This window comes from Lissotriton vulgaris, chromosome 3_2 (genome assembly GCF_964263255.1).
Source record: "Lissotriton vulgaris chromosome 3_2, aLisVul1.2, whole genome shotgun sequence".
Lineage (NCBI taxonomy): Eukaryota > Metazoa > Chordata > Amphibia > Caudata > Salamandridae > Lissotriton > Lissotriton vulgaris.
The window spans coordinates 221,900,040-221,972,128 of NC_141690.1; positions in this window are offsets into that span (position 1 = coordinate 221,900,040).

Here is a 72,089-nt window from a genome sequence, read left to right on the forward strand (position 1 = left end):
GCCATTGCTCATGCATACTCCTGCCTAGTCAGCAGTAACAAGTGCCAATAGGTTCTGACCCGACACACAATTCACCAGTCATCTGCCATCAAAGTGATCTTACACCAACACCCACCTAACTCAACCATCTTCCACCAAAGAGATCTTACACTGACCTTCTTATACCAAGATGACCCACCCACCTAAACCATTAGGACAGCTCTCCACACAGTGACTGCACCAAGAACCCTTACGGTCCTAGGTTGGATACAACCAGAATACTAAGCACCTACTAGGCCTGAGTAGGTTTGAGCCTACACTTGGCCTGAGTCATGCAATCCTACACTCACCACTCTCTTCCTGGCAAGGGTCCAGTGTCCCAGCACTGATGCCATCCCAACAGACAGATTTGAACCAGCTCCACGGGTCACTAAGTGTTCTCTGTCTCGATAATACACAGCCCAGTGCTTTCACTCATCCAGGTCACTTTACACTAAAGATGCAGGCACAGCCCCTCTCAGGATTTCTGACCCTCACTTACAGTACTTATGCTGAGGTCTATAGCTGCAAGCACACCCTTGCCAGATGACTGTGTCTCCTAAGTAATCAAAAGCGCACTCAACATGGAGTACTCCCCTGACAGACAGTCTTCCCCAGGCAGTCCCAACCACACTTCACTGATAGAATATCGATGACAAAAACATCAATGTTAAAAATATGGAACAAAAAATTTACAATACAACATTTTTGACTCCCATACCTACACAGGTAAGTACAAAAATATTGAATCAAACATAGTGATATAATAAATATAGATGTAATTTAAAAAAAAATATATATATAAAATAAAATAATAAATATTCAATATATTAAATATTCATTATTGATATCATTGTAAAAAAATATATAATATACATTTTAACAAAATGTAATAAATAAACTTACTTTAAAAAATAAACATACAAACATAATTTATACATATGTGTACATATTTACTTAAAAATAATTAATAAACTATTATCTTATATTTATTTTAAAACTTTAAAATTATATAAAAATAGAATATATATATATATATAAATAATTTAAAATATAAAAAAGTTTACAATGATTTAAAACATTAAACTATTAAAAAAATATTTAAACTTACATTTCCAAATACAATCAGTGCAAAAGTAGGGAAAGTGTTGGATAGCAAAATAATTAAATGTACTATTCCAACTACAGTGAGTGCAACAGTAGGGAAAGTGTTGGATAGTGGAGGGGTAAAAATTACTATTCCCACTCCAGTGAGAGCAATAATAGGGAAAGTGTTGGATAGCGGAGGGGAAAAAATTACTATTGCCACTCCAAAGAATGCTACAGTAGGGAAAGTATTGGATAGCGGAGGGGTAAAAATTACTATTCTCACTCCAAACAGTACAACAGTAGGGAAAGTGTTGGATAGCGGCGGGGTAAACATTACTATTCCCACTCCAGTGAGAGCAACAGTAGGGAAAGTGTTGGATAGTGGAGGGGGAAAATTTACTATTCCCACTCCAGTATATGCAACAGTAGAGAAATTGTTGGATAGCGAAGAGGTAAAAATTACTATTCCCACTCAAGTGCGACAGTAGGGAAAGTGTTGTATAGCAGAGGGGTAAAAATTACTATTCCCACTCCAGTGAGAGCAACAGTAGGGCAAGTGTTGGGTAGCTGAGGGGTAAAAATTACTATTCCCACTCCAGTGAGAGCAACAGAAGGGAAAGTGTTGGATAGCGTAGGGGAAAAAAATGCTGTTCCCACTCCAAAGGGTGCAACAGTAGGGAAAGTGTTGGATAGCGGAGGGGTGAAAATTACTATTCCCACTTCAATGAATGCAACAGTAGAATAGCTGTTGGATAGCAGAGGGGTAAACACATGTATTCCCACTCTAATGAATACAACAGTAGGGAAAGTGTTGGATAGTGAAGAGGTAAAAATTACTATTCCCACTCCAGTGATTGCAACAGTAGGGAAAGTGTTGGATAGCCGAGGAGTAAAAATTGCTATTCCCACTCAGTGAGTGCAACAGTAGGGAAAGTGTTGGCTAGCAAAGAGAATAAAATTACTACTCAAACTCAAACACTTAAAACAAAAATAAAAAACATAAAAAATTATAGAACATCTCATAAAAAAATAAACAATATTTAGAAATAAACAATGGAATATATTAAATATATAAAAATAAAAATATTATATTAATTACATATAAAAAACGAAATATAATATATATACTATACGATAAAAAATAGTTATAAAATAAAATTATTTTAAGCTAGAAAATATTTACAAACAAATAAATTAATTAATACATAAATGTATTTATTGTACTTCCTACCCCATAACACCACATCAATATCAAAACACTACATTTCTTTTTTTTTTTCTCTATAATTTCTTTATTAGATAGAGACCACAGGTACAAAAATAACCAAACATTCGATTCTAGTGGATTCTACAATGCAGGATCGGATCATAGAGATTACAGATATATACAGGATGTTTGGGACTAGAGGACAGCTTATACTACGGAAAAAATAAACCGTACCCTTATATCATTCATTGCTTGCATTGACAAGATCAAGTCAAAATACCAGCATCAAGTCACCTACATTGAATCCTACCAAGTCACAAGCACATATATAACTGATCAATTTATATTAAATTGTCCTTAGATGATAATAAAGGGAAAAGAAAAAACAGAAAAAAAAGAACAAAAGCCATGTAAATACACTAGATAGCTTAACCTCACAGTCTTATGTGCCCATATATGCCTTAACAGCGCCACATATGGCCTGCCCCAATGCCTTTTTCCGCCTCCCCTTCAAAATATACAGATAAAACACTACGGGCTCCATTAGGATGGCGGGCGGTGGCACGACCGCAGTGGTGGCGGGGCGGAAAAACAGCTTTTTCCGCCCGCGAGCTGCGGAACACACGTCCGCAACATTAGGATAGGCAAACACAGGTCATTTCCCGTCCGCCGCGGCACGCCGCGCACCGCCATCAAACAGCGCCCGCCAATGCGGCGGCGGGAGCCAATCGAAAGTCTCCGCCACGCCCGATGACGTCCGGCCCGTCCGACAAATTAGGATGAGCCAAACAAGCAGACGCACCGCAGCGGGGACACCGCACAGCTGAAGCAGGCGGAAAGTCGACAGCAGAGCACGAACGCCGAGCCCTGACATGAACCCCATGGACCCAGCCCTCCACATGCATCCGGTCATGTTCCTGCTGCGACACTATCGCCAGATGGTCCCCCGCGGACGCCGCCGCAGGTACGACACTACACATATGCACCGCACAACACACATGCCGACACAGTGCCCCAGCACCACACTGGCATCCTGCTAGGGGACACAACACATCCACATGGGCACCCACATATCACCTACCTCACTACAAGGCATTCCACAGCATCCGGAACACAGAACGTCCGCCAACCAGCAGGAACGCCCCGGTCACGGTCACGTCACCGCCGCGGTCGACACATGCGCACAATGTTGAAGGCAGGGCCACACCAAGGCATGGGCAGGTCACCTACATCACACAAACACGCCACCCCAGACCACACTGCACACCACCCGAGATAGCCACAGGCCAGGTACTAATCCTGTGCATCCCCATGCACACCAACAAGCACAGCAACAAGAACCACAATACACAAACATTGCAACACACAACACACAACCAGGGACACAGGCACTGCAGGAGTGGCTGAGAATGAACACACAACACCAGTGCACTCCCCATAGCCCACACAATTGCAAACAATCATCCATACAGGGCAAGACAAAACCAAAAACGGGCATACAACTCATGGCACACTCATGTGTGCCTCACACCATACAGGGGCACACATACATACACCACAAACCAAGACCCTTCACACTGCACGCCTCTGCCACACCCAACACCACACATGCCCTGTAAGCCATGCCACCTGGACTAAGGGCCAACACAAGATGACCATACACATACACGCCTCGGCACACAGAAAGGAAAACACACACATACCCCATGACATCACACACAGCTACAAAACCACTGAACAGCTGCACACCCTGTGCTGCCAGTGTCCACCCAAGGTGACCTGTGAACAGTGTATGCAGCAATAGCAAATCCCCAACAGGAAATTAGCATTGTCTGTGAAATAGCCATTACAAAGTACAACATCAGCTGGGCCTGAATGGACTGAAGAGCCCGTCACCCCTGTATAAAAAAAAGATGGCCACAAAGAGCCTAGCAATGTGGAACTGAAAAATAGAGCATGGTAAACTGTCAAGCAAATGCAAACAAGAAAAGGATTACAATCAGCAACGAGACTGAGAAAAGACACACCAGAAGTTTTCAGATTAAATTCATATAATGCACAGATGTAGCAATACAACATTACTAGACAACAGCAAGCCACACAACCATGTACAAATGGCAGCGACTATGCAGAGTTCATACATTAACAGGGACGGCAGAGTCCATGGCAGGGGAGACAGCAAGTAGATGAGAGGCTGCACAGGGGAGAGCACAGCACATCAGAGCAACAGGCCCAGAGTCCTTGGCAGGGGAGAGCACGGCACATCAGAGCAACAGGCCCAGAGTCCTTGGCAGGGGAGAGCACAGCACATCAGAGCAACAGGCCCAGAGTCACTGGCAGGGGAGACAGCAAGTACATGAGAGGCTGCACAGGGGAGAGCACAGCACATCAGAGCAACAGGCCCAGAGTCCTTGGCAGGGGAGAGCACAGCACATCAGAGCAACAGGCCCAGAGTCCATGGCAGGGGAGAGCACAGCACATCAGAGCAACAGGCCCAGAGTCCTTGGCAGGGGAGAGCACAGCACATCAGAGCAACAGGCCCAGAGTCCTTGGCAGGGGAGAGCACAGCACATCAGAGCAACAGGCCCAGAGTCCATGGCAGGGGAGAGCACAGCACATCAGAGCAACAGGCCCAGAGTCCTTGGCAGGGGAGAGCACAGCACATCAGAGCAACAGGCCCAGAGTCCATGGCAGGGGACACAGCAAGTACATGAGAGGCTGCACAGGGGAGAGCACAGCACATCAGAGCAACAGGCCCAGAGTCACTGGCAGGGGAGACAGCAAGTAGATGAGAGGCTGCACAGGGGAGAGCACAGCACATCAGAGCAACAGGCCCAGAGTCCTTGGCAGGGGAGAGCACAGCACATCAGAGCAACAGGCCCAGAGTCACTGGCAGGGGAGACAGCAAGTACATGAGAGGCTGCACAGGGGAGAGCACAGCACATCAGAGCAACAGGCCCAGAGTCCTTGGCAGGGGAGAGCACAGCACATCAGAGCAACAGGCCCAGAGTCCTTGGCAGGGGAGAGCACAGCACATCAGAGCAACAGGCCCAGAGTCACTGGCAGGGGAGACAGCAAGTACATGAGAGGCTGCACAGGGGAGAGCACAGCACATCAGAGCAACAGGCCCAGAGTCCTTGGCAGGGGAGAGCACAGCACATCAGAGCAACAGGCCCAGAGTCCATGGCAGGGGAGAGCACAGCACATCAGAGCAACAGGCCCAGAGTCCTTGGCAGGGGAGAGCACAGCACATCAGAGCAACAGGCCCAGAGTCCTTGGCAGGGGAGAGCAAAGCACATCAGAGCAACAGGCCCAGAGTCCATGGCAGGGGAGAGCACAGCACATCAGAGCAACAGGCCCAGAGTCCTTGGCAGGGGAGAGCACAGCACATCAGAGCAACAGGCCCAGAGTCCATGGCAGGGGAGACAGCAAGTACATGAGAGGCTGCACAGGGGAGAGCACAGCACATCAGAGCAACAGGCCCAGAGTCCTTGGCAGGGGAGAGCACAGCACATCAGAGCAACAGGCCCAGAGTCACTGGCAGGGGAGACAGCAAGTACATGAGAGGCTGCACAGGGGAGGGCACAGCACATCAGAGCAACAGGCCCAGAGTCCTTGGCAGGGGAGAGCACAGCACATCAGAGCAACAGGCCCAGAGTCCATGGCAGGGGAGAGCACAGCACATCAGAGCAACAGGCCCAGAGTCCTTGGCAGGGGAGAGCACAGCACATCAGAGCAACAGCCCCAGAGTCTATGGCAGGGGAGAGCACAGCACATCAGAGCAACAGGCCCAGAGTCCTTGGCAGGGGAGAGCACAGCACATCAGAGCAACAGGCCCAGAGTCCATGGCAGGGGAGAGCACAGCACATCAGAGCAACAGGCCCAGAGTCCTTGGCAGGGGAGAGCACAGCACATCAGAGCAACAGGCCCAGAGTCCATGGCAGGGGAGACAGCAAGTACATGAGAGGCTGCACAGGGGAGAGCACAGCACATCAGAGCAACAGGCCCAGAGTCACTGGCAGGGGAGACAGCAAGTAGAGGGGAGGCTGCACAGGGGGGAGCACAGCACATCAGAGCAACAGGCCCAGAGTCCTTGGCAGGGGAGACAGCAAGTACATGAGAGGCTGCACAGGGGAGAGCACAGCACATCAGAGCAACAGGCCCAGAGTCCTTGGCAGGGGAGAGCACAGCACATCAGAGCAACAGGCCCAGAATCACTGGCAGGGGAGACAGCAAGTACATGAGAGGCTGCACAGGGGAGAGCACAGCACATCAGAGAAACAGGCCCAGAGTCCTTGGCAGGGGAGAGCACAGCACATCAGAGCAACAGGCCCAGAGTCCATGGCAGGGGAGAGCACAGCACATCAGAGCAACAGGCCCAGAGTCCTTGGCAGGGGAGAGCACAGCACATCAGAGCAACAGGCCCAGAGTCCTTGGCAGGGGAGAGCACAGCACATCAGAGCAACAGGCCCAGAGTCCATGGCAGGGGAGAGCACAGCACATAAGAGCAACAGGCCCAGAGTCACTGGCAGGGGAGAGCACAGCACAACAGAACAACAGGGTTAGCAACACACCCAGGCTGCAAGCAATGGTCCTGAGTAGCACACCTGTGTGTGGCACAAGCGTATGAGGGTGTTGTCAACTCACTCCAAGCTGTCATGCGGACTGTGACCTGGCTGCGTGTCATGGACAGCAGGACTACCTGACTGGTGTGCCAGAGGGTCATGTGATGTGGAAATAACAGAGGGCCTGTAAGGTGGAGGGCTGTGTGGACCAGGTGGCACCGTGGCACATGGAGGTGGAGTCATGCACACCCTTGACACAGTGTGGGTGGGAGAGGTTGGAGGGGTGCCCTTCCACTTTTTTGGTACATGAAATGGCTTGCATGTCTTGGGGTTGATGAGAAGTGGAGATGGCAGAATAGGCACACACACCAACTGCGTCACATCAGGGGCACACACTGGCACTCCCTCAGGTGATGTGCTTGATCCTGCATCACGCTTTGGCTGGCTACGCCTCCGGACCACCCTACCCTCTCTGGAAGGTGTACCCCTCACAGTGACCACCTTACGACTACCCCCAGGGGTGGTGTCCACAGTGCCCTCCTGTCCCTCCTTGCCAGGGCTGGTCACAACACTGGGATTCCCTGCCTTTACCATTGGGCTGGTCACAACAGGGCTCTCCTCTGCCCCAATGATTGGGCTGGTCCCAACAGGGCCCTCCTCCTCCTGCCTCGATGTACTTTTTTTTGGTGTCGATGTGGTGGGTGGTTGTGTCCCTGTGCTCTCCCCAGGTGTAGCCATGACATGCCACACATTCTCTGTGGTCATCGCTGAGTCATAATCTGGTGATGCCTCTGCAGCATGTGAGCTTGATGTTTTGGACAATGATCTTGTGGCCGTAGTTTTCTGTGACTTAACCTTGTCCGTGCATATTGGGGGGCACTGCTCTTCTTCTGGGATGGAGTCTGTGGACGGGATTGTTTGCTCTGTGTCTGACCTGTGCTCCTAGTGTTGTACCGTTTAGTAGACGTAGGTCCAGAGTGGACAATGTCATCTGATGTGTCCCCTGAATGGGTGGACGTCACTGGCACCTGAGCTGCAATGGGACCATGTGCCTGTTGTAGGCCAGTTGTGACTGTGGCTGACAATGACTGGACTGTGCGGTGAAGCCCACCCACGTCAGAGTGTATGCCCTCCATGAAAGCTAGAACCTGGCCTAATTTGTTATCGTGGGCACTGAAGGCATTGAGCAGGGCGGACTGGCCCACACAAAGTTGGCGCAGGAGCTCTACGCACTCTGCACTGAGGGCAGCAGGGGGGACGGGTGCAGGGGCAGCGGTGCCATGTGTGAATGTCACACCTCCCCTCTTAGTAACATGGATACGGGCAGCACCAGAGGAAGTGGATGGGAGGCTGGGCACTGGCCGCTGGGTGTCAGATGCTGTGGCACACTCCACATCCCCTGTGCCTGCAAACAGGGATGCATCCCCGCCGCCATCAGATGAAGTGGTACTTTGTGTCTCAGCTACAGATTCCTCATGCATACTCCTGTATCCCTCAGGAGCGCTGGTGTTCTCAGTGTCACTTGGCTCAGTCCCACTTGCCTCCGCTGCCGCTGTCGTGCTGGTCTCGCCAACATTTGTCTCAGGATCATGTACCGCTGTGTTGTCTTGCGAATCTGCATTTGTGCGACAAACAAGTTTGTGTAAGTGTCATCATCTGTACACACCACAGCTGATCAATACTGCACAGTAGAGGCCTAGAGCTCCATCAGAACCAACACACCCTGCAAACACTGTGCATCTACACACGATATAGACCACTACAGTGCCTGTCATGCAGACAACCTTCCTGGATTGAGGCATGTCGATGCCACACAGCACCACACCCTGCCCATGGATGGTCTTCCCCCAGCCCACATTGACCATCCCCATGGACATGATGTAGCCACAACACACATCTCCACTTACACCCCTACAGGGAATCAGAGGGGACCACACACACCTGTATTCACTACACATGCCACAGTGCCAAGTAGGCCATAGCAAACACCATGTGGCAATCAGGCTACACAATATCGTCGGATGAGTGGGCCTCAAACATCATGGATGCATGCAAAGTACACAGACATGGTGTGACACTCATCAAATGGACACAGCAGTTCGGCACAATATGGACTCCCCACACCATCACAGAGCAGAGAGACCATGTGGACACATAAAATCTGTCAAGGACTGAGAACTGCATGCATGGGCAGTACAGTAAGGCCATGGTGGCGAAATGCCTCATACAGGCACACATCACAGTCGCCACTCACATCACATGACACAGCATGGCAACACACGCACATCACATGTGTCACCGCTGGCACCGGCCCTGTACACATGCATCCACTCCCAGACAAACTCTCCCTCCCCAGATACTCACCTTCTCTGTCTTGCTGCTGATGCCCCTTCAGACGTGCATCCAAGTCTGGATTGGTCACTGCCAGTATGCGTGCCATCAGCGGAGTCATGGTGCGACATTCCAAACGTCCTTTGCGTGGTACCATACCCAAGGTCATCTCTGCCACTTGCTTAGCCAGTCTGCTGATGTCGTCCCACCTCTTGTGACAGTGTGTGTGCCGTCTGTTTGATACCCCCAGGCCTCGCACCTTTGTTGCAATGGCCCTCCACACGGCCTTACGTTGGTGTACCTTGAGCTGCAGGCATGAGAGTAAAGAAGAGCAAAAGAACATTTACACAATGTAAGATGTCAGCATCTATCATCACAGGAGCCACACACAGACTCTGGACTCACAGTAACCTCCCTCCCTCCAGAACTGGGCGTACCCTCTGCATGGCATAAATATTAGTGTATGCATGCACACATTGTGGTCCCTAGTCTCCATGACATGCACACAAAGGCATAATGCATCAACACAAATGCATCCACAGCAGTGTGGAAATCGGAAATTGAACACGGCACCGATGGGGTATATCCACTAATGAGTGTGAAGCTACTGTAGCATGTAAGTTGGCTGATGTTCAAGGTTTGGCTATGCTGCCACTGAACCCACTCTGTGGCTCACACTGACTCTAACTACAGGGGCACCCTTAAATTTCACCAAAAGCGTTCACTGTCCTGGCATCTAAAAGGCTAACAACTGTTGGTTCTGCATGGGCGCCAATGTAACACCCCCCCACTCACACATACGAGTACAGGCCTAGGAAAGACTCACAGTGCAACACACACACTACCTCGAGCAGGAAACAGCCTGTCTGTCAGTGTAAGTCATCACCCCACATCCCCAAGCATGTACTGCAGCATCACGACTACACGTCTGACACCACCCTGCCCTGCAGCTCCCTTCATGGCGACTTACCACAACATTGGGACCACCAAACAGCCGTGGGTACTGTGCCAGCACCCCGTCCACAAGGACATCCAGCTCCTCACTCGTGAATGGACTGGCACGGATCTTCTCTGTTCTCAACATCACTGTGTATATGGCAGACCTGTGGCGGAAGTGAGTTGTGAGGGGTCCCAGGCAGCAGGCTCTTGGAGCAGCAGGACAGGGTCCAAGGCAGCAGGACAGGGTCCCAGGCAGCAGGACAGGGTCCCAGGCAGCAGGACAGGGTCCAAGGCAGCAGGACAGGGTCCAAGGCAGCAGGCTCTTGGAGCAGCAGGACAGGGTCCCAGGCAGCAGGACAGGGTCCCAGGCAGCAGGACAGGGTCTCAGGCAGCAGGACAGGGTCCAAGGCAGCAGGCTATTGGAGCAGCAGGACAGGGTCCCAGGCAGCAGGACAGGGTCCAAGGCAGCAGGACAGGGTCCAAGGCAGCAGGCTCTTGGAGCAGCCAGACAGGGTCCCAGGCAGCAGGACAGGGTCCCAGGCAGCAGGACAGGGTCCCAGGCAGCAGGACAGGGTCCCAGGCAGCAGGACAGGGTCCAAGGCAGCAGACTCTTGGAGCAGCAGGACAGGGTCCCAGGCAGCAGGACAGGGTCCAAGGCAGCAGGACATGGTCCAAGGCAGCAGGACAGGGTCCCAGGCAGCAGGACAGGGTCCAAGGCAGCAGGACAGGGTCCCAGGCAGCAGGACAGGGTCCCAGGCAGCAGGACAGGGTCCAAGGCAGCAGGACAGGGTCCAAGGCAGCAGGACAGGGTCCCAGGCAGCAGGACAGGGTCCCAGGCAGCAGGACAGGGTCCAAGGCAGCAGGACAGGGTCTCAGGCAGCAGGAGATAGTCGCAGGCAGCAGGCTCTTGGAGCAGTGGGAATGTAAGGTCACTCCCACAGATTTATAGCCCCCTGTGGTCGTTAGGAAGCTTGAAAGCTGCTTCAATCGGTAGTCCGGGTGTGCCTCATTCAAAAGCATCCAATGACCGCCTCCGCGGTAGCGGAGCACACCTCCTGCGACTTTCAAATCTGCATCATGCCAACGCCATCATCGATGCCATTGGCTGGATGCAAAGCTCCACGGCGGTCACGCTCCGCGGGCGTCCGGAGTGCGCTGCCGCGATGGTGCATCATTCAAAAGCATCCAATGACCGCTTCCGCGGTAGCGGAGCACACCTCCTGCGACTTTCAAATCTGCATCATGCCAATGCCATCATCGATGCCATTGGCTGGATGCAAAGCTCCACGGCGGTGATGCACCGCCGGGGCCCGGCGGTAGTTACCGCGAGTCATGCTGCGGAGCATGCCAGCGCCATGGTCACATGTCCATATGCCAATGGCTGACACACTCCTGAAGGGGGTGGTGCTGGGGTCACACCGCCGGGGCCCGGCGGTAGTTACCGCGAGTCATGCTGCGGAGCATGCCAGCGCCATGGTCACATGTCTATATGCCAATGGCTGACACACTCCTGAAGGGGGTGGTGCTGGCGTCACACCGCCGGGGACCTGCGGTAGTTACCGCGAGTCATGCTGCGGAGCATGCCAGCGCCATGGTCACATGTCCATATGCCAATGGCTGACACACTCCTGAAGGGGGTGGTGCTGGGGTCACACCGCCGGGGCCCGGCGGTAGTTACCACGAGTCATGCTGCGGAGCATGCCAGCGCCATGGTCACATGTCCATATGCCAATGGCTGACACACTCCTGAAGGGGGTGGTGCTGGGGTCACACTGCCGGGGACCGGCAGTAGTTACCGCGAGTCATGCTGCGGAGCATGCCAGCGCCATGTTCACATGTCCATATGCCAATGGCTGACACACTCCTGATGGGGGTGGTGCTGGGGTCACACCGCCGGGGACCGGCGGTAGTTACAGCGAGTCATGCTGCGGAGCATGCCAGCGCCATGGTCACATATCCATATGCCAATGGCTGACACACTCCTGAAGGGGGTGGTGCTGGGGGCACACCGCCGGGGACCAGCGGTAGTTACCGCGAGTCATGCTGCGGAGCATGCCAGCGCCATGGTCACATGTCCATATGCCAATGGCTGACACACTCCTGAAGGGGGTGGTGCTGGGGTCACACCGCCGGGGACCGGCGGTAGTTACCGCGAGTCATGCTGCGGAGCATGCCAGCACCATGGTCACATGTCCATATGCCAATGGCTGACACACTCCTGAAGGGGGTGGTGCTGGGGTCACACCGCCGGGGACCGGCGGTTGTCACTGCCATGTTCGTACACATTGCTGTGTATTACAATCAGGGCCACTGTATCAGCACCCTGCAGCAACATGGTGAAGGGCACATCATTGTACACACGATGCCACACAGCCATGTCATCCACAGGTGGATGCACGTTCAGTGTGATACACTTTGGCCTGTTTTTCATCCATATTAGTGTGGGATTTGATGGCTGATGATGATTAACAGACTCCAGCTGCTGTAAAAGTTGTAGTGACGTGTACTGTGTTGTGGCTCATTTCAGACCTTCACCTCGAAGTTGTCACTGCATTGTATCGGACAAGACTTCTGCTTTCACAACTGCTCATGCACACAACCAGATGTGTCCCTGCTACTGTGATCATTGTGTTGATGAATCTGTTCCGACTTCACATGATGCTTTGAGGTGTGGCTGGTACACCAGATGGGTATGATAGACATGGCGAATCACAATAAATTTGCGGGTCTAGCTGCACCTTGTATGCACATGTGAATTGTTCTTCCATAATTTCCACTTCCACTGTCCCAGATGTGTTTGTGGCACTTGTGTATTGTCACTGGAGAGGCGTGCCCTCGGTGTGTAGCTATTGGCCATCCAAGTCACCTGAAGTGCCATGCATCTCTCTGGTACTCCTTTGTTTCACATTACATCATTTATGCTCTGTGCCATGCTCATCACATGTTGCTTGTCACTGACATTTGCATTTCACTCCTTGACTAGGAGGAGGCCGAATCTACTCCGTCACCTGACAGTGCTGCAGGACATGGAGGATGAGGCAATCGTCAGAAAATTCAGGCTGGACAGACCAACACTGAAGATCCTGTGTGATCTATTGGAGCCCCACCTGCAGCCTCGCCGTCACTATCCTACGGCATTCACACCCACCTACAAGGTGATGGCGGCACTCCACTTTTTTGCAACTGGTTCCTTCCAGGAGACCGTGGCCAACGCTGGGGGGATGTCGCAGCCCATGTTCAGCATGGTGCTGCGGGATGTGCTTGCGGCCATGATGATCTATCGCAATCGGTACATACATTTCCCCAGGGGACGTGAATTGGCTGCTGTGAAGGCGGACTTCTATGCCCTTGGGGCTATCCCACATGTAGTCGGTGCCATTGATTGCTCACATGTCGGTCTGTTGCCACCGCAGGCGACGGAGCACATTTATCGTAATCGCAAAGACTACCACTCCATGAATGGGCAGGTGGTGTGCCTTGCAGACATGACAATTTCACATGTGTGTGCTAAGTTTCCTGGTTCGGCCCATGATTCTTACATCACGAGGAACAGCATGGTGCCACGCATGATGGAGAATATGCATCCTGAACGTGCCTGGATTGTGGGTGAGTTTCACTACTGCAATGGCGTGCTGTGTGTCACTTGCTGCACTCTGGCTGTACAACATTGCAATGTGTGTTTTCCGTTCACAGGTGACTCAGCATATCCCAGTCGCCCATGGCTGTTGAGCCCACTACGGAATCCCCGGACACCAGCAGACATCTGCTACAATGATGCCCATGGCAGGACCCGACGGGTGACCGAGCGGACTTTCGGACTGCTTAAGTCAAGGTTCCGGTGCCTTGACAGGACCGGTGGCGCACTGGCATATTCGCCTGGGAAGGTGTGCCAGATCTTCGTGGCATGCTGTATGCTGCACAACCTGGCCATCCACAGGAGGGTCCCCCTGCTCCTGGATGATGGTGATGACCCAAGGCCACAACCTGCTCAGGGACCAGAATCCAGTGATGAGGACAGTGGAGAGGAGGAAGGAGTTGACCAGCGCCAGCAGCTCATCGAACGCTACTTCACTTGAAGGTGGGTGACTAGGTAGAATGTGAACATTGTCTGATGTTGTTGTTCTTGTTATGAATGGCTATGCTTGGCAATGACCAATGGCCACATGTACTGTCACCCATGTGTGTAGTTTGTGAAATGGAATTTCAGTGCCAAGATGTGTATAGGACTTTATTTGTGCACATCTGCTAGACATTGTGTAATTTGGCTGTGAAGTTTAGGTTATTTTGTGTGCTGTGATGTGTGTGTTGCCACAATGACACCAGTGACTGTTGTTCTGTTGTGTCTCCTTAGGCGCTACAGAGGGTTCCTGGCCTGCATACTGTACATCATTGGTACACATCATGGACATCTGCAACTATGTAATTACTGCACTATAAAAATCACAACACAAAATCTTGTGCATCAGGTATTTTATTTTTGGAGTGTACATGTGATTGGTGCGGTGATATTTACAGGAAGGTGTGGAATGTGCACTGAGTTGACAGTCCAGTTCAATGAGTTGTACAAATAGAGACCACATGGATGTGGTCACCCAGTCCAACGGTGAGGTGCCATTGCCAGGGCAATGTGGGGAAGGATAGTCCAAACTGTGAATGCAGTTGGGAAGAGGGTTGTCTTCACGGCTGGCTCCGTGACTGGCGTGTGGTAGGTGCATTGCCTCCAGAGACTCCCAGGCTCTTCTTAGGACGCCCCCTGGTTCTTTTGGGGGGCCAGCTGATTGGCCAGCGACGTCCCTCTCTGTTGGTGCAGGGGAGGATGGAGCACTGTCATCCTGCGGCACAACAGAAGGGGACGGAGGTGGTGGTTGGGACACAGGCCTGTCCCTCTGCAACGCCACTTTCTGGCCCATGAGGTCCACCATCTGTCCCAGACGGTTATCGATGGACCTCATCAGCTGGATGAGCTCCCTCATGAATTCATCTGACCGGCCACTTTGTCCCTGGACCTCTTGGTAGGCCTCCACAACTCTTGTGAAGTGGTCCAGGGATGGTGTCCACTCCTCCCGAGGTCTGGTGGTGACCCTGGCCCTCCCACTTGTTCTGCCGCCACGGACCTCTTCACTCGCGACTGGGGGGCCACGCACTCTCTCCCTGCCCTCCACAGCTGTTGGTGTGGGTTCTTCGTCCCTGGGGACAGGGACGTTGCTGCAGGTGGTACTGGTGGTCCTGATGGTGTTGGTGGCAGTGGCGGTGGTGGCTGTGGTGGTTGCAGTGGTAGAGGCCGTGGCTGCAGGGGTCTGCTGCGTTGTAGTGGCAGCAGAGGTGGTGGTGGGGAGGATGGGGTCATGGGACCTCTGGGTCTGTGGCACACCTGATGGGCCGGCCAGGAGCTCATCGTCCAAGCTGTCCTGGGATTCCACTCCTGAGAGTCCATGGGCCGGGGGTGGAGACTGGCTCTGCTGGTCATTGGTGTTGTCCTCAGCAGTGAGTTCTTCGTCACCTGTGAAGTAGATGGGGAGTGGTCAGTGTTAGTGTAATCTGCGTATCATCATCTGTCTGTACACTACTTACATGTGCATTCATCAGTTGTAGTAATAATGGCTACACCGTCTGACATTTAATAGTGTAGGGGGACATCATGGAGTCATACATATTGATTCTCAATGCTTTGGGTTGGATTGTTGTTGGTTTTCTGGATGCAGGTCACACACACACTTCATGTGGATTTACTGTAGATACGTACCTGTTAAGTAACTGTGCAGGAGGCAATGGCTGACACATGCTGCTGGGTGGGGGAGGCCTCCATGATGCTGGGGTGTGGCACAGGAGGGATGGTGGGAGTTGTGATACAACCCTCCCACCCGAAAACAGTGCTCCAATACAAGATGGCTACCAACCTGTAAGTCTGTTTGTCAAACAGTACAATGGTTGACACATGCTGCTGGGTGGGGGAGGCCTCCATGCTGCTCAGCTTTGATACAGGGGGGATGGTGTGAGTTGTGGTACAGACCTCCCTCCCTCCCTCCCTTCCACACACTCCCAGTGAAGATGGCTACCAACCTGTAAGTCTGTTTGTCAAACAGTGCAATGGCTGACACATGCTGCTGGGTGGGGGAGGCATCCATGATGCTGGGGTGTGGCACAGGGGGGATGGTGGGAGTTGTGATACAACCCTCCCACCCGAAAACAGTGCTCCAATACAAGATGGCTACCAACCTGTAAGTCTGTTTGTCAAACAGTGCAATGGCTGACACATGCTGCTGGGTGGGGGAGGCCTCCATGCTGATCAGCTTTGATACAGGGGGATGGTGTGAGTTGTTGTACAGACCTCCCTCCCTCCCTTCCACACACTCCCAGTGAAGATGGCTACCAACCTGTAAGTCTGTTTGTCAAACAGTACAATGGCTGACACATGCTGCTGGGTGGGGGAGGCCTCCATGCTGATCAGCTTTGATACAGGGGGATGGTGTGAGTTGTTGTACAGACCTCCCTCCCTCCCTTCCACACACTCCCAGTGAAGATGGCTACCAACCTGTAAGTCTGTTTGACTAACAGTGCAATGGCTGACACATGCTGTTGGGTGGGGGAGGCCTCCATGATGCTGGTGTGTCGCACAGGGGGGATGGTGGGAGTTGTGATACAACCCTCCCACCCAAAAACAGTGCTCCAATACAAGATGGCTACCAACCTGTAAGTCTGTTTGTCAAACAGTACAATGGCTGACACATGCTGCTGGGTGGGGGAGGCTTCCATGCTGCTCAGCTTTGATACCGGGGGGATGGTGTGAGTTGTTGTACAGACCTCCCTCCCTCCCTCCCTTCCACACACTCCCAGTGAAGATGGCTACCAACCTGTAAGTCTGTTTGACAAACAGTGCAATGGCTGACACATGCTGCTGGGTGGGGGAGGCCTCCATGATGCTGGGGTGTGGCACAGGGGGGATGGTGGGAGTTGTGATAATCATACAACCCTCCCACTTGAAAACAGTGCTCCAATACAAGATGGCTACCAACCTGTAAGTCTGTTTGTCAAACAGTACAATGGCTGACACATGCTGCTGGGTGGGGGAGGCCTCCATGCTGCTCAGCTTTGATACAGGGGGGATGGTGTGAGTTGTTGTACAGACCTCCCTCCCTCCCTTCCACACACTCCCAGTGAAGATGGCTACCAACCTGTAAGTCTGTTTGTCAAACAGTGCAATGGCTGACACATGCTGCTGGGTGGGGGAGGCCTCCATGATGCTGGGGTGTGGCACAGGGGGGATGGTGGGAGTTGTGATACAACCTTCCCACCCGAAAACAGTGCTCCAATACAATATGGCTACCAACCTGTAAGTCTGTTTGTCAAACAGTACAATGGCTGACACATGCTGCTGGGCGGGGGAGGCCTCCTTGCTGCTCAGCTTTGATACAGGGGGATGGTGTGAGTTGTTGTACAGACCTCACTCCCTCCCTCCCTTCCACACACTCCCAGTGAAGATGGCTACCAACCTGTAAGTCTGTTTGTCAAACAGTGCAATGGCTGACACATGCTGCTGGGTGGGGGAGGCCTCCATGCTGCTCAGCTTTGATACAGGGGGATGGTGTGAGTTGTTGTACAGACCTCCCTCCCTCCCTCCCGCACACTCCCATTGAAGATGGCTACCAACCTGTAAGTCTGTTTGTCAAACAGTGCAATGGCTGACACATGCTGCTGGGTGGGGGAGGCCTCCAGGCTGCTCAGCTTTGATACAGGGGGGATGGTGTGAGTTGTTGTACAGACCTCCCTCCCTCCCTCCCTCCCTCACGCACACTCCCAGTGAAGATGGCTACCAACCTGTAAGTCTGTTTGTCAAACAGTGCAATGGCTGACACATGCTGCTGGGTGGGGGAGGCCTCCATGCAGCTCAGCTTTGATACAGGGGGTATGGTGTGAGTTGTTGTACAGACCTCCCTCGCCCATACAGGCCTCCTAAGCAGGGTGGCTGGCTACATGTTGGGTGGGGATGGACATTCAAATGGTGTTTGGGTATTGCAAGGAGCTAATTGTCATTGTGGTGTGGGACATTTGTGTGTACTTACCAGCCTCCGCTCCCCCGGCTACTCCTGTGAGACTCTCAGGTAGAAGGATGGCAAGCACCTTCTCCTCCCATGGTGTGAATGTCTTTAGTGGGACGGGAGGGCCACTGCCAGTCACGTTTGCCAGCGTCCAGTTCTTGTTCCTCTTCTCCTTGACAACCCTCTTGAGATCATGCCACCGCTTCTGGATCTCCTTCTTGGATCTTGGGGCGGCCCCTACTGCATTCACCATTTGGACTATCCTTTCCCACATTTTTGTCCTGGTGGCTAATGGTGTCTGTTGGACCAGGCTACCAAATAGTTGTGGCTCTACTCTTACAATCTCGTTGACCATGACTGTCAACTCAGTGTCGGTGAATTTTGGCATTTTTTGTGCTGTCATGGTGTGGGGGGGTTGGGGTGTTTGTGGGTGCAAGGGTGTGTGAGTGCAGGGGTGTGGTGATGATGTGTGTGGGGTATTGTGTGGTGGGGGTTTGTTTGTGATGGTGTGATGGTGGTGGTGGTGGTTGTTGGTGGATGGGTGTGCTGTGGTCTTTTGCCTCTCCTGTCAGATGTGGTGTACGGCCTTGTCTTCTGGAGTGATGCAAAGGATTGTGGTCAGTGCAGGGGGTGGCTTTATACTCAGCTGTGTGGGTGTGTCCAATGGGAGTTAGGTGGTCAGGTGTGTTGTGGGAGTGGTTCTGTGTATTATTGTTGTTGTTTATGTTTCTGTGTATGTGTGTTGTATGTTTTGTGTGCAGGGCTATTTTGTTTGTGCAGTGTGAGGCATGACTGCGGTCTTTTCACATCGTCCGCCATGTTTATCATGTTCGTCCGTAGCGGTGGCTTTGCTGCTGCTTGTCTGCCATTTCTTCGATTCACTCCTGGGTGCGACCGCTGCGGTCGGTGTGGGCGGTTCCGGCCGCAACACCCTCGGAGTTATACTAATTTCCCGTGCGGTGACTCCGATGGACCTGTGTACGGTTTTGTGTTATCCGCAGCTTTTCCGTCCGCCGCAGTCGGAGTTTTGCCATCACCGCACGCGTCGGCGGTTTTATATAGGCAGCGACCGCCGCGGTCGGTTTTTCGTGGCGGGTGATCCTAATTCGCATGCCGGTTTTGCCGCGGTCATGGCGGGCGGTTGATTTCCGCCTCCATGGCGGTCGGGGTGGTTTTCCGCACGCTATCCTAATGGGCCCCTACATTTCTAATGATATTTTTTCCAAATTAAGAATCAATTTAAGAAATATAATAATAAAAAAACTAATAAACAATAATTGACTACACACACTTCATCACTATGATATCAACAACACACCTGCATTAAACTCTAAAATAATAAAACACAATTAAATGTTATTTATACAATAACAACTATTACTATTAACAACTAATAATAAAGTAATTAAAATGCATTTAATACCCACCCTTTACCCCTTTAAAAGTAAAAATAACAGACAAAAAATTTAACAATTACCCAAAATACATCTCAAATAATGAACATTAATTAACAACTATATATTAATTAATTAAATACAAATTAGTTCCTGCCAATTACTCCTATCAACACCAAAATAAAGACCTAAAACTAATTACACAATTACCATAAGTAATTACCAATTAATTACTTTAAATTAATTAAAATCGAATCATTAATTCATCAAATAAAAATAAATTACATCCCACTCTTAACACCTATAAACACCACAACACACACCAAAAATTCATTACACAATTACCATAATTAATTACCAATTATTTAATTAAAATTAATTACCAGCCAATTATTAATTCATCAATTAAAAATGAACTACTTCTGGTGGTATTAGGATGCTGCCGCCACAGTGGCGCCCGCATCCTGCATTTATAACATTGTGGCGGGCGGTGCTCTCTGCACCGCCCGCCACAATGCCATAAATGAATGTATGCATTTGCATACATAATGCGGCAGGCACTGCGCGGTGCCTACCGCATTGTACCCGCAGGGGGCCCCCAAAGTTAAGACCGCATGCCTTTCCGTGGCGGCATTGCCGCCACGGAAAGGCATTGCAAAATGCCCATCATAATATGGCTGGCGGTGTCTGATAGACACCGCCACCATATTATTCCTTTTCGGCCCCGGCCGGAAGGCGACCGGGGCGGAAAAGCGGCGGACGGTCTTTCCATCACTGAGGTCCCCCCGCCATACTAATATGGCGGGGGGAAAACGAGTGAGGATGTCGGGTGGATTGCCCCTGCCAGGCTGTCAGAGGCTACCGCCAGCCTGGTGGGGCAATCCGCCCGACATCCTAATGGGCCCCTATATTTTTAACAACTATATTTTTGCAAATGATATTAGACACTTCGAACTTTTTTAACATTGGTATTACCTAAAATCGATATTTTTGACCACGAGAATCTGGATGTCAATATTCTGACCCACGATATTTGCAACTCGATATTTGTGCAAGTCGATATTTTTGAAACAATATTCTGTTTCTGCACCCCCCAACCACAGGAACCGCCCCAGGAACTCTGGCCCACCTATCCTCTGCAAGAACAGGGTCCATGTCCCTACCTATGGACTCTCAAGCCCGACCAGGTCACTTGAAAGTGCCACCGGATACTGTGTAGGTCACTCCTCACTCAAGCCCTACTTTGGGCCACTTCCCAGCCTCCAAGTGGTCAAGCTGAAAACCATCTAGGGATCCTGAACTTCCCTCTGTGACATTTGACAGGTCACCCTGAAGGCATGCATTGCTGCCTCAAACTTACTCTGCTGAGGGGCTGCCCCACCTGCTGAGTCCATGCCTTGTAAGGTAACCCAGGACTTCCAAAAGGCCTCAAGGGCGTACCCCAAGACTAGTATACCGAAAGAACACCAGTCAGGAGTCTGCTAATGCACAGCCTCCGCAACCTGTTCTTCTGTCAACTCAGTGTGACTATCCTTAACAGATGTGCTTCCCTCCCTCCATAATGATGGTCAGCGTCCTTTCTCTCTCAATCAATCAATCAATCAAAGCATTTATATAGCGCACTACTCACCCTGAGGGTCTCAAGGCGCTAGGGGAGAGGGGGTCCGCTACTGCTCGAACAGCCAGGTCTTGAGCTGCTTCCTGAAGGCAAGGTGGTCCTGGGTCAGGCGGAGGTGGGTCGGGAGGGAGTTCCAAGTCTTGGCGGCCAGGTAGGAGAAGGACCTTCCTCCTCTCAGGAGCAAGCAACACACGGCCACCTGGGTAGGTCATGGAGGACTCACCCACCACCTGCACCTCTCCGCCAATAGGGCCTCTGTCCCTTGCCCTAGGATCTAATACCACAGGACATACCTGGTTGGACACCATTCATCTAACCTACCCTGACATCTCAAGGTTCATCACTAACCCACTCCAAGAACCCCTTGTCCACCACCCCCTCCCAGATCTTCTCAGAGTCAGTCACTAGCTCACCTGGGGAAACAAGGACCCTCACTACCTATCCTATGTCTCCGCGGGGGCTATCACTACACCTCCTACCTCAGGATCCATCCCATACTGGTCAACCAGAATCTTAGGTCACCTTTGGAGAGCTTCCCTACCCAACAGGAAATCTATGTGACCACGAAAACCACAACCTTTTCTTGTTTTCCCACTGTGGGAAAATTTCCTTGGGCCAACCCCACCCTCCTAGCGGGAACCTCTAAGGTTTTTTTAACCTTTATTTTTCAGTTTTTTAGAACAATACCGAGAAACCAATCAGCAGGCAGTGGTGGTTACGGCAGCTTTACAATTGACATTGCCTAAAGTACTAGACACATCAGGCTTCACATAAGAACATCCAACCTCACCCTACAGGACTGGATCTCACTTCCCCCTCAGCATGTCTGTGTCAGGACCCGCCATCAGTGTGTCCCCCCCACTATCATCAGCCCCATCGCTTTCCGATGAGGGTCCATCTGATGTTGGATTTAGGAGTATATCACATAATTCTATCCAGTCAGTCAGATCCTCTGCTGACTTGTCATCTCTTCAGCTAAGTTTCATATGGGTCCCCTCGGTTAGTGTCCACTTCAATATGTCCTTGTGCCACTGTACTATCTCAGGCGCTTTCTAACCATCAATCTATTTCTCTGTTAATCAGATACGAACCTTCTTAATTGTTATTATGTTTAATAAGTTACTAATGTTAGTTTTGCAATGCTGTTTTGCTTATTATATGCTTCTCATTATACCTTTCCCTCTCTACTCTTCCCCCCTTTTCTGACCCTTGTTTTGAAATGCCACAATGCATCTGCTATGCAAATTGTTTATAATGTTCAAATTGGTTTTGGCCCAGTACATATTATCGTTGTTCACATTTTGCCTTTTTATTCATAGTCTTTATTTAGAAGTTATTGAAGTGTTTGAACATTCTATGTTAATTTTTACTTATTTTTTACTTTGAACAGTATCTCAATAAAGCATTCTGAACTAAAAAAAAACCTCAGTTCATCAACCAATGACTTTGGACAATACGATGATGTAGTTCTGTACTGGTCCAGTGTGTGGTCTTTCTTTTTTCTTGAGGTATTTGTTCTCCCATGTGAATTGTTCTATTATGTACTTGTGGCTATTAATTGTTTTTTAATGCAGACACCAGTTTTTTTATGTACTTTAATGATCTATTTATTTCTGTGGGGAAGACCTATATGTTTTAAACCTCTGAATGTTTCTTTATAATGTGTTTTTTTCACTCATACGTTTATGCCACGCAAGCGTAGCAAATAAAGTTTCTATGACTGAGGGAAGATCTATTTATTCAGATCGAATACAATTATTTCTGACACCACCTATGCGGAATTAATGAAAGATCAATTTTCTCTTGACATTGGCTAATCTGAGGTATGGATCCAGCAAACAAATTGCTCCTGTATTGTCTAAACAAATGGGCAACTCTTGTTGTTCCTCACCTAGATCATAGATCAAAATGGGAACTACAGTCTAGCTGGTAAATAGTGCTTTATGCAGCTTTCTGTAAGATTCTTATATCTTATCACTGTTTTACAAAGTGTTCTTGCGACTACATATTTAGACAATAGGGCAAAAACAATAATCATGCCAAATGTATGTGGATGGCATGCAGATCCATATGAGGGTAACTAGTGACCCTGAGTTCTAGAACAATGTCTATCGTATGAAGATCGTTTTCTGGGTGAGGAAGAGTCATGCGCCATCATTGGATCCAAGTATGAAATTGTGACCTGTATATCAGCACTAAAGGGAGCGTGATCTTCAACTGTTCACAACAGTTCTGATGAAATTAAACCTATGAGTAAAGTCATAAACCTACCCAATGTTGACTTGTCCTATTATCACCCATTCTTGGCAGTCACACAAAGCATCAATATTGTAACTCATGATGATTAAGAGAGTCCTGCCACTATTGCAGACCACGTGCAGAGTGTAATTTAACAGGACACTCAAAAAGCCCTGACTGGACTATTGCTATACAGTATATGATATAACACCCAAGAAAGAGGTCCAGAAAATCCAGATGCTTCATAATGGGCCGTTTTTTGACTCAATCCCAAAAAATTCAGATCTCATCAAACTAGCTTTGAGAAGGCTCTTCATGCTCATTGTAGAGCAAAGTACTGAATGGATAACTCTCTGCAGTACACAAGACTTTTTGAAAAAACAAAACAGAATATTATGGAGCTGTCCCAATATTATAACTCAAGGTAGAATATGTATCCAGTTAGCATCAGATTTAACTGCACCTTGTCTAGCTGTACAGGAAGCAACCCCTTTGATTAATTGAAGAAACTCCTTAAAAATCTTCATTATCCACTAAGAACGCTTGATGGTCGGATTGTCCAGTTAGTGTTCTCGGCTCCACCAGTGTAAGCTCTTTTTTATAATTTCTGGTTAGAACTGGCAAAATACTTAATGTAGACATTTGCAGCCGGAGTCGGGGATCCTTAAGCGAGGATATACCTATTCTTCTCTCGCTAAGGACCAAGTCCAGGCCCACCAATGTCCTTGCTTTTTTGGAATCAACTTTTGAGCCCAAGTAATGCTAATTATCTGGATGGAACAATATTGATGAGACAGTCTGCAACAATGGGAGGCCAGTAGTATGCCATGATAGAGAAACCACCTAAAGGCTACTGCATTGAAGACTTGGATCCAATGGAGAATGTATATAACTGGGTGTATCATAAATTTTGTAGAACAATTTAAATGATCAAAAATGATCCTTATATTTTGTGGAGATTGCCTCAATTTGATGGCAAAAATACACAATGTTCGTCAAATAATGCCATATTAAGATCTCGTCAGCCAACTGTGGTCTCTGTTTGGCATCATTGACTGACTGATCAGGTGTATATAGTGTACAATACAAAATACAGGGTCTCTAGGTCATGCCTTCTCATATATGTCCAAGACCAAAATTCATTTTTCTCTAGCTTTACAGATGAAGTCAAGAGATTTGAAAGTTTCGAGCTGTGAATATATTATAACTAGAAAAGATATAAGGCCCGATTTTCAGACTACATTTTGTAGTACATAGAGTAATACCACGCAGTGCTACTTTCTTACTACAAAATTCAAAATCACAAACCTACAAGTGGGAATCTTAACCTCCACCTTTCCTATCGTTTTCTGTGGGGGGATCTCTACAGAGTAAATATGGGGGGGACCAGGGAGACTGATGGGAACATAGGAAATACCTACTCTTAAACTGGGAGGGATTCCTGGAGGGACAGGCTACTACAAACATGCACACATAGAAGAATCAGCACATTGCTATTACAATCCTAAACTTACTACATCCATAAAGGTGACGCTAGTAAATGTACTCCAGCCCAGCCTTGGAGTAAATCAAGCATCACACATGGGCACTCACATGCAGCAAACTCCCACAAAAAATAATGGAGGAAGTAACTCAAAATAACATTCAATAGAAAATAATATTAAGTAAATAAAATGTATTGATTAAAAAAAAAAAAGCAACATAATATCAGCAATTCCCAAGGGACCTCCTGCCACGAAGCCCTGATGGCAGGTGTGTGCGTTCCGGCAAGGCATTCCGCGCATATCCGTCAAGCACTCCTCTTCTTTATTCAAAGGGATAAAGGGCACTCCCCCAATGTGGATGAAAGAAGTTTTATGCAATGAATCAAGTCACTATTTGTTATGTTATGTTATGTTATCTTAAATGAATTTGTATCGCGCTCAGCTACTCAACAGAGTGTCCCGGCGCATGCAGAGGTAAAGGCAGAAGGTACCAGAAGGTCATCTAAAAGAGGAACGTTTTAAGCTTTTTTTTAAACATCATGGTCCTGGATGTTCCGTAGACACAAAGGTAGAGCATTCCAGGCCAAACTAGCTTTCCTGACAAGTGAGCAGCCGCCCAGCCTGTGACGATTGAATCTGGTGGTCTGCAGCAAAAGTTGAGAAGAGGATCGCAGCTGTCTCGCTGGAGTGTAAAAAGCAAATCTTTTCTGAAGATAGGTAGGGCCCTTGCCATAAAGGGCCCTATGAGTGATGGAAAGCATTTTGAATGAAATTCTAGCCTCCACAGGGAGCCAGTGCAGTGAGCGCTAATGCACGTGCACACTACACCTTTTAGACAAGCCAAGCAGGAGTCTAGCGGCAGAGTTTTGAACAATGTGCAATTTGCTTAACAGGCACCCAGGGATGCCCATATACAGGGCATTCTCATAGTCCAAGCGAGATAAAATTAAAATGCGGACCACTGTTTCTTTGGCAGGTCCTGGAAGCCAGCATATGGAATGTAGAAACACACTACGCATTTTGGCGTACCAGACACCTTGATCACTGGTGACATACTGTTTTTTCTTTTTTTTTTAAAACACACTATGTGATAGCATAAAAGAAATACTTGTAGGGTTAATCAATCATCAATTAATCAGGGGATTGTAAGCGTGCTACTCACCCGTGAGGGTCTCAAGGCGCTGAGGGGGAGTGTGCGGCTCTCCGTTCAGCCGAAGAGCCAGGTCTTGAGGGTCTTCCTGAAGGTGTTCAGGGAGAGGGCGCCTCTGATGTCTTCTGGCAGCTGGCAGCTTGTTCCAGGTCTTGGCTGCGATGTTGGAGAACGACCTTCCGCCTGGTCTTGCTCTGTGGATTAGCAGGGTCTCAGCCAGTGCGAGTGTCAAGTCTTGTCAGAATGTTAGCAGCCCAAATCGGTACACATACACCACTAACCTTGTTCGTAATGCCAGCAGGGACCACAGCTTGAAGAGGAGCCCCCCAGTTCCCTAAAACGCAACCCACCTCAGGGGGTAAAACTCCACTAAGGCGAGCTGCACCCCGGGGAAAAGGGAAGGGGATAAAATAAGAAAAGAGCACTGCTAACGATGAACTCGTCCTCGGTCTGGTCTAAGGTGTAAGGGTCCTCCAAATGCAAGGGCACTAGAATGACATAACAGAGGGTTGAGTCAGCAGTAAGGTTGAGGCAGCAAAAGAAGATAGATGCATGTACACTGGACGAGGTATTGTAAATGTGTACTCACTCAAGGGCCTATAATGTGTTTTCTTGAAACGTTCAATAGGTCTGGAGTCAAATAAGAAGTCACCCAAATGTCTGCTCTCCGCTGTTGAAATCACGGCAGTGAGCAAGGGCCTGGTAGTCAAAAGGGAATAGCAATGTGCTCTTGCGTATGAATAATTTGTAACAAAAAGTTGGAACCAGGCTTGCGGAAATAGTACGGGTTCCGCAACACAGTAATGCGAACTTGGGTCTGATGTTTCTATAGCGCAGTCGCACTATTGGGAAGGTGAGGCAAAGGTGGAGCGATCCTACCTGAGGCGCAGAATGAAGGCGTCTACTCAGCTGGTCTGAAGAAAACCGTCCAGTGGGAAGGAAAACATCCGCGCAGCGAGTCTGATGATGTCCACCCAGCGGGAAGGAAAGCGTCCGCGCAGCGGGTCTGATGATGTCCACTCAGCGGGAAGGAAAGCGTCCGCGCAGCAGGACTCTAACAGTTAACAGAGAATCTCTAAGGCGAGGTTCCAAGGGCAAGGAATCAGTATCGATTGACAAGCACCTTCCTCTAGGGGGAGGTGCTTAAGTACGGAATCACAGGCTGCCCTTCGCTGCTTCCTAACCACAAGGACCCAGGGCATGCTGGGAGTTGTAGTGCGGTGGGTTCCGGATATCATGCTTTCGCTTCTGTGTCTGCAGGGAGCCTCCAGAATCGCTACAGCGAGGTTGGATGATCACAGGTTTCTTTTGGGTACGTGGAAGTTTATTCTGTCGTTGAGGTATTTGGGTCCGTTGTTGTGCAGGCATTTGTAGGCGCGAGTGAGGATTTTGACGGTGACTCTCTTCTCCACGGGGAGCCAGTAGAGTCACTGCAGGTGTTGGCTGATGTGTTTGTGCCGGGGGATGCCGAGGACGAGTCTGGCCGCGGTGTTCTATATTGTTTGCAGTTTGCGGAGTAGGGACTTGTTGATACCGGCGTAGAGTGCGTTGCCATAGTTGAGTTTGCTGGTGATGAATGCGTGGGTGACTATTTTCCTCTATTCTGGGCGGGATCCATTTGAAGGTCTTTCAAAGATGCAGAGAGTGTTGAAACAGCTGGAGGTGATGGCGTTGGCCTGTCGGTTCATGGTGAATGATGAGTCAAGTACGATGCCAAGGTTCTTGGCGTGGTCTGAGGGAGTAGGTGGGCTTCCGAGGGCAGTGGACCACCAGGTGTTGTCCCATGCTGAAGGTGTGTTTCCAAGGACGAGGACTTCTGTTTTCTGGGCATTGAGTTTTAGGCAGCTGTTGGTCATCCAGACTGCCACTTCTTTCATTCCTCTCTGGAAGCTGAGTTTTGCGGTGGAGGGGTCTTTGGTGAGGAAGAGGATGAGCTGAGTGTTGTTGGCGTAGGATACCATGTTGAGGCCGTGTTGTCGGACGATGTCTGCGAGGGGGGCCATGTAGATGTTGAAGAAGGTCGGGCTCAGAGATGATGTTGGTGGGGGGGAGAGAGGAAGGGTGGTAGTCTGATCCTTTGGCATCTTCCGGTGAAGAACGAGCGGATCCAGTCTAGGGCAGTTCCTTGTATGCCAGCGTCGTGTAGTCTGGTGATTAGTGTGCGGTGAGAGACGGTGTTGAAGGCTGCAGAAAGGTCGAGGAGGATGAGGGCCGCGGAGTGGCCCTGGTCCAGGAGGGTGTGGATGTCGTCCGTGGCGGCGAGTAGGGCGGTCTCGGTGCTGTGGTTGGCTCGGAATCTTGATTGGGACGGGTCGAGAATGGCATGTTCTTTGATGAATCATATCAGTTTCCTGTTGACTGCTCTCTCTGCCACTTTGGCTGTGAAGGGGAGGAGCGAGATGGGCCAGTAGTTTTTGAGGTCAGTGGGGTCGGTCGTGGGTTTCTTGAGCAGGGGCCTGACTTCGGTGCGCTTCCAGTCATTTAGGAAGGTGCCTGTTCTGAAGGTGGTGTTGATGGTGTGTTACAGATGTGTGGGGGCAGGGGTTGGTGGGGGCCCCCGAGTGGATGCCTTCATGGCCGCGGTGGTGCCCATGGTCGTGATTGGTGTCTAGTGGAGATGTTGGGCTGGCTGGTGTCTTGGGGGCTGGCTGAGGTGTCTTGTGGGTGGTCGTTGAAGTTGTAGTAGAGTGTTCTGCTCTTGAGGTGGAAGTAGGTTCTGAGCTTGTCACAGAGGTCATGGGATGGGGTGATGTCTGCAACTTCGCTGCGTGGGTTGGTGAATTCCTGGATAACGTTGAAGAGTTCCTTGGAGTTGGTGAGGATTTTGTTATGGATGAAATTCCTTTTTGTTGTTCCGATTTGTTTGTGGTAGTCCGTCATGGCATTCTTGTAGGTGGAGTCGCTGTCGGTTGTCTTGGTATTCCTCCATTTCTTTTCCAGGCGTCTGCAGGTGCGCCTGGCTTCTTGGAGGTTAGTGGTTAACCATGCGGCTTTTCTGGGGCGTTGTTTGCCGGGGTTGTGTAGCGGGGCGAGCTCGTCTGTGCAGTTGCAGATCCACGTGTGGAACTCTCTAGCTGCGGTGTTTGCGTCGGATGCCCAGGTGTGGTTGTCTAGGGAGAGGGTGGAGTTCAGATGCTCGTCGGTGACCATGCTCCAGTTCCTTCGTGGAGGGCGTGGGGCTGGTTTAGGTGCTTTAGGTTTATCGACGGTGAAGTGGACGCAGTGGTGGTCGGTCCAAGGTGGTTGTGTTGTGTGGCTAAAGTGGATGCTGTTTCATGCAGCGAAGATGGGGTCGAGGGTGTACCCTGCCCTGTGTGTCAGTGTGTTGATGAGTTGGTTGAGTCTGATGTTGGTGAGGTTGTCACGAAGGGTGGTGGAGTTGGGGTTGCAAGGGTTGTGGAGGTGGAAGTTGAGGTCTCTGATGAGTATGTAGTTCGTTGGTGCGATGAAGTCAGTGATGGTGGTGGCGAAGGGTGTCCGGGACCGGGGGTCTGTAGATGAGTGTCCCACGGAGTGTGGTCTTAAGGCTGGTCTAGATCTGCAAATGCAGGTGTTCAGCAGAGTGGAGGGTCTTGCTGGAGATGGTGAGGCGGAGGGTGTTTTCGTGGACTATGGCGAGGTCTCCTCCCGGGTGGTTGAGGCGGTCCTTCCTCTGGATCTTGTAGCCGTCTGGGATGGGGAGTTGATGTCGGGGTCAGAGGCAGCGTTGATCCATGTCTCTGTGAAGAAGGCAACATCGGGCGAGAGGCAGTCGAGTAGGTTCCAGATTTCCATGGTGTATTTGTGTACTGACCACACTTTGAGGAGGATGCAACTGAGGGTGTCGTTAGTGTTGGTGCTGGTGGTGTTGGGGGCTGGAGTAGTGGTGAAGGTCCAGCTGCCGCGGAGGCAGGAAAACTGGCCGTGGGTCATGTTCCGTGAGGCCTGTTGGCAGTCTGTGTGTCATCTATGGTTGAGTGAGAGGAGTGGCATTGCGGTCGTAGTGATGGAGGGCAGTAGATCCAGGAATCCTGGTGCTGGTCACAGCTGAGTCATGGAAGGGTGCAGACGGGCTAGCTTTTGGCGTGCCTTTGGTGCGCCAGTGGCACAGCCACACAGTGGCCATCATTAAGTAGGGAGGGGGAAGGGACTCATAGCTGGGAGGCGGGAGTGTGGATTCGGTTGCGGGAGGGGTCGCAGGGGCAGCAGCAGCGGTAATTGAACAAGGCACAGAAAACTGGGAAAAAGAAGAGAAAACAGAAGAGATAACGGCACAATGAAAAAGAACTTAACAGTATAAGCAATACAGAATTTACAGCACAGTGGGAACAGCAGATTAAACGAAGATTCAAAAAACGGGCAGAAAAACGGCACAATGCGGGGCCTTGGACCCTGACGGGGCAGAGTTTGGCACAGAGGTCAGGCGGCACTTGCTAGCGGAGCTGCCGGGGGAGAGAGCAGGTCGCTGACCGGGAGGTCAGTGGTCTTGCTCAGGTAAGCAGATCCAAAGTCTTCTGTGGTGGCCATCTTTACATTTAATTGCACTGAATGAGGGTGATAGAAAATACCACCAAATAAATAAATGATCTGTGGTATGGTATGGTATGGTAGGGATTCTTATATAGCGCATGACTCACCCAGGGGCATCTCAGCGCTTACCGAGGGGAACGACAAGCCGGAAGATGGGGGAAGGACATTTAATACAGGGGCATTTAAAACAGCCATGTTTTTAGTTGCTTTCTGAAATACATGTAAGTACTGGAATTTCGCTTTTGGTAATGAGTTCCAGTATTTAGGGGCAATAAACGAAAAGGCTCTGCCCCCTGTGCGGGTAAGGCGAATGCGAGGGGTCTTCAGGAGTAGTAACGCATTGGATCTTAAATTGCGTTCGTTTGAGTATTTGGAGAGTTTATTCTGAAGGTAAGATGGTCCCTCTCCATTAAGCGCTATTTTTTCCAGGTTGAGCTGTAGACACTGTTCATGCATCCAATTTGCAATTGCCAGCATACCATCTGAGAAGCGTTGTTGCTCATCGCTGATGTTTTTGCCTATTGGAAACAGTAGCTGTGTATCATCGGTGTACGAAGCCAAAAAGATTGAATTAGCTTGGCCAAGGGGGTCAGATAAATATTAAAAAGAGTGGGGTTGAGACAGGAGCCCCGCGGCACCCCCTTGTCCAGTAAGAATTTGTTTTTAGAGACAAATGGTTCAAGTGTAGTAGATTGCCATCTGTCCAATAGGAAGTTTCTCATCCACTGCAGGGCTACACCCTCGATGCCGCATTCACCCAGTCTCTCCGCAAGCCTCTGGTGGGATATCGTGTCAAAGGCTGCGGAGAGATCTAGGAGGATCAAGATTGAAGATCCTCCTGCATCGAGTGTGCGTCTCAGCGAATCCGTAATCGCCAGCGTTGCTGTCTCTGTGCTGAAGCCAGGTCGAAAACCTGACTGGAAAGGGCCAAGCAAGTCATTGGCTGACAGGTATTGACTGAGTTGGATATTTATTTTGGACTCTGGCAGTTTCCCCAGTAGGGGTAATAGCGATATTGGCCTATAGTTGCTTAACACCTGGGGATCTGCCGATGGCTTTTTTAGGATGGGCCGCACAGAGGGCTCCTTCCAAACGCTCGGAATTAGGCCAGTTGAAATAGAAGCATTAAAGATACGTTGTACCATAGGGGCACAAGTTGGAGACACAAGAGCCATCACACTGGGTGGACATAAGTCCGATGGAGATCCAGATTTAGCTGTTTCCAGTAGTTTGCTTGTCTCAGCGAGTGAGATGTGGTTAAACTGGGAGTAGTCGAAGGATGATTCAGATTGGTATTTGTACAATCCTTATTGATATCAGTGACCGCAAAGTTGGTATAAATTTGCGCAATTTTGTCATGAAAGAAGTATGCGATGGAGTCACATAAGTTCTGGGATTCAAGTGGAGGTGGTTTGCAAGTTAGGGGCGAGGAAAAGTCTTTGAAGATGTCGAATAGAGCTTTAGTGGAGTTTTTAGATTTTTCAATTTGCGTATTTAGATAAGAGCATCGGGCGGATTTTATTGCATGATGATAATGGGATAGTGATGCTTTATAGACTTTCCTATCTTCAGTTAGTTTTTGCTTTCTCCATTTCCTCTCAAGCGCTTTGCACTTGGTTTTTAGAGATTTTAAGTCATCTGAGTACCAAGGGGCTGAGCGTCCCCTTGATGAGAGGTTTACTTTTATTTGTGGGATTACTGTGTCAAATGTTTCCATTGGGCTGAATTAAAACTAGATAGTATAGCTGAGGGATCTTGATCAGTTTGCTCAATATTAGAGGACAATGGGATGAATGTTTTGTTAAAGTTATCCAGAGTTAGATTGTGCCATGGCCTTTTAAATTTTCCATTTTTATGTATAGGATTCGTCCTGTGTTTGGGTCCTGATTGAAGTTGAAGAGAGAATTGAATCATATAATGATCTGACCAGACTAGTGGGAGCGGCTGTAATATTCTAAGTTGTTCTGAGTTAGTAAAGATAAGGTCCAGGGTGTGGCCCGCTAAATGTGTGGGTCCCGACACCATCTGACTGAGTCCAATATCGTTCAGGTTCGAAAGGAGCGTCCTAACCTCTGGGTTGTCTACCTCCTCACCATGGAAATTAAAGTCTGCCAACAGAACAAAATTGCTAGAGGCCACGGCCTGCATGGCAATAAGTTCTGTCAGAGCCGTGGAGAAATTGGATTTGGATTTGGGGCTAGGCGGTCGGTAAAGCAAGGCCCCATCCCAGGATATTGTTGGGGACACTGACACTTTAAAAATACCTAGTTCCATTATGTCATTACTAATGGAGGATGTCCACTGGACTTTCAAATTGTTTTTAAAGGCGATTCCTATGCCTCCTCCTATCTTTCCCTTTCTATCAAGCTGGATAAATTTATAGTCTGTTGGTATAGCTAAGTTTATGGCCGGTATGTTGGTAGGATTTAGCCATGTCTCTCTGAGGAAGCAGATATCCGGGGAAAGGGTGGAGAATGAGATCATGTCCCAGATCTCAATGGAATGTTTAGCAAGGGAGCGAACATTACATAAGATATGGGTAAGATTCCGCTGGTGTTTTGATGGATCTACCTGTGACTCGTTTATGAGGAATCCCCCTTGTAGACTCTGAAAGCGGCAAACGATGCATGATGCAGGACCTTCCAGTATGACCGGAAAGGAGGGACAGCACTGGTCTCCCCGGTAGCGTTTGCTGGGCATGCTACGTCCTATTGCACGTAGGACAGTTCCTGAGTAGGTATAAAACTCAGGTGATTGAACGCTTGTGTTGGACATAGTATGCCGGGCAGAGTCTCCCGCCTCCCGACGCGTTCCGGCGCGGACGGGCGCAGGCGGGCTTGCCCTTGGCGCGCCTTTGGCGCGCCGCCGGCACGCCCACTGCGCGCGTCCACTTGGCGTCTGGCCAGGTGTGCTCATTTTATAGAGGAGAAAGTAGGGCGGGTGGGGTCCCGACAGCTAGTCCGCCGACCCTTCACCCTCCCAAGATGGCGTCTCCTTCCTTGCCCGGTCCTTCCCCGTCTCCAACAGCCCCAAACTCGGCTGTTAAGGAGAAACGGGCAGATCGGCAATACCGGGTACAGGAGAGCAGCCTGTTAGGCAAAACTAAGTGCAAAGTGCAATTTGTGCAAGAGAATGCTGTTAAAAACGAGTTGCTGGACTTGCATTAATTTTTAAAAATTTGCGCTGCTACGGGGTCCCGGCTTCCGCCTCAGGATTCCCCAAGGTAATGGCGAGTGCTGTGGGCTGTAATTTAAGGCTTTTCGGACAGGTGGGGTCCCGACAGCTAGTCCGCCGACCCTTTACCCTCCCTAGATGGCGTCTCCTTCCTTGCCCGGTCCTTCCCCGTCTCCAATAGCCCCAAACTCGGCTGTAAAGGAGAAACGGGAGGATCGGCAATACCGGGTACAGGAGAGCAGCTTGTTAGGCAAAAGTAAGTGCAAAGTGCAATTTGTGCAAGAGAATGCTGTTAAAAACGAGTTGCTGGACTTGCATTAATTTTTAAAAATTTGCGCTGCTATGGGGTCCCAGCTTCTGCCTCAGGATTCCCCAAGGTAATGGCGAGTGCTGTGGGCTGTAATTTAAGGCTTTTCGGAGAGGTGGGATCCCGACAGCTAGTCCGCCGACCCTTTACCCTCCCAAGATGGCGTCTCCTTCCTTGCACGGTCCTTCCCCGTCTCCAACAGCCCCAAACTCGGCTGTAAAGAAGAAACGGGAGGGTCGGCAATACCGGGTATAGGAGAGCAGCTTGTTAGGCAAAAGTAAGTGCAAAGTGCAATTTGTGCAAGAGAATGCTGTTAAAAACGAATTGCTGGACTTGCATTAATTTTTAAAAATATGCCCTGCTACGGGGTCCCGGCTTCCTCCTCAGGATTCCCCAAGGTAATGGCGAGTGCTGTGGGCTGTAATTTAAGGCTTTTCGGACAGGTGGGGTCCCGACAGCTAGTCCGCCGACCATTTACCCTCCCAAGATGGCGTCTCCTTCCTTGCCCGGACCTTCCCCGTCTCCAACAGCCCCAAACTCGGCTGTAAAGGAGAAACGGGAGGATCGGCAATACCGGGTACAGGAGAGCAGCTTGTAAGGCAAAAGTAAGTGCAAAGTGCAATTTGTGCAAGAGAATGCTGTTAAAAACGAGTTGCTGGACTTGCATTAATTTTAAAAAATTTGCGCTGCTACGGGGTCCCGGCTTCCGCCTCAGGATTCCCCAAGGTCTCTGCCAGCTACACCACATAATGGTAATTTTTCATAATAACTAGCCATTGTTAGTTTCAAATGTATGTTGTACCTAATATTGTGAGTGACATAAACTATATGAATTACAACTGATAGGAATATCATCAGCATAACTATTCGCAAAGAGCAATTAGAACTACTGTCTGGCTCAACGCCTAATCACCATCTTCTTGGACAAGTGCTAATAACTGATCTCAATCATACCAAAAATACAACATATGATATAAAGCAAATACAATTATGCCGAAGTGGGCTGATAGCTTCATGTAGGTCATGCTGAGTGACATTCTTAAACGCTAATTCATTTCTGCAGCGTCAAACTGTGCGACCATCTTAGCGTGTTATTGCGCAAAACGAAAGGCAATAAAAATGACCTACAAATAAGTGAACAATCCATGCGAGCAAAGCCACAGAAGATAAATTTGGCACAATTACCAAAAGCTCGGGTATTACGAAGTGTGTTGTGCATGATATTATGATTAACTTGAAAAATAACCCTGACGTGCATTGACATAATGATTAATAACTGTCTTATTGGCAATTTTATCACAGTCATAACAATGCTGTAATTATTACGGTTTGAAGCAAGTCCAATTCTACCCAAGTGGGCAATATGAGACAAAAATACCAATAGTTTCTCAGAGGTTATACTGAGTGGCAATCTTAAACATTGATGTATAAATACACCATCAGAGTGTGCTTCATATAGTCCCAATGGGCAAATAAAAATGGTTCCAATATCCGTCATTTGTGCAAGTCAACATAAATAACACATTTATGCCCTAGTGAGCAAATATCGAAGTTTCATGAATAAACAAAATCTAAGTTTGTCAGCCGCCCTAGAATGACAAGCTTAAATCTCATGTATTCCCCAACCCTGCAGGAGAAAAAGAAAAGCATATGAAAAGTGTAGACAGAAGTGATCAAATAAATTGAAAACAGAAGATAATTATACAATAGATCAAAAAATAAAAAACTGTATTAAATACTACATACAGTAACTGTGGCAAGGATTTGACAAACCTACTATTGTGTACAGAACCACACCGCAAATGTCCTCAATCAACCTAAATGGATGTGCATCTCTTCATACATATTCAAGCCATTAGGAATTTTGATGTTGAGTTCAAGAAAGTATTTGGACTCAAGTTGTCTAAGTGTACGTATTTTGTCACCCCCTCTTTTGCTTGCTGGGACCCTGTCGATCTCAAAGAATTTCAGCTTTGTGATGTCCCTATTGTGAAATATGTTAAAATGGTGGGCCACTGGATATATTTGGACTGTATGTCTAATTTCCCTAGGATGCGCCAATGTCCCTTTCTTAGTGGGGTGTGTCGTACTCCCTACATAGCTGGGTAATTAAGTACATAAATAGTGTAATCAGAAATGCAAGTAAAGTGCTGGATTATTCTCTTTACCAAGCCTGTCAGATGGGACAGGTGCTCAGCAACAGCTGTGCCGAATTTACAGGCTATACATTTTAAGAAGGGGAAGAAGCCCTAGACTTCTTCACGTTTTCCCCACTATCATTCTGCCTTAATATATCTTTCAGCATAACATCCTTCCTAAAGGTCTCCCTGGGGTTTTCATATATATGTCCTTCAAGGCTATGTTCCACTGACACTATAGGCCAGTGTTTTCCGAAGAATATTTTTAAGTTCACCTGCTCTGTTCATGTATGTGGTGATAGGTCTGCTCTTAACAATAGATTGTCTCTCAGGATTCGTCTTTGTGACCAAAAGTTCTTCTCTGACTACATTGAGTATCCTTTGTAATGCAACATTCAAGGTTGCAGGTTTGTACCTTCTTGAATACTTCTGTTGAAAAGCTTCTACAGTACTGCAGGTTCTTTGTGCTCTAAGGAGCTTGACTTATGGGATACTCTCAATCAGTGCTTTGGGATGACTGTTTGATTCATGTAATACGGTATCCCAGCAACGAGCTTTCTAATCCAGGCAGTCTAGAGATATGTTTGTTATCTAACACTTCAACTGTCATGGCCACAAATTCAGTTTTACTGGGATTCATCTGAGATGTTAAACCTATGTTGAAGGGAATATTATTCAATGTATTCACAAATTGCACTGTTTCCTCGAAGGCACCTTTCCTTATGTCCATCTTTAAACCTTGGATTTAGCATTAATTTTGAATGCTAATTTGGAAGCTACAGGTGGATAATATTAAAACAGCAGCAGTCAGCACTATGTATCATTAGACCATTGTGGACCATTGTGGATAATGTTAGAAGCGCGGTAGTGTGTCTCATTAACATTGTCATTGGGATCCCAGTCCCCAGTATACAATGGTGGTAAGGATGACACAGATACGTTAAGGAGAAAGAAAGCTGAGGAGCTCTTTGCCCATATAGGTGAGGGCCTATAGTGAGCGTGCTGGCCTTTACCAACTGGTATAGCCCGGGGCAGAGGGCCATAAGGCTATTAGAACATTCTATTAAGTGTAGATTGTTAAATTAAAAAGGGAGAAACAGTAAGACAAACGTTGGAATGTTGAAGAAAAAGACTTATACCAGCCATTACAAGCTGGGAGCCACTCCGCTGTCTTCAATGGAGCTCTCAACATTTCAATGTTCTAATTATTTTTAAATGTAATAAACTTCATTTAAAACAAAAATAAAATTATGAACATGGGTGAGAGCGCAAGTTCATCACACAGCTTTATACCATATTGTCAGCACACACAGCCACCCGCATAAAATCATTGAAGTCATAATGGGAACCTGATATAGGAGAAGAGCTGAGTGAGCGTGAATGGGCATCCATCCTGGTCAATTGTAGATCAGAAATTCACGTCTGAAACTAATACACAATAAATGCATTCATAGGGATTATGTCACATTATGTCACACCGCAATAGCTGCTTAGGCTAGACTCTTCCAAACCAGAGCTGTGTCCCAAATGTAAGTCGACTGTGGGAACCTATGTTCATTTGTGGTGGGCATGTAGGAACCTTCTGGGTCGAGGTTATTCAGGTGTTGCAGGTCCTGACTGAGATACCACTACTGCCAACGATTCACCTGTGTTTATTGTACCTGGTGGCATGAGGTAAACACACTATGGCCCTGATTACGATATCAGAAGGAGTTTCCTACACCCAACATCGTCTCTGTCAAGAGACCAACCAACACCCGTTCGGCAATCCCGACCGACTAATTAGGAAGCGACCGAACAGTGTTCCTATTCTTCTCAATGGGAGCATGTATTCCGGCCGGTGGTGCAGTTCATCGGGGTTCAGGGATCAACAGGGGGGCATCATAGGTGCCCTCTCGGCCTCCAACCGGAGGCCGTGCACCCAAGGGAGCCCTGCTGGGGGCCCCCAAAGTCAAGTTCCGATAACCTTTCTATGTCGGAAAGGCCGGTACGGAAAGGCTGGCAAAATCCGACATTGTAATCCCACCAATGAAAAAGAGCCGCCCTTGGGATTACTGGCTGCATTCCGACTGGTGGACGGGCTCTCCATCATAATGAGGCAGTTGGAGCAATTTCCGACCGCATTGTAATCAGGCCCCTAGTATGCAGAGAAGGTATTGGATCTAAGCTATAGCACAGATACGGATGAATAATCGTCCACCCAATAGGAAAAGGAAACAATGACTGTGAGATGAGTGCAGGCGGAAAGTGGGGTGTATAGCAGGACAGGTCAAAGGGGGCAGAATGGAATAGGATTTAGTGGAGGTTTAACTGCAGCAGGAAACTGAGTAAGCTGTTATGTAGCAGGAGGAGGGACTTGGCAACGATTGGTACACAATTAATCACAGGGGGATAATGGGATGGGGCACGTTTCAAATTTGTTGTCTCTGTATGTATTTCTTTTCCTCACTCTTTACACTACCTGGGCGCCAGGTACAGACTGTTGATGTAGTATGTCTTCTATGGCACGTCTTTCTCTCTGGGGGTATGGGATAGAGGGACGGGGAAACTGTTATACAATCATACGGTTTCTTTCTTTTTGTTTGGATTACTAAAGTCAATACAAGAAATATGAGGAGAAAATTGGGAAATACAGCAGAAAGGATATTGTAAGCTGCAAATATATCTGACTGGGCCTGGTCCTCATATATGGGATTCAATAGTAAATTAAAATCTCCCAAAGTTTTAAAAATAAATGCATTAAACATAAATTAAACTTTCAAACTTTTGTTAAAAAGTGTAAAAATAGTTGAATTTATTCACCAAATAACTTAGAAAAATGTTCATACGTACTAAATAAACATACAAATGTTAGTCTAGGTGGAATTTTCTTTTTTAAAGACTCTTTAAGAAATAATATAATAAATTAAATAAGTGTAATGAGTTAATGTGCTGTAATATTTTTTATTAGTTATATGTTAATAATATATATGTTTAGTTATTTTATATTTATTTTTTATATTTTTTTAAAGAATAATACATCTTAATACTTTTCCTTAAACTTCTCCATGGAGAGATCTCCACCACAGTGTTGGAGATCACCTACATCTGAAAAGTTACTAATAGAACATTTATACTCCTATATGTACTCTTCGATGCCTGCACACCCTGGCAGTGGAGACATATATGTCTACCCTTCAGTGTAAATCTGCACTCGGAAAAGGTGAAGAGCACAAAAGTGTAGATTTACACATTGTGCAAGAGTAAATTTAAATCTACACAAGTAAATTTGCCTTTGTTAATTGGGTCCATAGTGTTTTTGCTCCTAAAACCTTGCAAATTGCTAGAGAACTACATATCCCCAAAATTAAAATTGTAAAAGAACCTATTGTCAGAGAAAATACCAAAAAGTAAAGACATTTGGCTTTAATATAATCCCCTTGAAAATACCAAAAAGTAAAGACATTTGGCTTTAATATAATCCCCTTGAAAAAAAAGTTGGATGTAATGGGCATTCCGAAATTCTTTTTTTTTTTCAACTCTTTTTATTATAATTTTGTGTTTTAAAAAACATGCTGAACAAGGAACATGATGCCACGATGGACTAACGTGTCATAACACTGAGCAGGGCTAAACAAGTCCAGGGAGCATCCTCAGGGCATACTCTGAAGTCCAGAGTGGGGGAAGGTGCCACAGGGGCTCCTAGTCCATTTCTTTGTGGCTAGGCATTCAGTATCCATGCCTCCTCCCTGAGACGTCCCAGAGTCTTCTGTTCCTCGGCAGTAGAATGTTCTCCATCAGCCCAACATTTTCCCGAATTTCCAAGGGCCCCTTGTGTGTAATAAAGTGCAGAACTTATCTTGAGGTAGAAGTAGGCTCTTTATTAAAGAGCATCCCATCCATAGGTCAGGCAACACCCAGGTCCAGCATCAACTGACTACATGAAATACAGCCAACACTGTACATTCTTTCCTTCATAAATACTAGGAACACCGCCAAAACTCTACATTCTTTTCTTCATAAATACAGTCCTAGATTACCACACACCCTCCTCCTTTACAAACAACAACAAAAAACAAGTATTGAACAAGTTATACAAAAGTTAAGGAAAAAACTCAACTCCAAAACAAGACTGAAACATACATAGGCTAAACAGACATTGAGTCAAAAGAACTTTCTATGAAAATTATACCTTGTGAGACAAAATTCATGCCAGATTGCTCCCTTTGTGTGCCGCTATTCTGTAAAGGTGCCAAATTCTTCCCTCCTCCACTTTGACAGGTTTATTGAAAAGTTTGACAAGTCTTTGAGGAGCCATAAACATTGATCCATGTTTTGCCAGCACTGGTCTCTTTATCATAACTAGATCTTCCAAAGAAAAATCAAATTCCATCAAACCTTTTTTGACGTCATAGTTCAACTTCTGCTTTTCCACACACCTGAATTCCTTAGCAAAGCCTCCCTTTAATGGTTCACACTTCACACTGTAACTCTTTCCGCAATGCAATGAACCATGGAATAATTCTTTATTGGCCTTCCTCCACCTGAACAGTTCAAAAAGAACTTCTCCAGACATTGAGTGCGGAGAAAACCTGTATGCATATAAAAACTTCTTTAGTTCTCCTTTCCAGTTCCTCCCTGCACCCAGCTCCAGCTGAATACATTCCTTCACCGCACTATTGAAACTTTCCACAGATCCAGTGCCTTTGGGAAGCCAAAAAGAGCACTTCCTGTGTTTAATCCCCTTCCGATGCAAAAACTCCTCCATATCAGCTGAAACAAATTGAGGACCATTATCGGTTAGGAAGGTATTTGGTAAGCCTTCACAACGAAAGATCTCACTTCAGAAATCTGCAATTCTTTTGATTTCAACACCATTAACAACACCAATTTCTGCTCAACGGGGGGATTGATCGACCTGAACAAGCAGATAGCTGGACTCTATGCTGCGGTACAACGGCCCAACAATATCAAAGGCCACCGCATCCCAGTGAAGATCTCTACAACCCATTTGGGGACTCCTGACTTAAAGCACTTTGTCACTATGCACACAACCCAGGCCCTCTCTAACAATCCTTTCAATCATTATATCCATCTCCAGCCACCAGTAGTTTGGACCCACCCTCGCCCTTCACGCCCAAAATTCACAAATTTAATTCTCAACACCGTGGGCATCACAAGCCTCACATCCTGCAAATCGACACACACCTCACAAGATAATTCATCCTTTACCTGTCAATAGTTCTCCAGCACAGAATTTTTCCTCACTTCTGATTTCTAATCATTGCACGTGGCATCTAATCCTTGCTACAGATCAGAATCTCTGGCAATTGCTCTCAGCTAATCCTCCTGAAGCACACTACCCTTGTGACATTGCACACTTTCACTTGTTCTTCCTTATCCAAATTCCTTTCTTCAAGTACAGAGCTCAGTCTCGAAAGGCAATCTGCAACGTTGTTCCGCGGTCCAGGAACATAACACACCTCAAAACAGAGCTCTTGCAGCCCAACAATCCATTTGCAAATTTGCATGGATATCATATCTAATCCCTTCCTGGTCAGAACCTGTACTAACAATTTGTGATCAGTGAAGATAGTAAATTGCTTTCACCACACACAATGTTTGAATTTCTTGATTGCCCAATAGACACCTAGGGCCTCCCTTTCAATAGTTGAATATTTCACTTCTCTCGCACTCAAAGACCTGGAGATATAAGCAATGGGTCTCAAATCATTTCCACTGGACTCCACCAGTATGAATGAATTTATTAACTGTTCAATTAATTAAAATCATTACAGTAAGAAAGAATAAAACTGGTGAGTAAAACAATGATCACATTAAAACTATAAAGACTGCTGGTTAAAAAGTTTTTTGTTCAAGTTATATAGCCCCTCTCCGCTGCACCCACTCGGACCGTCAGGGTCTTTATCATAAGTCCTTGCACCAAGTTTCTTAGACAGCTTTGTAGGCCTTGGTTGTTTTCTCCTACAGAGAGCCATTGATGTGGTGCGATTTCTTTAGGGCGGATGGATAGAATCATGGCTCATTTGAGGGGAGGCTGCCTTGATCCCCTTATTGTACCACGCTGGTGGCACTGGTTTGTTTGTGATCGTTTGCTGCCTTCACAGCCATTCTAATCAGATAAATGAACTTTCCAAGACTCGCCAAGGTCATCGTGGTTATTCTAGAAAAGCACAAGGCTGATGCTTCACATCATGTCTTGATTCCCTTGATGATGCAGACTGGGCGGAGAAGTCGAAGGCGTTCATTCGTAAGGGAGGGGCAGCAGCATAAAGGTGAAGCCAGGATTCTCTTGTATCTCTTGACTCCACCAGTATCAGAACAGAACCCAGACCCTTTGTGCTGGAATCCTCCATGACATGACAGTCTTGAGAAGGATAAAAACAGCTCAAATTATCAACACTTCCAAGCTCCTTCCTAATATCCACAAATTCTCTCTCACACTATCCATCCCATGTACATGATGCTCCCTTCTTAAGCAATTTCCTCATGTTTAGTGTTTGGTCACTAAATTTAGTAAAAATGTAGCATAAAATTCCAACATTCCTGAAATTGATAAGAACTCATCTTTTTTTCTCTGGACTACATAGACTCAGTACATTAGCAACTAAATTTTTCTTCTGTATACTCCTTTGGCATTGACACTGTGACCCAAATACTCAATCTCTGACTTACTAAATGCACACTTACTCAATTTGAGAGTCAACCTGTTCTCCCGTAATATGGTCAGCACCTGCCTCACTTTCACATCATGAACTTGCAGAGAATCACCATAGATCAAAATATAGCATTGAAAACATTTCATACTTAAGAGACTCCCAAACATAAGATACATCACACGCTGAAAAATAGCAGCTGTGCATACCAAACTGTAATGCAAACGCACAAAACGGTAGGTTCTAAAGGGAGTTCAGAAGGTGGTAAAATCATTAGAGCCTGGGTGTAACGTTGTCTGATTTGCATGTGGCAAGTCAAGTCTAATGTGGGGAAGTACTTTCCTCTGTGCAACAAAGAAACCATCTTCGTGATGTTTGGAAGAGGTACATTGTTATTTATCACACACTTATTAAGAGCCCTTAAGTACACACGTAACCTGATGTCACAAGAATGTTTACTAATCACAACAATAGGCACAACCCATTCATAGCTTTCAAGAAGCTCGATTAAGCCCTCCTCACAAAACCTTTTAATATCCATTTCAACAGACTCTTGCCTGGAGATGGGAATAGGGCACGCTCTATAATCTTATCTGGGAAATGTAACCCTTCAGACATCCAATCTTATTACTGAACACATCCAGAAACTCATCAACAAACTTGACACCACTCTTACCAGCATGAACATCAAGTTACTGTACTTCACAAAATCAAAGCTCTTTTATGTAATGATCTCTTATTCTAACAGATGAAGAGTGGGGATCAGACCAGTATAATACCTAGGTTCCTCAACACCCTATCTCATTTTACAGGAACATACACCTTCCCATGGATCATGTTGGTTTTGAACTTAATGTCAGTTACAAAATATCCCCCGAGATCAAACGTTTTCCCTCCATAAGCTTTAGGGATCACATCAGGATCTGGCAGTTCGATCCTATCGCAATACTCCTGATCAAATACTTCATCCCATATATGAGTAAGCCAAGACCCAGAATCTAACGGGGTTTAACATCTAATCTCTCAATCGTAATACGATCCTTGGATTGTTTCTTTATTCCATCTTTGGTTTACACGGAAAATATGAAATCATCAATAAACTTTGCAGATTCCTGAACATTGCTTTCAGAGGAACTGCAACATGTAGAAAATGTCCTTTCTTATTGCAAGTTTTACATATGGCATTCTACACAGGACATTTTTTGTACGAGGCAAAATGCCCCAGATTCTTACATAGGAAACACACACCTTTGAATTTAGACTGTTGAGATTGTATGGCTTTGCAAACAAGAAAGCTAGACAGTGGAACTCTATGTGTATATTCCGGAACTACCCAGAAAGTCGTGTGTACACCTTAAAACACCCACTGTCACAATGTAATTCCAATACAGGAATATCACAATTTAATCAAAAGCACAGGTGCACCACCAATAGACTCAGACAAGGGAAAGGAAAATCTTTAAATCCGTGTTCACAATTATTCTTTCCATTTCTTCTTTTATTTCGATAACGTTTAAAACACGATCAGGGCGATCAAAACGCAGCCGACGCGTTTCGTCCTTTACAAAATGACTTCTTTAGGGCGTGATAAATCTGTATAATTGTGAGAATTGTAAACGGTCGGAGGAGCGAAAGAAGTGACCAGGTATGGTATACTTCCATCAGTTAAAATATCTGGCTTGCTTTTAAGCAGCGCCTTGTCTACCAAGTGAGACAAGTGTTTATATAATCATTCCAGGGCGAATTTAATCCACGATCCCAGGTAAGAAAAAGGTCAGCCAAGGTGATTGCAGACTTGCAACGACCAGCCAGAATCAGTCGGTGTGTACGTCTCTTGTCAGTAGAAGTGTAAGCAGTGGTGGACTGCCAGAGGGGCTGCATGGTGTGGCTGAGGTGGATGTTGTTCTCCTTGCGAAGATGGAGTTGAGGGTGTGTCCTGCCTTGTGGGTGGGGCTGGTGATGAGCTGTTTCAGTCCAATGTTAGTGAGGTTGTCCAGGAGGGCGGTGGAGTTGGGATCTCTGAGGTTGTTGAGGTGGAAATTCAGGTCTCCGATGAGTATGTAGTCCGTGCAGTGATGGCGTGGGGTGCTATGAGGTCAGTGATGGTAGTGGTAAACAAAGTATGAGGCCAGGAGGGCCGGTAGGCGAGGATGCTGCGAAGCTTTGTTCTGGGGCTGATCTGGATCCGGAAATGCAGGTGTTGGGTGCTGGAAGGGGAGATGCTGCTGCTGGAGGAGGAGAGTTGGAGGGAGCTCTTGTTTGCAATGGCAAGTCCTCCTCCTGGGTGGTTTGGGCGGTCTTTCCTCTGGATCTTGTATCTGTCAGGAATGGCAGTGGCGATGTCGGGGCAGAGGAGGCGTTGGACCAGGTTTCCATTAAGAAAGCGACGTCTGGCAAGAGGATGTCGATTAGATCCCAGATCTCTACAGCATGTCTGTGCAGAGAGTGCACGTTGAGGAGAATGCATTTCAGGGTTTCGGTGGTGCTGGCGTCTGGCATGGGGCGACGGTCGTGGGGGTGTGGAGGCTTGGGAAGGATTGTTGGCACTATCGTTAGGAGAACTGGTCATGGGTAGTGTTTGGCAAAGACAGCTGGCAGTTCCGGGGTTGAGTGCAAGGAGGTCAGCTGAGTTTTAGTGGTGGGAGGTTGTAGAGCCAGGGTCCCTGGCGCTGGTCGCGGTCGTCCGCCATTGAATAGGGAAGGGGAAGGGAAGAGCAACTGGGAGGCTCGAGTGGAAACTGGCAGGGGGGAGGGGCTGCGGGGCAGCAGCAGCTGGAAGGGAACGGGCAGAAAATCACACGGCAAAACAAATAAGACAGAACACAGGCACAATAACAGAAAAGCCACAATAACAGAAAACGCACAATAACAAAAAAAGACAGAAAACGGGCACAAACACAACGTAGACGCAGACAGTAGTGGACCAGCAGAAGAGAAAGGCTCTCCCACTGGACCACCAGGGATGAGGCGCAGGCATGAGTCTGCAGGTGGAGGAGGGCCTCGAACACCTACCTGCACAGGGCACTGCACAGAGCAGCAGCAGCGGCACAACAGCAGATCTGCTGAGGGAGAGAGCAAGTCTCTGACCAGGAGGTCTGAGGTCTTGCTCAGATACACTTGCAAGGGCTGCCATTAAATAGGGAACCAGCAGGGGGGGAGGGGCCGCGGGGTGGAACCGCAGGAAGGGAATGGGCAGAGAATCACACGGCAAAACAAATAAGACAGAAAATGGGCACAAACACATGACAGACAGTAGCGGAGCAGCAGAAGAACAAGGCTCCCACTGGACCACCAGGGAAGAAGCACAGGCAGGAGCTGCGGGTGGGGGAGGGCCTCGAACACCTACTTGTACAGGGCACTGCACAGGGCTGCAGCAGCGGCACAACAGCGGAGCTGTTTGGGGAGAGAGCAGTTCTCTGACCAGGAAACCTACGTTTGATTAAGAAGGAGGATAAATCAAAGTGCCCTGATGAAGTTCCTACAAGGGTTGAAACACGTTGGCTGAGTCTGTTTTAAGTGTAATGGAATTGGATATTTAATAAAAAGAACTTTATGGAAAAAGACAACAATGTCTGGAAATTCATTGGAAAACTAAATATGGAAAGTCATTGAAAACAAAAGAGTGATTACAGATACATGCAATTCGAATTAGAAAGTTCAATGTGAACAAGGAAATTAGGTTGCCCTCCTAATATTGTGAAAACATTTACCAAGGATTTAGTTTTGTGGGCAGTCAGAACTCCAGGAGTGGGCATAAGAGAACTATAAGATTGGGATATTTGACCTGTGCCATCCAGAAACACCACTGCTGGCTGTCTTTTGGATCCTTAGAAAAAAACCAAGAAGAAGAAACTCCAGGCCAAGGTGACCACACAGTCAAAAAGAAAGATGCTTGTTGAAAAAAAATTGAAACCTTAAAGTAACATCAACAGAAAATCTTTACACCGTTAAACCAGCCAACTATCTGCCTTGCTTTCCAGCTGCTTCTACAGATTCTGCCCAAGATGTCTTAAATCACTGTATGGTATACTCCCGCAACATACTCAGAATTATAAGGCGTGACAAGCGACGAATGCCGCACTGCTGCTAGACGAGGCTCGGCAATTACTCTTAATCATCCACAGACACGCGCGATGAAGTTACCTGTCGATGCAGTATGCAGTCTAGTGGAGCGGACTCAGGAGCCTGACATTGCACAACAGTGATGCTCTGCAATGCACAAGGTTGATGACATATCTGAGAGTCTTCGCAAAGGCTGTCTTGAGAGCGCACAATTCCTCAAAGAAGAGGCATTCAAAGACAAAAGGTACTGATTCATGCACTGCCCCGCCAGCACATGCGCCGCAATTGCCAAATGTGGTGGAGCGTATCATGAAAATTAGTATCTGTGCCACCAAAGTTGCAGTTGTTCGTGAACAAATGTTCTGTTCATGAAGGAGAAATCCTTGGAACTTATAAATCTGGAAGTAGATGCAGCAGGTCAAGAACAGTAGCTCAGAAAAAAACCTCAGAGGTTTTGGAGATGAAGGGATGGTCTTTGTCTGCTCATCGCCAGTGTAATAAAGTACAGAAAGCAGCTTGAGGTATAAGTAGGTTCTTTATTAAAGAGCATCCCATCCATAGGTCAGGCAACACCCAGGTCCAGCATCAACTGACTGCATGGAACACAGCCAACATGTCATTACTGAGCTAGAATGCCCCAACACTCTACATTCTTTTCTTGATATAAATACAGTCCTAGAAGTTCACACAGTGGCGGACTATACACCCTTCTCTGCCCCATGCATGAGCTCTTTCCTGTGATCCACTGGGCCCTGGTGGGCACCGTCTGAACACCCCATACCCATCCTATGTCTCTTTTCACCCCCACTAGTCGCAGTGAGCAGAACACCAAATTCCTACGGTGTAGGTCAATAAATTCCCGGACTACCAGGAGGAATTAGTGGGGGATGTGGTGGGTATCTTCTTCCAATGTGGCACTCAGTTCCCTCAATACACTCTCCCAATATTTCTGAATCTCATGGCACTCAAACAGCATGTGAATTGCCCCATCCTCCACAATGTCCCCCAGTCTGGAGATGCCAAATAAATTCCAGAGAGCAAAGCCCTGCAGTTTGCATACATCTCGCAATGCCTCACCTTCCCATAGTGGTGAAATCTTGGTGACTCCCCCTTTCCAACCCACATGGGTGCTCACTATGTCCACGCTGCTAGAGCTGCCCACACCTGTGCTAGTAGACCTGCCCTCCTTCATCTGTCATGAATAAGTGCCTTCTGGCTCCACCATAAATCACTTATCAAGAAGCACTTCCGGGTCCTACCTTGGGGTGTACACTTAGTTGTTAATTGCCTTGAGCTGGGAGGCCCAACAGTATACCCGAAATTGTGGGAGAGTAGTCCCCCCATTCTATACAGACTACAGAGCATTATCAGAGCTATCCGCTTGGCTTCTCCGTATCAGAGGAGCCTCATACCTCTTTATCTAGTTGGTTGAAGAAAGATTCTGGGATCAGGAATGGCATATTCTGCATAACATACAGGAACTTGGAAGGGTAATCATTTTGAGACCGGCTGCTCTACTGTGAAGCTTCAAGGGGCGTCTCCTCCATCTGACGAAGTCACCTTGAAGATTTGCTAAACTGGGCTCCAGATTGTTCTCCTGTAGGCGCTCTGGGCCCAGAATGATATGAATAGCCAGATACTTAAATCCATCAGTTGCCACTTTAATGGAGGTGGGGGTACTAATACCGTTGTCCTATCTACCGACCTTGAAGAGTACAGATTTAGCCCAGTTCACCGTAGATCCTGAGTAGTCTCAGAAGGTCTTTACCATCTCGAGCAGGAGGGCCAACAATGCTGCAGGGTTCGCGACATATAGTGGGAATTCATCAGCATCTAATAAGATCTTTTCCCTCTGCTACAGTTCCAGGTGGCTCTCGCCACTCATAGCTGACAAGCCAGGGGCTCTATGCACAGAGCAAACACGAGAGGGGGCACACTGCCTAGTCACTTGTCCAAGTGGGAATGGTCCGGATGTCACCCCATCTACCTGGAAAACCTCCTGGGTTCAGTATACAAGAGGATCACCGGGCTAAAGAGGGTGGGGAATTTCCCACAACACGTCTAGCCAGTTGTCTGGACGCCTGAAATTCTGTAGTGTTGAATGAAATTGCACAAATCCTGTCTGGTCCTGCTGTATTAACGAGGTTCACCCCATTGAGCCTGTGAGCCAGGATGGTTGCCAGTAATTTGTTCCCCATATTTAGCAGAGAGATGGGGCAGTATGATCCACAGTCAGACCTCTGCTTGCCCTCTTTGTATATCACTGTGATGAGGGCATGTTGCAGGTCACTGGGCGAGATGCCTCAGTGTGCGGGAGTCCTCATACATTGCCAACAGGTGCAGGTCCACCAATGCCCCAAGTCTCTAAAAAGGTTCTACTGGGAACCTGTTGGGACCCGGCGTTTTCCTACTCTGCATGGACTTTAGCACCTCGGACAACTCATGGATGAGGTCATCCTCCAGCACCTCAACTATATTCCTGTCCAATTGTGGGTGATTGAGAGAACCCAGGAACCTCTCTGGGACCCTCATTCCTCTGCAGCCTGGGTTCATAAAAGGCCCGGTAGTACTGGGCAAATAGCTGTGCTCTCTCTCCTCAGCGTAAGTGAGCTTGTCGCCTGTATGGGTGACTGCCTCTCTCGCCCCTCATGCCTCTTCCTCCCTGCGGCTCAACCACACCATCAGGCAGTCTGCCTTGGCCACATCATCGTATAATTTCTTATGAACAGAGCCACTCCTTCCGCTGAGTCCTTATTTTTCTCAAAGTAGACTTTGAGTCTGCCCAGATCTTGGCCACCATTTCAGGGTCTTGTTATTCCCAAGCATTAAGTCACCACTGATGGCTCATTTGCTGCTTATTGTCCCCAAGGTGATCAGCCATGGGGAATGGTCAGAGATTCTCCTCACTAAGTATTCGGCCCCCTCAATTGCTAAAGCCATCTCAACTGGTGAGAATAAGTAGTCCAGTCTGGAAAATGACCCGTGGGCTCCTGAGTAGAAGTATGTCACACCTGTTGGGTGTTTCAACTTCCAGATGTCAGCAAGCCCCACTGACCTGAAAAATTGCACCAATTGTGCTTGGTAGGGTATCCTATCAATTTCCGGCTGCGATATTTCCAGTCCAGTGTAAGGATGTCATTCCAATCTCCTCCCACCAGTGGTATGGCATTGCCTGCTCAATCAATCAATCAATCAGGACATTTGTAGAGCGCGCTACATACTCGTGAGGGTCTCAAGGCGCTGGGGGGACTGCCGCTACTGATCGAAGAGCCAGGTCTTGAGTAGTCTTCTGAAGGCCAGTAGGTCTTGGGTCTGCCGTAGGTTGGTGGAGAGGGTGTTCCAGGTCTTGGCGGTGAGGTGGGAGAAGGATCTGCCTCCGGCTGTCGTTCTTCGGATGTGACGGACAGTGGTGAGGGCAAGGTCGGCAGAGCGGAGCTTGCGGGTGGGGTTGTAGAAGCTGAGTCGTCTGTTAAGGTACGCTGGGCAGGTGTCATGGAGGGCTTTGTGTGCATGAATGAGGAGCTAGAAGGTTATTCTCTAGTTGACCGGGAGCTAGTGTTGGTCTTTCAGGTGGGGAGTGATGTGACTGTGGTGGGGGACGTCGAGGATCAGATGGGCCGACGTGTTCTGGATGTATTGCAGCCGTCTCAGGAGCTTGGCCGATGCTCCTACGTAGAGGGCGTTACCGTAGTCCAGCCTGCTGGTGACGAGGGCCTGGGTTACTGTTCTTCTTGTTTTAGTGGGGATCCACTTGAAGATCCTACGTAGCATTCGGAGGATGTTGAAGCAGGAGGAGGAGACGGCGTTGACCTGCTAAGTCATGGTGAGGGTGGAGTTGAGGATGACCCCTAGTTTGCGTGCGTGGTCTGTGGATGTCGGAGGCACCATCTAGCGGGAGGGCACCTCAGGTGGGCAGCGCTCTTGCAATATCTCTGTCGGGAGTGGAGGTTGGTGGGCATCGCTCTGGGATGTTCATCCTGTACCATCTTCGTCTTGGCATTGCCCCAGCATTTCGAAATTCTTAAACAAGTGTACCCATCATGATCATGGTGTCTTCAACCTAGCTCTTCGACTGAACCACTGTCCCTTCGATGGATCAGCAGTCTCCCACCCCCCTCAGCGCCTTGAGACCCTTGATTGATTCAAGAAATTCAGCATACTTTTTCTGCTCTAAGAAAGGCAAACATGCAAGTTCTCCTTTCTGTGAGGAGCTCCTGATCTCTTAAAAACCAGAAAAATATTTACTGTGCATAGCCATTTGAAAATGTATATCTTAGTTTAGAACAGTTTGTCCATCCTGATTTCGATGTAAAACAAAAAAAATATTCTAAACTTTTGCTTGTTTTACCATAAATATCATTATTTCAGAATACCCTGTAGCCTCGAGAAAAAATAGTTAAAGGGATTGAAATGATTAGGAAAATAATAAATAGTAGGAAACTCTATTATTTTAATTAAGTATATTCTGCAATTCAAGGACACTGGATGTTTTGAGCCATCCTTTGATACTGACCTCCAAATTTCAAATACAATCCCATAATTATACATCACTGTTAAGGCTGCATCACTGCTGACATTCAGTCCTAACCAATTAATTGAACAGGGGCCCTCTGCTGCCTCACTGCTGACATTCAGTCCTAACCAATTAATGAAATTGGAGCACCCCGGAAAATGCAATGCCTTGTACATGTGATAATTTTTCCATCCAGAACACAATGCACTTTATGATGTTCTGTGGTCATTATACGGAATTAAGGATGACATTTCTGGTCCCTATACTTAAAGAGTCTGGGTTTCTGCAAGTTAAGCCTGCTCTTCTGTATTTGCAATTGTTAAAGAGCCCCCGTGTCATGTTTCATGTCGCTAGCTTTTTAGTGGGTGCTGCTCGGATTATGAAAAGGAAAGGGATTAATTGTATCTAAATGAACTTGGATGTAAATTGGAATGTTGCCTGTTTGTCCTGTAAAAATGATGGCGAGGGTAATCACACTGGTTGATGGTTTTTATTCTTTTTTACCGTGATTTTATGAAATTTTATGAAATTTTTGCAAAATTTTTAAATGGTTATCAAATGATTATGAATGGTTCTACATTCTTTTTTCTACTGTGTGTAAATAATGTATATTTTGTATAGTACCAATTTCTTTTTATGATATTGATTTATCGAAATAAAGTATTCTGACTGACTGACTGACTGACAATTAATGAAACAGGGGCCCTCTGCTGCCTCTGCCCAAATCTTGGGCTAATGGTAAATGGTAAAACCTCTAATTCTCAACAATTCTTGGCGCATATTTGTGTGGTATCACACACCTTTTGATAATCCTTTTTCAGATGGTTCCAACATTTCAGTCACAGACCATAGTCTGATCTGGTGTATGTAGATGCAAAGTTAGTAGAGATAATTGATTTATAATTATGTTAGGGCAGGAGGTAATCACTGAGGCATTGTGGTTTGAATGGGAGTGATCCGATGGCAGTACAAAAATCATGTAAGAGATTTCACAGATGGTGCGCATGACCATTGCCCAATACATGTATATGCATGGTAGGTAATATTTAAAAGCAATTGATTTTAGTGCCTTAAAAGTCAGAAAAGTCAGCTGGCTTCACAACGGGATCCAGGGGCATGGCCATACGCATACAAAATTTGGCATCTTTTGTAGTGAATCGCACGTGGTGCGACCACATGGGACGATATGTGGCTCTGTCGGGGTCTTGGGAGGGTCAAAGAGCGAATCTCTGCTCCATGTCTATACCCCCATGATTGCACAAGATCATACTCCCGGACCTTAGAAAACTAATACTTGAACTCCTACCTGGTACATTGATTTTAGGGGGAGACAATTTATTTATTTATTTCACTTCTAAAGCGCACTACCACCTAGGAAAGGCATCCTGGCGCTGGCAGACTCATATCGGAGGGGGGCCGAACTGATGGCGAACTAAAGATTCGGGAACAGCCATGTTTTTAAACTCCTCCTAAATAAGAGGAGGTCAGAGGTGTGTCTAAGTTCAGCCGGAAGGGCAATCCAAAGCTTCGCCGCGGCCACACCAAACAATCTTCCTCCTGCTTTGGATTTCTTATACCTAGATATTGTCACCAACCTAGCTGAGGAAGATCATAGGTTGCGGGCGGGCGCATGCCACCTGAACTTCCTTTGTAGACAAACAGGACCCAACCCATGAAGAGCTTTAAAGGCCAGGCAGAGAGACTTGAATTGCACCCTCTGTCTCACTGGGAGCCAGTGCAGCTGAGCCAGAGCCCTTGAAGAGGAAGACCTTGTTGGCCACCCAAGGGCTAATTTTGCTGCCGCAGACTGAATTCTCTGGAGTCTATCCATAAGATAATTTGGAGACTCAAGCAACAGATAATTACAGTAGTCTAACCTACAGAGCATGGTGCAGCACACCACCTCTACCCGTGCGGAAGGCGGTAACAGTGAAAGGATTTTCCTCAAGAGTCTAAAAATGGCAAAGCAGCCAGCTACTATCTTCGAAACCTGCGTCTCCAAAGTAAGATCGCTGTTAAACATGACACCCAGGTTCCACACTACCTTCACTGGCTGCACCGATGGAGAGAAATCCGCCGGCCAGAAGTTACAGGGTAGAAGAGATTGCACCCTAAGCCTTGGTCAGTATAAGACCTCCGTTTTTCCTGTATTAAATTACAGGAAGTTAGCCTTCAGCCACCCCCCTTATCTCGCAGGCAGTTGTAGAATACTTCCAAGGGAGTTGAGTGATCTCCCTCCAAGAAAAGAATCAACTGCGTGTCATCAGCATTGTTAACAATTTCAATATTGTATTGTTTGATGACCGCAGCTAGAGGCTTCATATAGATGTTAAATAATATTGGGCTAACTGCCGAGCCTTGAGGAACGCCATGTGAGATGGTAGAAAAGGTGGATTGGAAGGGAGGGAGGGACATAGCTTGTTCTCTGTCCTGAAGAAAGGACTCAAACCACCCAATGGCACTACCTGCAACCCCCACCTCTCTCAACCTGCTCAGCAAAATCCCATGGTTCACTGTGTCGAAGGCGGCAGACAAGTCAAGCAGGATCAAAACACCTGCCTGATTCCTGTCTGCCGCCAGCGAAGCTCATCCAGCACGGTCACCAAGGCAGTCTCAGTGACATGGGCTCGCCGAAAGCCAAACTGGACTTCCTCCAGGAGTTTATGCTGTTCTAGGTGTCTAGTAAGAGTGCCTGCCACCACCCGCTCTACAATTTTAGCTGGATAAGGTAGAAGCGAGATGGCCCTAAAGTTCTTCAAGCACTCAGGATCGAGGGTGGGCTTTTTCAGTAGTGGGGTCACCACCGCTTGTTTCCACGAGGTGGAACCACTCCAATAGTGAGCGACTGGTTACAAACCAGCCGAAGCGTGGGAAAAAGCTCAGCCTCGAACTCCTTCCAAATTTTTTGTGGAATTGGATCAAGCGGAGACCCGGATGTAATGCTAAGGGCCAATCCCCTGAACTCATCTGCAATCAACTGCACAAATTCCGAAAGGGACTTATCTCCCCCCTGCTCATGGACAGCCCGAGGTTCATCTGGACCCGCTTCAGCGGACTGCCACAATCCACCAATATTAAGGGATCAATTCCGGTTTGTTGCTGCTCCACCCCCAGATCATCAATGATCGTTTTGATTTTGTCCTGAAAGAACCTGGCTAGATTCTCACAGAGTTCCTGGGAGGGTGGGAACTCATTCTTGGCACAGTCCGGACTAATGAGGCTATTCAAGATATTAAAAATACTGCAGGAGCTATTTGGGGCCTCGAGAATCAACTTCGAAAAGTGAGATGCCTTAACTCCATGGATCTCCTTTTTATAATCCATCCTCTTGGCTTTCCAGGCCAGCCTATCCCCGTCCAGGTATGCAAGTCTCCACCTCCACTCCGCTTGTTTGCATTCCAGCCTCAAATTTTTGATGCTGTCCGTAAACCAGGGAGCTGAGGATCTCCTCCTACTCCTATAATGTTTTAAAGGAGCAGAGGTATGCAAAACCGAAGTAATCTTCAAGCAGAAGGAGGTGTAGTTCACCTCTATCTGCATGTCAGGGGAGACACACTCCTCAACCCTAAACACAGGTGACAAGCCTTTTTTTCGAGCGAGAGACTTCCAATCCCTGCTAACATACTCCCTCACTTGACTAGATGTCCTTGCAGTATATGTACCTGACTTCACAAATAAATTAATCAAAGAATGGTCAGTCCAGGCCATAGGTAAAACATCCCCCACCCTGAGAAGGTTGGTCTCAGAGAATTTCAAGTCCAACTGATAACCCCCTATGTGGGTGATCTGAGAAACTCTCTGAAAGAAGCCAAGGCCCTCACATGAATGGAGCACGTTGAGAAGACCTGTGTTCATAGTGCCATTCAACCACAGATTGAAGTCTCCAAGGATCACTAGTTGGCTGTGAATAGTAGCCATATTGGTGAACAATTCTAATAACGACTGCTGCTGGGCTAAAGTGAAGACCCCAGGGGGTCTGTAACAAATAATACCCGTTAAATGATGCCTCTGTGCATTCATGATAGAGAACCCAAACAGTTCACAGCCGTCACAAGCCTCGATCTCAATGACATTCAGGTCCAGCGTATCTCTAAAAATCACACCCACCCCACCCCCCCTACCATTAGATCTAGGCCTGTGACGGACCCTGGCGGACAAGTATTCCCAGCGTCGACCTCGCACTCAGGTACAGTCCACGTTTCGGTCATGCACAGAATGTCCAGCTCATGAGCCTCCAGCCCCAGTTATCACCACGCTGTGTTTCGGTAGGGATCTCACATTCAGAAGTCCACCTGCTATAGTGTTGCTTCTCAAAAAGTCTGACACAGGAAAGGCAGTGTCAGACAGCAGAAGAGTCCCCATATCACTACCCCACTCACCAATGTTATTCAGTTCTTTACTGGTGTAGCATTTAAGACCACACCCAACAACTCGTCCCAGTCCCGTCCCAAGGGGGGCAGCGTAACTGGCGCTGGGCACGTTCTTGGCGCAGACGGGCTTGCCTTTGGCGCGCCGCTGGTGCACCTGCTGTGAGTGCCCGCTGCGCGCTCGCGCCAGCGTCCGCTTTTGTCTCTGCGAGTCCTGGCAGGTCATGGGAGACTAGACGCCACTCCGCTACTCCCAAGATGGCGGGTCCGCTGGCACGGACGGACCCCCAGATCGGGAGAGCAGGAGAAGAATAGGCGCGTTAGCCCAGTCCCACTATGCTCGCAGGTGAGTGCCAGAAAGATTTTTAGAATTAAAAAAAGTCCAAAAGTATTTTTTTTTTAATCAGGCAAAGTTGACCAAAATGCCCCAAAAACGAATTTAGCACTGTGACAAATAGTTTTAAAAAGGCCAGGAGCCACACACTGTCAGCTCCTTACTAGCAGCCTCCCACCTTCCAGCTGCCCTCACACACAATTCCTCCCAAGACACAGGGACCCCGACGACCGCACACCCTTGCCAGGGCAATGGGACTGGCAGACCTCTGGAGGGGTCACAACCCCAGGACGAGACAATATACACACATCTCTGCAGCCCATGGCAGTGGCTCACGGCTTGATTAAATTTTCACGCACCCTACTTCAGTGGGACTCTTTCAGGGAGGGTGCTACAAGGCGCAAGGGGTATCAGACCACTCGCCTGTGGAAGTTCAGATGTACGGACCGGTCTCTCCCGCCGAGACTGGATCCTTTCCTATTCTGGGACCAGGAGTTTTGAGAACATTTTGAGGAACGCACTGAGCAGAATTTCACCGAAAACACTGGTTTGGTGCAGTCTGATTGCATACTTTGGGAGGCATACAAGACAGTGCCAGTGCACAGTGCGAAGATCTGAAGCAAAAGATTCTAAATCTGGAGCGAGCACTCGGCGCCGACCCTGGGGGAGACACCGGACTCAAACACACTCTTAACCATTTTAATGCAGCGCACATTTCCCTACTGTGCGGGCGAATTCAATGCGTGCGCAAATCGGATGGCCTCTGGCCGTCCAATGCACACGCCCACCGTGACGTTGGACGGCCGGGGGCCGTCCAACACATGGAAGAGGTTAAACTCAAGCAAAAAACTCTCAATGATATAGAAGAAAACACTGCCCGAGCACATGCGATTGCCACACAGAGGAAGGTATATAATTTGGGTGATAAAGCCAACAAACTGATTGCCTGGCTGAAGAGGAGGGATAAGAGTCACAACTGGGTCTCCGAGATTAGGACGGCTGAGGGCGTACAGGGCGGTTCAGGTGCGAAATTGATGGGAGTCTTTGCTAAGTATTACGAGAACATTTACCAGTCATAGTCTACGTAGGGGAGGCAGATTGGGTTGATTTTCTTAAGGACTTTAGTCTGCCGGCACTTGGGACGGAAGATAGGGAGGCGCTGGTATCGGACCTTAATGTGGAAGAAGTAGAAAGTGCCATGCGGGACTTGCAATCCAAGAAAGCGGCGGGCCCAAATGGGCTTCCCACAGAGATGTTCATATGTGTGGCAGGGAATCTTGCTTAATATGTTCCTAGGGGCAAGAGACGAGGGTCAACTCCCCGAGGACATAAGAATGGCGACCACAGTGGTCACCCTCAAAAAAGCTAAGCCTCGTGACCTCTCTTGCTCCTATAGGCCTATCACCCGTTTAAATTTTGAGGCTAAGGTATTGGCCAAAATCATCGCGAATCGGTTGAGTCTGGTCATACAATCCCTGATTCACCCAGACCAATCTGGCTTTATGCCATGTAGGAGCACTAGGCATCACTTGCATCGCCTCTATAGCATAATGCACATGACCCAAACGCAACCAGATGTACCTGTAGCCCTCCTCTCATTGGATGCAAGGATGCCGTTCGACAGCATTGAATGGGCATACCTATTCCCTGTCTTGAATAAGGTAGGCCTTGGCCCAAACATGCAGAAGTGGATACAGCTACTATACACGGCTCAGATGGCGTGAGTCAGTGTCAACTGGACGATATCTAGTGCCTTCGAGCTCCATAGGGGGATGCGACAGGGGTGCCCACTGTCACCTATGCTATTCGCGCTGGCACTGGAACTGTGGGCCACCTGGATACGAGGAGACCTGCTGGTGAGAGGCGTTGATGTAGGGGGGGGGACTGGGAAGAACGTATATCTCTGTATCCGGACGATTTTCTCCTTTATGCACACAGGCCCGACAAACATTCCATAGGCTTATTCATATAATACAGTCCTTTTGCTCATACTCGGGATACTGTATCAACTGGGGCAAATCCCTAGTATTCACTCTGGCGGGTGATCTCCCAGTCTTAACGTCAGCTTGTTCGGAACTAGTGCGGAAAGATAGGTTCAAATACCTGGGTATATGGATAACAAAGTCAGAGGACGAGTTCACACAATTAAATTTGCTGGCGCAATTCGTGACTCGCTGAAGGGGGCTGCCTGTCTCCATTATGGGTAGAGCTGTCCTCTTTAAAACGATGACCCTCCCACGTTTACTCTATGCAGTCCAGATTGCTCCATATCGTATACAGGAGACGTTCTTTCGTGCAGACGAATCCGAACAGCGTAAGTTATTATGGGGAGGTGATGATCCTAGGATTGCACTCAAGAAGCTCCAGAAAGGAGTGTATGAGGGAGGACTGGCAGTCCCAGATATCAGGAAATATTATTGGGCCTCTCAACTTATTATTATTAATGGATGGGGCTTCTCACCGCTTGAGGAACTGGCATATAGGGTTGACAGATTGGCGATGAACGGAAGCTATCTGGCATAGCTGTATCGAAAGGGCCAGGTCAATGTACACCTCCCGACACACACATGGACGGTTCTTGACATATCGCATAAGGCAACAAAAATGACGGTCTGGAAAGCCAAACTCATGGAGCAGACTCCTCTGTGGGAGGGAGATTATCTGAAAGAAATGAAATGACTTTGGGGCTTCAGGAAATGGAGCCTTATAGGGATTGACACACTGGGAGATGTCTAGAAGGGAGGTATAATGATTGCATTTAATACTCTGCCAGAGGACTTCCAAATGGGGGAGGGTAATTCCTTAGATACCGGCAACTGCGATATCCGCTCCACTATCACCTGAAAGAAGGTACTGTGATACCGTAATACTCTCCGTTGGAGGACAGGCGCCTCCTAGACCCTGTGATCGATAAAGCAATATCTCTTACATATAAAAAACTTGTGAATACCTATCCAGACTGTGTGGGTTCCCTGAGGGAGGCCTGGGAATCCGATGCGGGGCTACTGGAGGATGACGATTGGGCGGAGGCCTTGCAGTGCCCCAGAGAAATAGCTATCAGAGCACGCATCAGGCTCGTTCAACTTCACATTCTCCACAGATCCTATGCCTCACAAACTGTTCCGTATTGCCAACTGTATGTCCAAACAGTGTGTGAGAGGATGCAGTGAGAGAAGGTCCTTCTTTCAAATACTGTGGTCTTGCCCCAGGATCCAAGTGTTCTGGAAGTGTCTGGCCTGCATAATGGAGACAGTGGTGGGTGAGAGTGTCTCACTGGAGTCAAGCCGGCACATTTTGGGAGTAACGGGAGAGATCATATGGCCCCAATGGGCCGAAACCTGGCTGGCCTTGGCAGGGGGTTTTGCCAAGAGAAATATCGCCCAGGCATGGGGGCAACAGAAGCCCCAACACTGGATTCATGGAAGACTGATATGGACTGGTGCCACAGGGTGGAATAAGTGATCTATCAAAGCCGGGGCTGCTCCGCAAATGTGAAAAGATATGAGGGCATGGGCTCAATATAGAGGCCAATGGACAGGACCCTGAGGTGTGTAGTAAAGTTCTCAACTGAGAGACAGAAGGTCGATATCTTATTGTACCGTAGTGTTGTTGGCAGCACGCAACTGGGATTGCACTTTGATGTGCAATGGGTTTTCTGTGCTCTTTGGATACCCACAAAATATGTCTCTGTATGCTATGTTTCTGAAGCTTGTTCTTTTGTTTAATAAAAAGTCAGAGAAGTCAGTTTAATTGCCTATTTGGGCGATGTTGCTTCCCATAAAAGTGTTGGCGGTTAGCAGATTAAACTCACTCTATGAATGGTGGGCTTTTGCTAAATGCAATCTGTAGCTCTAAGATTTTACCCTTCTGCTCCCAAACTCTTAGTCTTCCAACTTTTAGATGAGTAAAAAAGATTGTGCTTGTGGAGTTGCTCAGGACTCAACATTGTCCCCTATTCATTTTAACATATATTTCAAACCTTAGATGAAGTTGGTTAGGTCTGTATGATTTGCTGCTATTTCTTATGCTGACCACATGCAGCTTATAATTAATTTAGACACCGACGGACACAAACCTGGGCATCTAATTCATAACCAAAATGTGGTTGACGGCAGGCATTGCACAAATACTACAGGAAGCAATTGCATCAGGTAAGTGCACCATCTCTCACAACTGAATAGGTAAGAGAGCAGCCAAGTTGCCTGATGTATTTAAGGAATCAATAACACATTTCAGGTCTGAGGATGTAATACTTTAAGTCCCCAGGGGAGGCTCCTCCATTAAACCAGAGGAGCATAGCCCAGCCAACTAAAATTCCCCCAAAAGCCCCAGAGATGAAAAATAAAATAGTAATACATTTAATGTATAGCCATTTCCTTTTTCATCATTCTGTCCCAAACTGCATGTGTCAGGACGGGGTGGGGCCTGCTGAGTGACAGCAGCAGAGAGACCAATTTGCAATGCTAGCGGTCTCACTGTTAATATGCATATGTATTTGCAGACTCCTGAGTTGCTGTATGCTCCCCCCACCCGGTCCGAAGAGGGACCATGTTTGGGCGTATGTGTGGTCGGCTGCCCTACAGCAGGTGAATGCATTATAGAGGAAAGAGATGGAGAAGCCCCTACAACAAGGAGAAATTTGGATGGTTATCCAACATATGGCCCGTGATAAAGTACAAGGTACAGATAGATTTTCAGTGGAATATTATGCAGCATTTGTGGGGCCTTAGCTCCCAAGTTACTTAAGGTTTACAGCAAGGTGCACCATTAGGGAATATTAATGAATTCTCTACTCCAGGCCCTTATCATTGTGTTGCCCAAGCCTGGTCAGGACGTCTCTGACGTGAGTTCATACCACCCACTGTCAATGTTGAACATTGATGATAAGATTTTGAGTAAGGTCCTTGTGACTAGATTGCTGTCTGTGTTACCAACACTGGTGCATCCTGACAAAAATTTCTTCCTACCCCAGAGAGTGACCTTCTACAACACCCACAGATTGTGCCACAGTATGGGGGCCCTCGAGAGGGGCTGTTGACCTTCCGATAGCGATATCCTTGGACATCGAAAAAGCTTTTGACACCCTGTGTTGGTCCTTCCTGTTGCTTGTACTTGGGCCCGAGTTCCTCGGCTGGGTCAAATTATTGTACATGGCTCCGCAGGCTAGTGAAAACGGGCCAACAGCTTTTGCACAGTTTCCTGACTGGCCAGGACACCCATTTGGGTTGCTCTCTATCACCCATAATATTTAGCCTGGCAATGAAGCTCCTGGCCTGTCTGTTGAGGGTGCAGGAACCGAGTTGGGACATAGCCGTGGGGACGACCTGGCATGTGATATCCCTTTATGCCAATGATGCCTTGATCTGTATTTGGGACTATGATGGGTAATGCTGGGGCTCCTTGAGCTCTTGTAGCACTTTAGTGAAATAACTGGCCTCAGAATCAACTGGGTAAATCCTGTTTGTTACTCCTGTCGTGACTGGATCGGGTGGAGACGGAGGGCTTATGAACTGAGCGACTGCCCTAGTGTATAGAGTGCTTCTGCTACTTGGGGTAAACGTGTACAACTCGGACAGGGACCTCCTTGAAGGTAACATTGGTAAGGCACTTAGAGCATTGCAGAAATCCCTGGCCTTTTTGGACAGGCTTGCCGCTCTCACTCATGGTCCGTACGTCCATAACTAAGATGTTGGTGTCAGAAGGCTCCAGTCCCTTCGCAGAGGCAGGATGATGCTAGTCCCAATCACCACCCCTCCAGTGACTCCGCTACAAGAGCTGAGTAACCAGAAAGGGGCAAAAGGGGAAGTGGATAAAAGAAGAGACACTCCGAAAGCTGCTGTCACCCCTCTAGATGGTAGGAATCTTCTGCAGGATTCTTCCGTACTTTTTGAGGGTACCTAATGCACAGGTGGAGAGGGAAGGAATAAACAACAGACCTACTTTTCTACTTGCCTCTATGAACTTAATTAAAGGTTATCCTACCAGCTGCTTCCAGAAGTATTGCTACTCTTCTGTGTTGGAATATGCTGTTACAGGAAGCCTTCTTACTGAGGAGAGAGATAATGAAGATTCATTATATGTCTTCCTTTTTCTACCTTTTCAACCTTTCTATGACTATCCCAACTATAAGTACCTGAGAGACTTCCTGTTGCCAACTTGTAACTGGGTTCTATGAAGGTCCGATGTACAAATATACAGTCCTGGGTTTACAGTTCGCAGCAGGGACAGAAGTCCTCCTGGTAGCGTGCAAAAAGGTACAAGGAAGGTACCGGGGGAAAAGGAAAAGAAAGGGCAAGCACAAAAGGGAAGGAATATGTGGCCTTCAAACGCTGCTGAACACTGACGGATAATTGTCTTACTGTCTGTTCGGGTTTCAGCTCTCAACCGTCGACTGTAGACTTAAAGTCTTGAATGAAGATACTCTTCTCCGCTTCTGACTTAAGCCAAGCTCACCGCTGCACTGGAACAAGCAACTAAGAAACTTACACTAACGGGGAATAAGCTAGTACTATGACTCTAACGGAAAGACTGCAAACTAAGAAAGGCTTTCATGACTGAAATAATTATCATGCAGGAAAATACGCTACTCCCGTCAGGATTATAGACGCGCAGCGGCAGTACACGAAACTTCCTATCTCTTCAGCTAATGCCAACTCCCGTCATGAAAGATAGACGCAGAGCGGCGAAACTTGGGTACTTCTCCTGAACGAACGTCGTTGAAGTGCGCAGTTCTAAAGCTGCGCACTTCCTTCATACACTAGACTGCCACTGAATACTAAGAGAACATGATGGCCACTACGGCGGCCATCTTAGGAGGTAAAGATGACTAGTTCGAAGGATACCAAATGTTAACCCGGCTGGGTTTTACAAATGTCCGTGATCTGGATTGCAACTTGGGAGCGCACATGCTAGCGCAAATGCTAGCGACACTGTGTTTCCTGACAGTACCCCCTCTCAACGACAGATTTATCGGTCTTGGTTTGAATGGTTTTGATGCATGAAATCGCTTTAACAATTGTGGGGCATGAATGTTAGTCACAGGTTCCCAAGATCTTTCTTCTGGGACATACCCCTTCCAATCCACTAGATAATGGGGTTTCCCCTTCTTGAATTTAGAATCTAAGATGTCTTTCACTTCATACTCTGAATGACCTTGAATGTCAAGTGGTTCTGGAGGTCTACTCAATCTCAATTGTGGCTTGATCGTTTTTAATAAGGACACATGGAAGACTAGGTGAATCTTAATCTTAGCTGGCAACTTCAATTTCACTGTAACTGGTCCCATTACTTTCTCAACTGGATAGGGGCCCACAAACCTTGGTTGAAACTTTCTATTCCCTTTTAAACGTAAATTCTTTGTAGAAAGCCACACCAAATTCCCCACCTGATATTGAGGAGCAGGTTGTCTATGTCTGTCTGCACATTTTTTGTAAGTCTTCTTGGCTTTGATTAAATTCTGTTCTGCAGATTTGGGTAAGGAGGCTATGTCTTATTTCAAATCCCTGACTGCTGGTACTTCCAAATCTTCCTGTGTTTGTAAGGGATTAGGATGGCGTCCGAAATTCAAGTAAAATGGGGAGTAGTCTGTGGAGCCACTCTTCGCATTGTTACAAGCAAACTCAGCCATCCACAATCGATCTGACCATTCACCACCCTGATCAATGAGAAACAAACGGAGGTACTGTTCAAGTTCCTGATTAATTCTCTCCGTTTGACCATCGGATTCAGGGTGATAACTGGTGGACAGTCTGCTCTCAATTCCCAAACCCCGAAGATAAGCCTGCCAAAAGTGTGAGATAAACTGAGGGCCCCGATCAGAAACCACTACCTTAGGGACTTCATGGATCTTCACTATATTTTCACCAAATGCTCGCGCTAACTCAGGGGCTGTAGGGGTACCTGTCATCGGAATGAAATGACTCATTTTGGTGAACAGATCCACCATCACCAAATTGATATCAAAACCTCTGCTGATGGGTAGATCTACAATTAAATCCATAGACATGGTATGCCATGGGTGAGTCGGAGTGGGGAGTGGTTGTAACAACCCCTGTGGAGCTTGTCTACTAGGCTTGCTTCTGGCACATAACTTAGAAGACTGCACATATTGTTTGACATGAGAGGACAACCCAGGCCACCAGAAATAACGTTGCACCAAGTCCAGGGTCTTAGAGATTTCTTTATGACCTGCCAGTGGGTGGTCATGACAACTTTGCAAAGCCTTCTGTTGGATTGGAAACTTGACGTGGGAAGGTATAAAGCGTCTTTGTAGTAAGGTAGTTGCTGAAGTACTCGTCTTTCTTCTCCTTGAGTAACCCACTCTTGAATCTCTTCTTTGGACAAACTCTTCAAAACTTCTTCTTGGAAATGATCAAGGGAAACTGTACAGATAATTTTTGTTTCAGGAATAATTGGCTGCGGGTCCACAGGGTGTTCTTCTTCTTCAGTATTCAAACGGGATAACGCATCCGCTTTCCCATTTCTTGTGCCAGGACGATAAGTGATCACAAAATCAAAATCTGCAAAGTATAGGGACCATCGTAACTGCCGAGGAGTTGGAGTCTTTGCGGACTTCAAAAATTGTAGATTCCTATGGTCTGAGAAGACGGTGACAGTATGTTTGGCTCCCAACAGGTAATGCCTCCAATTTTCAAAGGTGTCTTTTACCACCAACAGTTCCTTTTCAGCTATGGTGTAGTTCAACTCCGCAGAGTTTAGTTTCCTGGAGCGGTAAGCCACCGTATGAAGTTACCCTGTCTGCTGATGTCGTTGCGAGAGAACACCACCTATAGCTTGATCAGATGCATCTGCTTCCACGAAGAAAGGTTCAGCTGGATCCGCATGCAACAGTATGGGGGCAGAGACAAATTTACCTTTGAGATCAAGAAAAGCTTGCTCTGCATCAGTTGACCAATCAAACTTAACTCCTTTCTTTAGCAATCGAGTAATTGGAGCAATTAGCTGGGAGAACCCCTGAATGAAACGTCTGTAGAAATTGGCGAACCCCAGAAATCTTTAAATTTCCTTGATAGTTCGAGAAGCAGGCCAATTCTCCACCGCTTGCACCTTTCCTGGATCCATAGTGATTCCTTGAGAGGAAATGACGAAGCCCAAAAATTCCACTTTGGTCGCATTGAAGACACACTTCTCCAGCTTGAGGAACAACCGGTGGGCCCTTAACCGTTTCAAAACCAAACGTGCATGTACCGGATGATCTTGTGGGTTCTTGGAGTAAATCAAAATGTCGTCCAAGTAAATGATGGCTATCTGGTCGATTAGATCTCCCATTGCATCATTAATGAAATGTTGAAACACTGCTGGTGCATTGCACAACCCAAAAGGCATGACACAATATTCAAAAAGGCCAAACTTGGTGAGGAAAGCTGTTTTCCATTCATGACCTCCTTTCATGCGGATAAGGTGATACGCTCCACGCAAATCAAGTTTGGTAAAAATCTGAGCTTCCTTGATTTGATCCAACAAGACCGAGATCAAAGGCAGAGGGTAACGGTTCTTAATAGTTATCTGATTCAAGGCTCGGTAATCAATACAAGTCCTCAAACTGCCCTCCTGCTTCTTCGGTATAAAAAACAGGGGAGAGGATACTGGAGACTGAGACGGCCTGATGAACCCATTGGCGAGATAGCGGTCTATGTAATCCTTGAGATGGTCATTCTCTGCTTCTGCTAGTGCATAAATTTGGCTGCAAGGAAGGACAGCCCCAGGCTCCAAATCAATAGTACAATCATAAGTACGATGAGGCGGCAGCAGTTCTGCTTCTTGTTCACTGAACACGCTCTCAAAATCCTGATATTCAGTAGGAACATCTCCGGAATCTATGACTCCAATAGACAGACTTCCAGAGAAAGGAATGACGCTTGAGAAGGTTCTTCTAACCTATCGTCAGTGCAGTAACAATGTTCTAAACAATAAGAAGACTGCATCTTCACGGTACGATTCTCCCAATCAATGACTGGATTGTGTGTTGATAACCATGGAAGTCCCAAAATCAACTGAAATTGTGGGGCATCGATTAGGTTAAATTGTAAAAACTCTCGATGACCATCAGACTGAATCAGCACTAAAACTTCCGTATGACTGGAGATTGGTCCTGAGGACAAGTTTGTTCCATCCACAGCACAAACTGGTTCTTTTCTTTCTTTTCGAAAGGCTTGAATACCCATTCTCTGAGCATATTTAATGTCGCAAAAATTCCCCGTAGCTCCTGAATCAAGCATGATTGCAACTCCCAGAATCTTATGTTCCCGAAACTTTAAGGTCATATGTAGGATCACATGCGGGGTCATGGACTGTAGGGTATTTAAAATCAAGTGCATTTCTGGAGTCGACTTATCTTCTTTTGCCACCAGAGCGACTCTGCCTACTGATGGTTCGAATCGTTTCCCTTTAGAGGAAATTTAGGACGTTTGGTACATTCTTTCAACTGTCAGAAGGCTCCAGTCCCTTCGCAGAGGCAGGATGATGCTAGTCCCAATCACCACCCCTCCAGTGACTCCGCTACAAGAGCTGAGTAACCAGAAAGGGGGAAAAGGGGAAGTGGATAAAAGAAGAGACACTCCGAAAGCTGCAGTCACCCCTCTAGATGGTAGGAATCTTCTGCAGGATTCTTCCGTACTTTTTGAGGGTACCTAATGCACAGGTGGAGAGGGAAGGAATAAACAACAGACTTACTTTTCTACTTGACTCTATGAACTTAATTAAAGGTTATCCTACCAGCTGCTTCCAGAAGTATTGCTACTCTTCTGTGTTGGATGATGCTGTTACAGGAAGCCTTCTTACTGAGGAGAGAGATAATGAAGATTAATTCTATGTCTTCCTTTTTCTACCTTTCCAACCTTTCTATGACTATCCCAACTATAAGTACCTGAGAGACTTCCTGTAGCCAACTTGTAACTGGGTTCTATGAAGGTCCGATGTACAAATATACAGTCCTGGGTTTACAGTTCGCAGCATGGACAGAAGTCCTCCTGGTAGCGCGCAAAAAGGTACAAGGAAGGTACAGGGGGAAAAGGAAAAGAAAGGGCAAGCGCAAAAGGGAAGGAACATGTGGCCTTCAAACGCTGCTGAACACTGACGGATAATTGTCTTACTGTCTGTTCGGGTTTCAGCTCTCAACCGTCGACTGTAGACTTAAAGTCTTGAATGAAGATACTCTTCTCCGCTTCTGACTTAAGCCAAGCTCACCGCTGCACTGGAACAAGCAACTAAGAAACTTACACAAACGGGGAATAAGCTAGTACTATGACTCCAACGGAAAGACTGCAAACTAAGAAAGGCTTTCCTTACTGAAATAATTATCATGCAGGAAAATACGCTACTCCCGTCAGGATTATAGACGCGGAGCGGCAAAACACGAAACTTCCTTATCTCTTCAGCTAATGCCATTTCCCGTCATAAAAGATAGACGCGGAGCGGCGAAACTTGGGTACTTCTCCTGAACGAACGTCGTTGAAGTGCGCAGTTCTAAAGCTGCGCACTTCCTTCATACACTAGACTGCCACTGAATACTAAGAGAACATGATGGCCACTACGGCGGCCATCTTAGGTGGTAAAGATGACTAGTTCGAAGGATCCCAAATGTTAACCCAGCTGGGTTTTACAAATGTCCGTGATCTGGATTGCAGCTTGGGAGCGCACATGCCAGCGCAAATGCTAGCGACACTGTGTTTCCTGACAGTTGGTGTTGCTACGCTTTTTGTACCTCTTCACAGCCTTGCCTGTGGTGCCCCCTTACTTCTGCTTTAGGGAACTGGGAAGCCTGATGTTTAACCTGGTGTGGGGTGGAGGCCGTAGGAGAGTGTCAATCACCACACTCCAGAGGCCCTTGGCAGCGGGGGGGCCTGGGAGTGCCAGACCTCAAACTTTACTGTGCAGCGACACAACTCCAATGGCCAATGAGATGGATAGCCGATACTAGAATGCCGGAAGGTGTGGCAATACGGAATGAAATCCAGAGCCTTGAGATACTGGATTGGCTGCTGGATAGAAAGAACTGAGCTGATTGGCACAGGCGGCCAAACTTAGTTGGACTAGGTGAATCCAACCTAGGAGCCGCCGGATGCCTTATACACCCGTCTACTGCTTTGAAGCATGCTGGAAATAAGGGATCTGCTGACTGTGCATGATCCGGCCCCATGGTGGGAAGCTGCGAAACCTGGTGGGCGATCTCTCTGATGAGGGGACTTGTCCAGACCTCCAATGACTTGGGAGCTGGCCTCTTCCTGGTGCATGGATCATACGTGATTTCAGTGCTGAATGCTTGAGGTACAGGACAGAAGGAGCCGGTAACACATGAGGGCTCTTATGTATCCTCACACACGGAAGGCGGAGGCGAGCTATCATAATGCTACATGCTGTATTATTGGCCACAAACACAACCCAAACTCAGTGTGATAAACCCAAGTGGAAGGACTGTTTTGGTATTGACCTCACAGCCAAGCAGTGGGGGATGGCATTAGAGCATGTTAAGCGGGTCTCCCTTAATGCCCAATTGAAATGTACGCAATTCAACTATCTGCACCAGGTGAACGTCACCCCACATAGAGTAAACAGAACTCCCAGGTTCATCACTGAGGTACCCGCTCTGTGGCCACGCTGGCACGACATTCCTAGACATGGTGTGGTAATGCCCAAGGCTAGCAGGGATGTGGAGGTAGTCTCTGAGGTGGTTGATGTCCGGCTGGCTCCTGACCCATTGCTCTGTCTTCTGGGGGTTACTAAAATGACAAAAGAAACAAAGTGCCTTATGAATATTGTTGACCTAACCCTAATACTTTTAATACTTTTAAAATGCTAGATTGCGACGGCCTGGAAGGTGAGGGCAAAACCCCCAAAGGTGGGATGGGTGCGGGAGGTACACAAGTGGGTAGTGGCAGAGGTTGACAACATGGCGCGTGATGTGCATCCATGGGGGGGGGGATGGGTCGGTCACACTGAGGGACACCTACGTGGACAAAGCGAGCAGCCCTTGTGGCAGGACCCACCCTAGAAAGGTGAGGGAAGAAGCGCCGGCCCGGGCAATGCAGCTTATAACAACAGAATCCCTTATGCGTCCTCAGATTCCCAAAGATGGTGCACAGCAACCCATGCAGCATAGAGTCATCCTCAAGCCCATGGTAGTGAAGAACCTACAAGATTTACTTTTCAGAACTTGTAAAGATCACCCACCACTTGACGTTACCAATTCTGAATCGTCTTTCCTGTAGTTTCCACTCACCCTTGTACATACTTTTCCATTTCTTGGTCAATTCAACCGATTTCTCCTCCAGTCTTTCTAAATCTTCCTGTGAAAAAAACGTGACCATGTAGACTTTAATGCACCTTTCCCTGCTTTGCAAAATGTTTCTGCAAATGTTCCCTAATATATATACACATATCGTTAATTTGCTTGGACAAATGCACAAATTTCCTGTATACTAGCTAGAACATATAAATATTTCATAATGAAGTAATGTAGTCTCTCTATAATTTCTCATCTAATCCTTTACCAAACATGAGTCAACTAATCCTACTCTTAATGCATGACTGGAAACTTGCATAAGAATGCAAGACCAAATTTTTTATAAAATTTTCAAGCACAAAAATCTTAGGATAAGACATTATACATCTTCTTCCTCCAAAGAGCACACTCTTTGGTATAGCTAAATCTATACTACTATTATAAAGGAAGAACTTGGAACCTTTGAGGCGGGTAAACTCGGGAACCACAGCGCCAATCCACACACCCGATACATTGTTGTAATTGTCAGGGTGTGCAGATGGACATAGGCTATATAAACCTAATAAATATATGTTATTTAAAAAATTTACCGAAAAAAAAGTAGTCCCTTGGAAGAAGCGCTGGCCGCTACGTGCGTGCTGACATGAGGAGCGCGGGGAAGAACGGCGTCCAGGAGCGCGAGGGGGACCGGCGGACATGGCACGGGGAGGAGCGGTGAGGAGCGGCGGACAGGCGGTGAGGAGCGGTGAGCGGCGGAGAGGTAGGTTATTTATTGATTTATTTAGGAGCGGTGAGCGGCGGAAAAATGAAGCAAAAATGACAATAGTGAGAAAGAGGAAACAAACGGAGCATTACAAAAGTCAGCCAAACGGTGCATTACAGGAGGAAAACGTTACGTGTGGCGGAAAAATGAAGCAAAAATGACAATCGTGAGCAAGAGGAAGAAAACGGAGCATTACAAAAGTGAGTCAAACGGTGCATTACAGGAGGAAAAAGTTACGTGTGCAGGTTACAAAAGCGTACATCGTGAGCAAGAGGAAGCAAACGGAGCATTATAAAAGTGAGCCAAACGGAGCATTACAGGAGGAAAAAGTTACGTCTGCATGTTACAAAAGCGATACCCACGGACAACTTCGGGGCGGGCGTGGGCCCTGAAGCCTAATTGCTCCCGGACAACGTCGGGACGGGCTGCTAGTTACTAATAATTGCTATACTTGCCATAACACTGGGCTCCAGAGAAGCATGCTACTATCTGATGCGTGTGTCAATGCCTCATCAAGGGTAGTAAGCGCTGTATAAATGTAAGGACAATATATTAATATAAATTAAAGGAAGGTACCCATTTAGGGTCACCCGGGTCACTAATGACCACCTCTCAGCCTTCCATACTAAATGAAGAGTCAGTCAGACAGTAGAGAATACAAACCAATAACTGTTTATTCAAAGTACACTCAGAACGGAGCCCAGTCTGCAGTAGCGGCCCGTGGTGGGAGTGCTGCCGGGCGCTGACGTGGGGTGGGGGAGTGGCAGGGTGGGGGGTAGTAAACTATGTATTATGGCCGATTGGAGGTAAGTAAACATATAAATAAATAAAACAAATTTTATTGCGCGCGCTGCATCGTATTTAGCGATGCAGTACACGCAACAAAATTCGTTTTATTTATATGTTTACTTACCCTAATCGTCATTAATTCATAGCTTACTACCCTTCACCCTGCCCCTCCCCTGCCCCACGTCAGCGCCAGCAGCACTCCCACCACGGGCCGCCACTGCCTGTCTGCCCAGTCGCTAGGAGTGCGGCAGAGGGACTGACAACAGCAAGCATAAATATACGTTATGTACATTTCAGAACCAATGAAGGCACGTCCACCGTATAATTTGCCAAGCAGATGCAAAAAAACAGTGAAGTACAAGGAGTAAGTTTCGGTTCTGAGGCCGGGCACACAATATCTACTACTCAAGGTTGCTCTGCCCGGACCTGCAACTAAACAAGTGGGAGAAGGCCTCTATCAGTGTGTAGGAGAGTAGGGTCTGCAATCCTATGATCACCCAGATTTTTTGCTTTTGTTTCACTGGTTTACGACTTTCTCTGGCTGTGGGCCTGCCAATCAGACCCACAGCCTGGCTGTTCTCTTTCTAAATTACAACATGTACCCTAGGTGCATTTACCAGATTGGTACTGGGCCACCTTATCAGACCCTGTAACTCAGGGCATAGGTGTACCCAGGGCTGCCAGGGGCTGCAGCATGTATTATGCCACCCCTGGCTGGCCTCCTAAATTTGACACAACTGGCTGCATGACAGCTGGGGCAAAGTCGTGTAATCACCCTTTGCTGTAGGTGTAGTATACCTATACCTAACCCTAAAATGGACACACAGATTCCTATCAGTGACTCCTATGGCAGGCCTTAACAATCCTGAAGGCAGAGTGCTTGGAATCGTGTGAGATGGTGCTCTGGCATGAGCTGAGCCTGTCTGCAGCTTGCGGAACCAAGTCCTAATAGCTGTTCCATGATATCGCATACCATATACTCTTAAGTGCATTATAATCCTCGCGGTTAAATGCTATCTTTGGTATTGCTTTATCAAAACATGTCGAGTAAGGTGTCATACGAATTGGAATACTAACCCCTCGCCAATTCTGGCGACGGGGTTAGCATTCCACCCTTCTAGAGGGACACGACATGTATGTAACTGTGAACCCCGGTTAAAGTTAAGCA